Source organism: Panicum virgatum, chromosome 6K (genome assembly GCF_016808335.1).
Source record: "Panicum virgatum strain AP13 chromosome 6K, P.virgatum_v5, whole genome shotgun sequence".
Classification (NCBI taxonomy): Eukaryota; Viridiplantae; Streptophyta; class Magnoliopsida; order Poales; family Poaceae; genus Panicum; species Panicum virgatum.
The window spans coordinates 23100864-23172084 of NC_053141.1; the positions used below are offsets into that span (position 1 = coordinate 23100864).

Consider the following 71221-nt stretch of genomic DNA (forward strand, 5'->3'; position numbering starts at 1 on the left):
GGAGGCGGCGGACGGAGGAAGGGGATGGGGTCGGGGAGAGTAAGGGGATGGGGATAGATTCAATCGACCCAAGGGCCTTTTAATCGACCTCTTGTGTTTTCAGGGGGGTGATTTGCAAGATTACAACGAGTGTCAGCGAGCGATTGGACTCAAACGACACAAAACTAGTGATTAGGCACCCAAATGACCGTTTTGCAAGTTTAGGGACCGCAGTGACACACTCACGCAAGTTTAGGGACCGCTGATGCACTTTACTCTTAATATTTAGAAATATTAAATAAAATCTAATTACAAAACTAATTGCAGAACTCCTGGGCTAAACTGCGAGATGAATCTAATGAGGTATATTAATCTATAAGTAGATGATGGTTACTGTAGCATCACTATAGTAAATCATGGATTAATTAGACTTATTAGATTTGTATCGCAAATTAGCACCCATCTGTCAAAAAAGTTTTATAAATATATTTTATTTATTACTCTTAAATAACAAGATTCTCTTTGATGTGACAGGGGCTAAACTTTAGCCTTTGGAAACAAACAACGTCTAAATTGTTCAAGATAGCTACTCCCTCCGTCCTAGAAGAATGCAACTCTCACCTCATGAGAAGTCAAATAATTTTAAATTTGATCAAATTTATACAAAATATCATTAATATTTATGTTACAAAATAAGTATCATTAGATTAATTATGGAATATAATCTTATATTAAATATATTTGGAGATATAAATGTTAGTGATTCTTTATATAAATTTGATTAAATTTGAAATTGTTTGACTTCTCAAGAAGCGAGGGTTGCATTCTTTTTGGGACGGAGGAAGTATTAAAATGTCCAATTCAGCCTTTATTACCATGAATTAGTAATATTTCTCTATCTACAAATAATTGTTATATTTAACTTTGACCTACAATATTGTTCTAAAAGTATTTATTATCTCCAACTATATATATTATTTCTAAAAGAGAACATTTTTCTTGGTCGGCCTTTGACTTCCCTCCATCTTGATGGGCCCATAACAGTGGTGGGTCTATGTGGATGGAAAAAGATCGAATCAAAATTAGAAACCAGACAGTATGTTAGCTAAGAGTACGAAACCATATGAGATTAGTGTTTGGTGAGTAAAACAGGTAATGACTGAAGTCCTTAACCAAGACTTACTATGTTATTACTATTTTAACTATATAATTATAAAATATAATTATAAAATACATATAATGTATAATGTACCATATTTTTATAAAATTACTGTATGCTGATTAATATATTTTTTATGGCTATACCCGTAGCAACGCATAAACATATTTGCTAGTATAAATTAATGAATAAAGAGTATAACTATATATTTGGCAATAATATTCTAAGCATGCCTTATATTTCGTACTATTCATAAAAAAACTGTAGTTGCAGAACATATACTATTTCGCTAGTGCGGACACACATGGTTCCTCCATAAGCGGCGAGCAGCGCGTTGGGGCCAATTGAGAAGGCGCAATGGAGGAGGTGGTTATGTGGGGGTGGCAAGAGGATTGGAACAATCCTTGACTCTTGTTATAGTCATGGGTGAATCCGGTCCCTACACTCCGCTTCACCGCGCCCATGGACAATCCACATTGAACACGACGGATGCCTTTACAATAACCACACCAAGGTGCTGTGGCCATTTCGCAGTTGCGCCGCGCGCCCCCAAACCTCTCATGAATCTGGGAGCGTGAATCAGCAACTTCTCCATTAAGTGATAAGGCAGGGAGAAGAGGAGCAGCAAGAGAAAAGCACTCGCACTGATGATTAGGAATGATCAAAATTTTGCTCGAGAGGGACAGTGAGGAATAAAGAGTTCACACTGCCAGATGCCTGTGACGTGAGAAGTCACGATAAAAGAATATGAAGGGTCGAGAGACTTGGATCTTGATGACCGCGCCTGCGCTCTGGTATTGACCATAGATATGGATGATCTAACAGCTGAAGATTTCAGACCACGTGATCTAATACCTACCAAACGCTCGATTTGTCATGTAGAGATTTGTGGAGTAGATTAGACACGTTTATGTAATCATTTGTAAGAAATTTTATTTGTTTTTCAAGCTGTTAAGGGAGAACAAAAAGTGCTGTGCACGAGCTTGCACAACTAGCGAAACACGCTACACACACAATCTTGGAACTATTGGTCGTTTCCATTATCGTTCACACCATAAACTGCTGCAGCACATGTTTTTTGTTCATAGAGGCATGGTATTCCTTATGAGACCCAGATGCAGCGTGCAACCTTTTTCACACCAGAAACTTCGTGCGGCAGCACATGCTTTTTCGCTGCATGCATGGAGCTAGTTAGCAACCACCGTGCTGTCTGTAGTGATCATTTGCTTTTTGTTGCAAAAAATGATAGTACATATGGAAGCAAAACTAATCTAAACTTCAAGGACTAGACTACATGAAAAAATAGATAAAATGAGAAAAGATACGGTTAAATTGCTTATAGTGGAAGCTACCTATCCGAGTTTAAGTCATAGTCGGTTTTCACATTTTTCTATATTTATTATAGGAATTAACACCATTGTTCATTCGATGATCGTGCGATGTACCCATTAACAATAGGAAGCCTGTAGTGATTTTTCAAATCTTGATATCCAATAGCTAAACTCCTAGATATGTTTATGAGATTGGAGATCGCCTATATGCTGCGTATATGCATAAGTATCTACATGTTGCGTTTTGTGAACGGACCGAATTAAGCCGTGACCTGTCGCTTGTTAGGCGATTGCGCGATCCACTAAGCCTTCTCTCATCTTTTCTTCTAATCACAAAAGGACAACAACCGAGTCACTTTCAAAAGTTAGGGGGCCACTATCCTCTCATATTCTGTCTCTCGCTCCCTCCCCATCTTTGCATGTAGTCTGGTGTCTATCTCTCCCCTATGTTACTATTTTTTAGTATTAAGCTTGTTTATAAAAAAACATTTTATCACCTTCATATTAACTCTGTTTCACAAACCGATTACACCATTGGGTTCTAGTTATACGCAACGATACGAACAAAACTAGACTCTACATACATATGTTTTGATGATGTTTTGTATTAGTAGCAATTTATGTGACGATTTGCTCTTTTCTATAGCAACTTATGTGTGTCAGACACAGGGCAGCGGGACTGCTCACAGACATAAAATATTCTAGAGTAAGAGATAGCGTATGGAATGTACCTTACCTCTCTTATAACTACTCATACAGAACTAGGACTAGTTGATGTACAAGGAAACTGATGAGGATTAGGCCCGATCTTCCGAGAGGTAGGGGTAAATTCGATTGGTGCAGACTCGACGTTGGCGATCCGACTTCTAATCAGACACAATTCGAAGTTCTACAACCGTTACACCACTGTTCTGTTGGTTATCAACCAAGCACAACTTGATTGACCTCGCCAAAAAGGCTTTTCCTGCAAGCGAATCGAAAAACACAAGCAAGAAGATGTAAACACGCAATCTGATTATTGCAAATATGAATGAAGCGAATCAAAAGAGGGGTTCAAGCACTCAATTTAAAACGACTAATCGACACAGTCGTGGAGAGCAAGAACAGGGGCCCTGGATCAATGTATAAGGACTTGTCGCCACAGATATAACGATGCAATCTCTGTTTCTCGAAGGAAAACACAAGAACTAAATAAAATCCAAGTCTAAAGAGTGGTGGCTACTGAGTTTATGAGCTAGGGGCAACCTAGGGTTGGGGGCGACACGATACAAAGCCTGAAAAGGCCCAAAACAGGTGACGCAGCACCTTTCCGTGGTCACATAGAATGATCCACGAGGCTTCTGGAGCTAGGACCAGAACCAAAAGAAACATCTCATCGTCACAATTCCAACGCATCCAAGATCACCTCATTTCGACTCCGTATGAGGGAGATATCACCGAAACCGTGCAGGGGTATTGGCTGAATTCGAGACGAACGCGATGACCGAGTTGGTGACGACTTGTAACTTGGAGAAGACTATGGCATGAGCGTGTCCAGCATGGCGATGTCCTCATCATCCTCCCCTTCTTGAATTGGAGTCATCATCGACTCCATCCCAGCATCATCAAACTTCTACAAAAGGTTAGTGACAACAATAGTATGCAATATACGAGAGATAAGATCATTCTTGAAAGATACATATCGACAAAGCATAGTATAGCAAGGTACATCATGGTTATCACAAAGCTCAGCAGTAGCAGATGTAGTAACAATATAAACACCTTCTTTCAATTTAATTCCATTAGGTTTAGCATCTGAATATTCATTTCTAGGAGGTGTATTTTTAACATTTTCAGCAAGCTCTTTGAAATGTTTCCTAATATCAGCTGGAGATAAAGGAAGCAAAGTAATCTTTTTTTCCTTATGTATAAAAGTGTATGTATTAGTTCTACCATGGTGTGCAACATCATTATCAAATTTCCATGGTTGTCCTAACAACAACGAAGATGATTGCATAGGTACAACATTAAAATCAGCATAGTCATGATAAGAACCAATAGAAAAATGTATGCGTGCTGATTTAGTTACCTTAGCCTTACCACTATTGTTAAACCATTCTAGGTGGTAGGGGTGAGGAATAGAACGAGTGGCCAAACCAAACTTCTTGACCAAATCTGAACTCACCAAGTTGCTGCAACTCCCGCTATCAATTATGATGAGAACACGGTAATCCTTGACTTTGAGAAACATGTGGAACAAATTCTTGCGTTGGAGCTTCTCCTCATCCTCATGTTCCGCTTTAGAACTCAACACACGCTGCACAAGAAGACTAGGAAGATCCGCCGTTGCAGCCAAGGAATCAATTGCCTCACCCTCTTCATCCTCCGAATCTCCAACAATGTTAGCTGCAAGAACCAAATCATCCTCAACATCACTAGCACATACATATCCATTACCATCAGGTGCAGCGATGAAAGCTCGAGAACTTGGACAATCCTTCATGACATGTCACATTCCCTTGCAGCGATGGCACACGATGTTTGTAGATCTACTCGAAGAACCTTTTTCAATCGTAGCATGCTTCTTGTGTTATTGGGCCTGCACAGTAGACACATTGCTTACCTCAGAATGTTCTGTATATCACGGTTCAAACCACCAAAGAATCTAGCACTAGTTTCATCATCATCATCACGAATACCACAACGTGCTAGTCCAATAATCAATTCCTGATAATATTTTTCTACTCTTTTATCAACTTGTTTTAAAGTTTGCAATTTTAAGCGTAAATCACGTTGGTAATAAGGACGAACAAAACGAGACTTCATGCACTGTTTTAAACAGGCCAAGTTTGAGGTACAGCAGCAACATTACCAGCAGTGCAAAGATCATTCCACCAGAAAAGAGCAAAGCTAGTAAATTCACTAGTAGCAAGTCTAATTTTATGCTCAGGAGGAACCAAATGAGAATTAAATTTTTGTTCAACAGCAAGTTCCCAATCTAAATAAGCCTCAGGATCAGCAGTACCAGCAAAAGGAATCATGGTAAATTTAGCTTTAGCAAAAGGATCATTGTTACCACGATTCTGATTACCTCCCATACCTTGATGATTGTGGCGAAGACGGTCCGCATCACGAGCATCATCATCATCAAGGTCGGCATCCCCATCCTCGTCCTCATCACCATCATGAGGGTGGCGTCGGTGCCGCCGTGGAGGAGGCTGTTGTTCAACATGCTCAAGTCGAGTGACCAATCCGTTGATATTGCACATTAGCTCCTCAAATTTGCCGTCGATGTAGGTACGCTGATCATCAACAAGTTTCCTAAGCTCGTCCTTCGAAACACATTCATTGAAGTCCGAAGGGGACTCCCCTCCTTTCCCTGTCCCTGCCATGGTTAGAAGACAGCACAAGACAACACCAAAGTATTATCCCTATCAACTAACAACTACTGGGTGGTGGTGAAAGTGGAGTGCAAAAATCTCAAGCGGCTTACCACCGTCTTGTAAGTGTTCTTACCAAAGCGGCTTACAATCTGTTGTCGAGCTGGGTGTAACAGTTGCAGAATCTGTACTGACTGAAGTATATGTGGAGCTTTCGGACAGGCACAATATGTAGCAAGGATTAGCAAATAATGAATGCAAAATAGCAAAGTTCAATAAGTATCCAAAGTATAAGTCACTATTGCTGCCTAAGACGTGTCCTAGACGTAGCACAACAAGTGGAAACAAAGGACGATGGATAAAACTCGCAGAACAAGCAAAACAACACTCTAGGCTCTTGTTGTTAATCTTTTTGCCGAATTTCTTTTTTTAACTATTTTTTATATTTTTTCCAATCAGATGCAACATAAGCTCCAACCATAAAAATTTTCACCTTAAACAGAGCTGGGATGTGGTCTACAGAAAATCAGGCGCATTTCCTGTAAACTCGAAAACAACTTGGGAGCCTCAAAACTCTATCTACCTGGTTTTTTTAAAAAAATTCTGAGATCGGCTCCAAACAGCGAAGCAGTTTTATTGTATGTGCAGAATTTTGTTACCTTTCTGCTGTAAAAAATTGAGCCAAAACGGAGCACCGAGCGAAAAGTTATACCTGTTTTACCGAAGGTAACTCGAGTTATGGTTTTGAAAGAGCACAACTTGGCAGATAGGCCGACGGCGGCTAGGGCAAAGTTTCCCTGAACCCCGGCATAGAAACACGGCTGAGCAAAGCTTCTCAGCTAGGGCAAAGCATCCCTGATATATGCAGCAATAGGTATCGCCAGATGAAAAACAAGAAGGGCTGCGATGCAAGGCGAAATCAACACAAAGCGGCTTGCAACCTATCTAGGGCTTGCACGGCGAGGGTTCACGCAAGGTGGCTAGCGAGGGCAAGTCGAGTAATGGGGTGGATCGACTTGTTGTTTGGGTAAAGGTGGATGGGATAGTGGCGAAAACAAACACACATCAACGGGCGATTGAACTACGACCACGAACACATTAAACCAGCAACAAGACTCGACCACAGACACAAACTCAACAAAGCGAATCTGAAACGAAATTGCAAAGGCCAAAACGGTTCTAGAACAGTGATATTTTTTTCTGCACAGACTCGACGTTGGCGATCCGGCTTTTAATAAAACACAAATCGAAGTCCTGCAACCGTTACACTACTACTCCGTTGGTTATCAACCAAGCACAACTTGATTGACCTCGCCAAGATGGCTTTTTCTGCAAGGGAATCGAAAAACACAAGCAAGAAGATGTAAACACGCAATCTGATTATTGCAAATATGAATGAAGCAAATCAAAAGAGGGGTTCAAGCACTCGATTCGAAAGGACTAATTGACACAGTCGAGGAGAGCAAGAACAGGGGCCCTGGATCAATGTATAAGGACTTGTCGCCACAGATATAACGACGCAATCTCTGTTTCTCGAAGAAAAACATAAGAACTAAACAAAATCCAAGTCTAAATGGCGGCGGCTACTGAGTTTATGAGCTAGGGGCGACCTAGGGTTGGGGGCGACTAAGGGAGGGGGCCCACAACATGGGCTTAAGGCCCGACACGATACAAAGCCTGAAAAAGCTCAAAACATGTGATGCAACACATTTCCATGGTCACACAGAATGATCCACGAGGCTTCTGGAGCTAGGACCAGAACCAAAAGAAGCATCTCGTCATCACGATTCCAATTCATCCAAGATCACCTCATTTCGACTCCGTATGAGGGAGATATCACCAAAACCGTGCAGGGGTGTTGGCTGAATCCAAGACGAACACGATGACCGAGTTGGTGACGACTTGTAACTTGGACAAGACCATGGCATGAGCGTGTCCAGCATGACGATGTCCTCATCAAAAACTACCCGACCATGATCGAGTAGGACTTTGCTAGTACTCGGTTAGGACTTTCCATGTAACTCTCCCTCAAGACTATGTAAGGGCGGGCAGGGACCCCTCCAAAACATACGCATCATCTACGGCATTACAAACCACCACACATGACATAGTGTATTATGCTCTGGCGGCCCGAACCTGTCTAAATTTTTGTGTTCCTTACATCATCGCGTTCTGATCTCGGCGAGTCCCTACCTACAATCAATCTCCTCGGGGTATCCATCGGAGGCTAAACACCGACAATGTATATATCGGCTAACTGTGACAACTTATATATATATAGCAACTTTTATTTTATGTCAACTTATGTGTATGAGTGCATAATTGATTTTATTTTTTCAGTAATTTATATCCTATATGTGCGGCAACTCATGTGTATAATAGATTCTGTTTTGTGGCAACTTTTATTTTACATGTATGAAAACTTTTATGTTTATGATAATTTGTATATTAACACACTAGTAGCAACTTATGTGTAAATTTAGACTTAACATTATTGAAGTAGTTGCTATAATATACACATATAAGTTGTCAGTTACATATCAACTTACGTGAATAGCATGTAAAATAAAGGTTGCTCCAAAAAAATAGAATCTATTATATGGGTAGCAACTTATACATCTATATCATAACAACATCTTCAATAATATCAAAACTCAAATTTACACATAAGTTGATACCCTATAAAACATCTTGAAAATATGTGTAGGTGAGATTTAGTTTTGTTCATCTTGTCGTATAAAACACAACGATGTAATCAGTATTTAAATAAGATAAAAGATATGCAAGAGAAGGGAGGGAGAGGCACGGATGACATAAAAGTATGAGAAAATTTCCTATGTAGCATCCATAAAACTTGCTCTTCCCTCTATAGCACCCAAACTCAAAAATTTCCCTACACTAGTGGAAATTGATGCATCGATGACGAACGAGATTCGTCACTGTAGAGCCCAAATTCGTCATAAAGAAAAGTTCTGTGGCAAATTTATGACGAATTCTAATTCATCAAAAACGGAGCGTGGAGTTTGTTTTCCAATGACGAAATGGTCAAAATGTCACAGAACTGAATTTTTAGTGACGAAAAAATTTTCATCGCCATAGCATAATCTGTTCTGTGACGAGCCAAAAAAAACGTCACACAACGTGTCCATAGGCCCGTTAGCCCAACCTAGGCCCAAAAATAGTGACGAAAATACCGTCACAAATCATCAGGCCCTACCCTAGCCCAACCCAGGCCCAAAATTAGTGACGAAAATAAACATCACAAATTGTTACCATGTAGGATAGCTATTCGTCACAGATTGAATCACCACGTCACCAATAGATCAGCATGGATACTAATGTGAAAAACTAATTGCAGGCCCATTTATTTATGGGCTCAGCCCATATTAGGAACTTTATTTTCATTTTCATTGTGGCCCATAAATTTAGAGGCCAATCCAATTCTATACATACATGGGCCAAGCCCATTTTAATAGCCCAAACTATATATATAGCAGAATCTAAGTCATTAGTACAAAGCACACAAAACAAGACACCATATATCTTTATCTCTTCTGTCTACTGCTTGTTCCTGCCTAGCATCTTATCCTCAACCAATCTCTTCTAACTGCTTGCTCTCTCCAGCAGCCTGAAAAGCGCAAGTCACAAAATATTATCAGCAGATGATATTTGCAATTGAAATGCTATGGCATAAACATTGAACACAATGTATTTGGTAATTATAATCATCCAACAAAAATCTCTCCACTGTAGCTTTGTCAGTAACATGGAACAAGAAAAACTTACGAAGCTAATTAGCTACTCAGAAACGTATACAGGAGCAAGCTAAACATATAGTCAGAAACGTGCATTGAAGGAGACAAGCATAGAATAGTGACTAGCTACATATCACACATGGATTATCAAGAATAAACAAATACTATGCAAATCAAAAAGCTTGAGCTTTACAGGAACATTGCGCAGGAGTAAATTAAACAGCAGGTAGCTTCGTTTATGTCAGTACAAAGTAATCACAAATTAAATAAACATCTGCTATGCAAGATTACCCAAGGAACTGATTTATGTAGCATGAAAGCAACAGTTCATATACCTTGCCTGCCCAAAAACCTTGCTACTAGTTCAAGTAAATTATTCTAGACAAATCATTGAAAGAGCACGTAAGATGAACAAGCAAATCAAAGCATGCTCTAATAGTAATAGTCTAATATGTAAATAGTGAACAAGCAAAATAATGTTGGCATACCTCAGGTGCTATCCAATAAACAGTCCCTTTGCATGATTTGATCGCACTGAATTTGGTAATCTGTAAAAGAATTGGTAAAACAATATTGCATCAGAGAAAAGTAGTAATGGATATATTGAACAAAAAACATGGAAACTTTGTAGATTGCAAGCAGGGTAGCGAACCTCCTTAGCAAGTCCAAAGTCTGCAAGTTTCAGAGAACCATTGGCATGCATTTGCAGGGCTTCATCTAAACTAATGCACACATAATGACCCTATCCTGTTGTCCCACATGATTTCTAATTAATGCATTTTGAGCAGCACCTTACTTAGCACAAGTATAGCTTCCTCATGAGTTCTGATGAATGCATTATCAAAGGACTAGAAATTACTCCCTCCTTCCCTGTTTATAAGGCATGATGGAACATGACACGGTCTTCTAAACAACACTTTGACCATTTATTTATCATATATTATATCACTTTTGATTATAAACTTATAATCATTGTAAAATATATTTGATTATGAATCCAATCATATGAAATTTGTATTATAAAAATAAAAATTTAATAGTCAAATTATTGGTCAAAGATGACAAGGTTTGAATCTTGATATACGTGTATGCCTTATAAACAGGGAAGGAGGGAGTAGATACCAGGTCAGTACACATTAATATAGGCACTAACAATAGCCAGCAGCTCGCATAGATCGACCAACGGGCCAAATCCTGCTTTCTAGATAGCTAATAAAGATCTGTCTATACTGGCATGTGACACAGCTTATATCTAACAAAGAGTTATTATCGCAGCAGGAGCCACACAACCAGGAGCCAATCGCAGCAAGAGATCTCACCGTTAATGCAGAAGATGTAGGGGGAGGCCTGGAACCTGGGTCGCTTGTGGCCCGGCGCAGCGCACCGCATTGCCGCTGCACGCAACTGCGGCCGCCACCCAAACAACCACCTCAGCGTGGTGGCAGCCGTCGGACTACATCTCGCCGCACTCGTCCAGCACGCGCACCCCGAACCCCTCCCTGCCCGCCGCCACCACGGGGCGGAGCAACTCCACCTGCATTAGCTCGCCGCGTCCCTTGGGCTGCGCCGTCCCGCAGCACCGGGCACAGGCGGAGCTTGCGGCCGCAGAAGTCCTGGACTGACCTCGCGTGCGCGTCAGCTGCGAGGACGCCGCTACAGGCGCCGGTGAGGAGAGGCAAGGAGTGGCAGCGACGGGAGGACAAGGTAGAGCGCGATGGGAGGATGAGGTGTTCACGCAAATCCAGCAAACACACGAATGCGCAGCGTTGATGCTCAGACCGGTTTGATAGACCAGTCAGACCAATTGTCGCCGGGCAGACCGGTGGGAACCAACGAAAGTTGCTCGGGAAGGATCCATCAAAAAGGAACAGCAAGTAATAGATTGGAAAAATTAGAGCAAAGATAAAAGATAAAAAGATAAAAGTTGTGTATTTGATTGATTGGATACCCTCAATCGGCCGTGACCCTTTATATTTATATGGTGGGATGGACTTATCCCGCAAATAATCCTTTTTACAGATAAAATCCTATGAAATAAATCAATTAAACTCAGACTCCCTATGAACCGGTCTGACCGGTAGGTCTGACTGGTCGGCTCTGCCGGACCGTCTACAGCGCTAGACCGGTCAGACCTCTAGAGTGCACCGGTCAGACCAGTTGGTTCTATCTAATGCCAATTTTAGTTGTCCACATATACCCTCCTGTTCTTTGGCAAAACTTGCGTGCCAAAAAACACTCCTCTAAACCAAAATTATCTAAGGACGATGATTATTAATACATCGGTCATTTTTTATGCTAAGGGCGATAAAATTTTATCGGCCATAACTTTCTTATCCTCAAGCTGATGAAGCAACTCGCTTGGGTCTCCATATATGCTTCATGGTCGCCGACCTCGCTGGTACAACTTCTGTTTGTTGTTCCATGAACTCCTTCTTGCGCATTCGTTGCAGTCTTTTCTTTTAGGTGTGAGATAAATCTGAGGGACACCACCTCGGCTGTAAATACTGTGAATCTTCACTCGCATTCTTCTCACTCTTTTTGCTGCAATCAGGTTTGCTTTCGACTAGATTATTATTAACAACAATCGGTCTTAGAGAAACACCATAAGTTGGACATGTAGAATGGTATTGAATATAATATAGATGCATATACATTCTACTATAATCCAAGTATGTATAATGATAAGGATACGACCAGAACCATGGAGCAATCGGCTCACCAAATGAATATGGTGCAAAAATATTATTACCTTGTTGCAAACGAGAAGCCGATTGCTCACGCCGCTCCGACGATGGTTTTGCATCCTTAGTTTGATCTGGTCGCTTCTTCTGCTTCTGAGTAACTCATTTTTCCTCATATTTGCCAAGAGTTCCTTAAAACTCAGCCTTTCTTTTTTCCTGTTGTTTTTGGAATTCTTTCCAGAACTCCCAGAGTAACCGGTCAGACCGGTCTTTGCAGACTCGGCACCTCTTTTCTATTCCTGCCACCCGAGCGTTGAATTCTTCAATGAAACTTCAGGGAACTTCTTTGCTGGGACTTCCTGGCCATATTTTGAAAGCTCAGATCTCTCTTCACCAATAATTACATTTTTCCATTTTGTTGATTCGGCTTGATTTGGCCGAATTAACACTTTGGGATTATTCAATTCAAACATATGTGTATGTGCGGGAAAAGGATTCTGATCTACCTGCATTTGTGGAACAACTAATCGGCCCTCACTAACAGCCGATTGAATTTGTCTCTGAAGCACATTGCAATCATTAGTGGCATGAGAGAATGAATTATGCAATTTGCAATAAGCGTGCCGCTTTAACTCATCAGGTGGTGGAATAGCATGAGACAATTTAATGTGTCCTAATTTTAATAATTTATCAAATATACAATCATATTTGGACGCATCAAAAGTAAACTTCATATTTTCTTGCCGATTTTTATGAATTGGCTTGACAGAGCCACAAGTGCAAGGTTTATCATTAGAGGGCCACACAAATTCAGTAGCATAAACATCTTTACCTTCATCGTCCGAACAATTTGACTCGCACCCAAGCACATAAACATGACGATTAAGCTTTTCATTGGACTTTCGTGAATCTCTAGCTTCTTTAGCTCGGTTTTCATTAGTCAGAGCCTTTTATAAAACTTGACTAACATCTAGAAATTCTTGTCCCTCTAGCTTTGTTTTATGAAAATCAAGTAAACCAGCAAAACCTAGATCAGCCAAATCTCTATCAGAAATTGTCAAACTATAGCATCGGTTTCTAGTATCTCTAAATCTTCTAATATATTCAGCAACACCTTCATGTAACTTTTGCTTAACCGATATAAGATGTGACAATTTCAATTCAGTTTCACCAGTAAAGAAATAATCATGAAATTTTTGCTCTAAATCAGCAAAAGTGTAAACTGAATTGTGTGCCAATGAAATAAACCAAGTGAATGCAGCACCCGATAGAGACAAAGGAAACAACCTCAATTTGTAAATATCATTGGTGATAGCTTCACCACATTGTATAATGAATTGACCTATATGCTCCAATGTAGTCCTACTGTCATCACCAGTGAATTTAACAAATTCAAGAATTTTAAACCCTTGAGGATATGCAACATAATCGTAATTCTCAGAGTATGGTCTTTGATAAGATCGGAATTTGACTTTAGGCTCTCTACCAAAAAATTGCCAAAATATCTTAATCACCTCTTCTTTAATACTACCTGATCCAACATTATCGGCATTAAGCCGATTTGTTATCGGTGTACTATTAGATTGAGCAAAGTTCGGCGGTGTAGAAACATGTCGCAATGAACTTGCTGCCCCGTATGGCATATTTGCATCTAGTGATGTATTATATTTGCATCATGCTAATTAGCCGAATTAGTCGCAATAACATTATAGTTGGAATTCTGTTACTAGCCGAACCACCCATTGTCTTGTCGGTATTAGATGTAGATGCATATTTATCATTACCGATAATATTCATACCATGATGTGTTTCAATTCGGCTAAAGCGATCATCAAACATATCATGCATATTTTGACCAATAAATTTCAACTTATTATTTACATGAGAAGTAACAACACTATCTATCATATTAGCTATTTCTGAATCAAGAGCAGACTCTTTATTCTCATCAAATTTTACCTCAAATTTAGAAGAGTCGAAGGTGTCATCCTTTGTAACCTTCTCTTGTCGGTCGATGGAGAAGTGCGAGATGTATTGATTCTTGGCTTCTTCCTCTAGTCTTTGAATCTCCTTCTCCTTCCCTTCTCTAATTTTCTTCTGGATATCATCGAGAGCTTTCTGATGTTCGGTTGAAAGTTGCTCAACAGTCGGCCTTTTAATGTTGTCGACATCAATTTCGCCAGGTTTAAGAATACCGGCCATGGCAGCCGATTGATTTTTCTTCTTCCCCGGCGGAGTCGCCAAAAGTATGTTGACGCAAATCTAGGGCCAACACACGAAAGCGCTCGAATGCGCAGCGAGCGATGGCACGACGCAGCGCCGATGCTTAGACCGGTTGTCGCCGGGCAGACCGGCGGGGAACCAACGAACGTCGCCCGGGTAGGACCCGTCAGGGCAGGCGCACGCAGAGTTGTTCTAGGATGGACAGGCCACCTAGAACGCCCTCAATCGACGTAGAGACGAAGAAGGAACAACAAGTAATAGATTGAAAAAGCTAGGGCAAAGAAAAAAAAATAAAAAGATAAAAGTTGTGTATTTGATCGATTGGATTCCCTCAATCGGCTGTGATCCTTATAAAAAGTTGTGTATTTGACCCTATGCTCCAGCCACCAACGCCTATGCTCCAGCCGGCCTCCCTCTCCTGTGCTGGTCAAAGCCAGGCGCTGAGGCTCCAGTCACCTACGCCCATGCTCCAACTAGCCCCCTCTCTTGCACGGGTCAAAGGCAGCCACTGAAAACATGTACGACACTATTAATGGATTGGTAGTGAATGTTTGATGGATGGTTATTTTTTTCTTGTAGTCGTAGTTGTTAAAAATAATTGTTGTTAGTTCCAGCCGACAATGTCATGGCTCTTTTAGTTAATTTATAACCTTTATATGCATTTGACATTATTGCAATATAATTTCTATATAATAAACGCAAAATATATTAGAATTATTGACTTCTCCTTGTATTAAGAACAAAATTAAGCTATTTACAGCCTCAGGGGCATTCATGTCATTTTAGCACTCAAAATAGACAATCAGTTAGAAATAATTAAAATTGCCAAACACCCAGCTTATTCTGACAGCAGATTCTCCGGACACCCCATTTTGTGACGATATGAGATGTTGTTCTATGACGTATTTTTTTCCGTCATGGTTGCGTAGTGCCTGAGCTGCCACCGAAGTCCTATGACGAACCTGGGATTTTCGTCATAGATGTGGTCTGTTCAATGCCGAATCTCCAAACGTCATGGGGAAAAATGTCATGGAAATTACTATTTTCTACTAGTGCTATGAGTACACTACCAAAATTTTTGTTCCCTATCTAGCACTCCCGTCCATTCTGTCAGCCTGTACCATGAGTTTGGCTGTGAATCTAGCGTGAAAAGACCAAAATACCCCTTACCTCCCCACTCAGTCCACCGAAATCCCGTGCGCCTCTGTCTTCTCTCCCTCACTCATTCCTCAACCCTAGATCGAGGGAATGGCGAGCTCCGGTGAGGCCCCCGACGAGGGAATGGCGAGCTCCGGTGAGGCCCCCGACGGCGAGGTCCCTGGGGGCGGCGAAGCCTCCGGCGCAGACCGCCCTGGGCGGCGCTTGGCCACTCGCGCGGACGGCCCCTGCGGCGCGAGGAGGCGGGCGCGGAGGGCCCAGGGCGGCGTTCGGCCACAGGCGCGGAGGACCTTGGGAAGCGCGAGTCCGAGGACTCCCCCCCGGGCGGCGCTCGTCCGTGAAGCCCCTTGGGCGGTCCTCGGTTGCGGGTGGCGAGGCCCTGGCCGGCGCTCGGCCACAGCTAGCCCTAGCACAGGCGGCGCGGGCGAGCACGCTGCAGGGAGCTTCGAAGCATGGGCAAGATCTTGGGTAAGTTCAATAGCAGAGTGTTCCTATTGCAGATTGTTTTGTAGCATTCAATAGCAGATTGAATTGTAGATTTACCTCTCGTTCATGTCGATCTGTACCGACAGGATGTCAGATAGTAATTATTTGCTGGACATAAAATTGATTGGCAACCGCAAAAATACTAGAAAGGATGTGAAATGTTGGAACTTTGAGATGGTTGTTGATTCAGAGAAGACAAATTATAAGGATTTGATTCAATTAGTTGTAGACAAGTATCCTCCTGTGTACTTGGAGGTTCCACATGTTCAGTACTATGATGATGTTCTCAGAACTTTTTCAGAAGTTAAATCAAATCAAGATTTGCTAACCATGTTTGACATGCACTATAAGAAGAAGGCTGTAGTTTTGTTCATTGCCTATTGTGATCCGTCTGAGTCATTTCAGCCTATTAGTGAGTGGAATTTTGAAGGGGAAAAGCAGCCTCACAAAATATATAGAACTCGATGGTGACAATTACCTTAGTAATCCTAAGCCATTGCGTGAGCATGATCTTCTTTGATGAGGACAATGTGTACCCGCAGAGTGCCCCAATGAGTGCCCCTGTGAATGAAGTGGTTCAGAAGGAACATGATTTGGATGATGACTCAGAGTCTGGTTAAGCTGCTGACAGTGCCTTGGAGGATGACTCAGAGGACGAAGAAGAGGTTGATGAGGAGGATGAGTATGAAGAAAAAAGTCATCACCAAATTGTTGGCTATGATGAAGATAATCCTCCTATGAAAGTAGGATCTATTTATCCTACTATGGCTGAGTTCAAATTGGCTCTTTGTCAACATGCAACCAAATATGAGTTTGAATTTCGCACAAAGCACAGTTCAAAGCATAGGTTTAGGGCCTATTGTTCAAGAAAGATGGAGGACAACTGTCCATGAAAGATTCATGCATCTACAACAGCGGACAAAGTGACTGTCATGGTAAGTACCATTAACGTTTTTGTCTATTCTTCCTTCATTGTTGTGTATGTTGTTGTTCACTAATGCCATATGCTGTTGTCTTGTAGGTGAGGAAAAACAACTTTGAGCATGATTGTTCTAGTACTAGAAGAAAAAAGAAGGTGCGGAATGCAACAAAATTTTGGATATGCAAGAAGGTGAAGGACTTCCTGATAGAAGATGCAACTTTAGGGGCAAGGGCATTGCAATAGAAGATCAAAGAACATCACGAGGTTCACATCCACTACAAGAGAGTATACATGGGTAAGCAGCTTGCATTGAAACAACTGTATGGTGATTGGGATAGCAGCTTTGACATTTTGTTTAGGTTCAAGGCACAAATTGAGAGCTCTTGCCCTGGTAGTTTATTAAGCATTTAACATTACAACATAAATAGAAAAATCAGATTTAGGAGATTATTCTTTGCCTTGAAACCTTGTGTAGATGGGTTCCTTTCTAGTTGCAAACCTTACTTGGCAATAGACAGTCTTGACAGGAAGGTACAAGGGGCAATTGGCTAGTGCTACTGCAGTTGATGGCCACAATTGGTTGTATCATGTTTGTGTTGGAGTTTTTGATTCAGAAACTAATGAAAATTGGGTATGGGTTATGAGTAAGCTTAGGGAGGTTGTAGGATTGCCAAGGGGATTAGCTATAAGCATGGATGTGGGGCAAGCAATGATGAATGGGGTTGCTGAAGTGTTCCCACAGGCAGAGCACATGGAGTACAAGTTTCACCTGGGAAGGAGTTTCATGACAACCTTTGGCAAGCGGCTTACTCGTGGAACCCATACTTGTTTGAGAAGCATTGGGCTGAAATGGAGAAAACAAAGCCTTCTGCAACTAATTATCTAAGGCAGTGTCACAATAAATTGTGGACTAGAAGTCAATTCTCCACCCTTTCCAAGGTTGACTATGTGACCAACAACTTGACCGAGTCCTTCAACAACTGGATAAAGCAGTACAAGTCCTTAAATCTAGATGATTTAATGGATAAGATCAGACAATTGATTATGATGAAGTGGAACCAGAGGAGGAAAATTGGAAAGAAATTAGATGGCCTGATCTTGCCTCACATAATTAAGAAGTTGAAGGAAAAGAGCAAAGAATTGAACTTGGAAGTGACAGAGTGCTCAAAAGAAGTGGCCAAGTTGACAACATTTTGTGGTAGTGGATTTCGGTTCGTGGTAAATTTGGTTGACAAGACATGTTCTTGTAGGCAATGGAAGGTATCTGGAATTCCTTGCAAACATGCACTAGCATTCATCACCTCACTTCCTAATGAACCTATTGAGAAGCATGTTGATTTCTACTTCTCCATTGAGAAATTTAGAGCAGCTTATAGTGCATGTATCCCTGCTTTGCCTGGCAAGACCAACTGGCCTAAATCTGATCATGAATTTTTTATGCATCCGCCACTACTAAAGGTTGTAGTTGGTAGGCCTAAAACTGAGAGGCATAAAGGTGGTACCGCTAATAAAAGGAAAAAAGGGAAACATCAATGTCCTATATGTAAGGAATATGGCCACCATTGGCCTAGCTGCAAGAAGGGTAGCAAAGAGGACATAGAAGCAATTAAAGATGTGATGTACATGTCTATGTTACAGCTTACTTACATGTATACACATATGTTACAATTGCATACTCAGCTAAAATTTACTTTAATTTGCTAATGTAGGGGACCACCAAAGAAGAAAAAAGGTACAAGCACAACCATACAAAAATCCATTGTGCCATGGGAGAATGAAGCTACAACGGCTTCCATGTCATTTCCACCACCAAGGTTTGCTCAACTTTTAATTTTTTGATTTCATTTTGCAATAATAGTGTCTCATCGTCCTTCTCACTTGTAGTCAAACCTTGGAGAGTACTACTAGTACAAAGAGAAAACATATTGACCCTTGGAGAGTACTACTAGTACGAAGAGAAAACATATTGACTCTTTTCCCAAAACTCCCAAAAGGTACCTCTACCATTGCTGCAACTTCATGCTGAATTTTAATTAAGATCTACCAAAGCTTGGACATTTCAAGTAAAAAAAAGAGAAATAAGAAAACTCTAACTCTGTAGCCTTGAAAAGGTATTTCAACTAAATCTGAATTTTTATTGCATGATTAGTGGTTTCATTTGTTCTTCAATTAATTGATCATATACATATATAGGTCAAGGAGCGGCTCAAATTAGCCTACGGCCGATCAAACAATTGAAGTAGATAAGAACAGAAAGGGCAAAACAAAGAAGAAGGCTGTTGCAAAAAAGATTAAAAAAAACTAAGCAGCCGTTGTTTGATAGCCCAGCAATGGCCACAAGAAGCAAAATGGTTGATGCTGCTGCTAGTCCTGCAATGAGCACAAGGTGTAAACGAAGATTGAGTCTGTGATGGTGATATGTAATAATGCCATATGACTGATTGTGGTTATGTGTGGATGTGAACTTTTGAACCTGTAATGTGAATTTGTATGCAAATACACTTTATTTTCTGTAATGAGGTCCTGGATGGTTGTGATTATGTGTGGATGTGAATTTGGATCTTCTCTAAAATTTATTTGGTTAATTGTCATGTTGCAATTCTATTTGGATCTTCTCTAAAATTTATTTGGTTAATTGTCATGTTGCAATCCTATATGCATGGATATGTTGTTGGACATATTGTTAGGTTAGCTCTGCAAAAAATTGAAGCTTCTATAGTCTGTGCAAAATATAACATAGTGCATAAAATGAGAGACAAAAAAATACGAGGAGACATACCCAAAATATTTGGGGCCAAACAAACTTGCATTTCAAATTGTCTCAAAACCTTAAAATATACAGCAGCCATGTAACAGATATGATGGAACCCAAAGAGGGGCAAAAGGGACTTTTTCCCTTGCAGTTAACACTGTTAGGTGTCCTTACTAACGGAAGTGCTAGATAGAGAACAAAAATTTCGGCAGTGCATTTATAGGGAAGTTTTTGAGTTTGAGTGCTATAGAGGAAGAGCAAATTTTATAAATGCTACGTAGGGAATTTTCTCTAAAAGTATGGGCTGCGCAGATCGTAGCTGGGCTGTTGTACCGTCGCACGGTTGATAGGCTTTTTTTCATTTTTATATTAAAAAAAATAAAATTTCACAAATATATGCCGAATATGGAAGTTTTCAAAAATGGGTGCCTGTCACCCCCCTAATGGGCGACAAGGTGCGTGTCGCCCATCCAGTTGGCGACAAGTCCTAAATGTAAAAAAAAATTATATTTAGGTCCTGGCGCCTAGGGCGCATTAAACAGTGAACTTGTAAAATAGATATAAAATCTTAGAACAATCAGAAAAATACAAACTCAACTGTTCTGGATTCTATGAAACAATTTCTATAACTTTTGTTACATAAAGTTTTTTCATTTGATCAATGTATTTTACTCTATTTTAAATACCAGTTTAATGCACTTTTATTTAAATCTCAAGATCCATCCTTTGGATGCATGTCATCTTTGGCCAGAGTTTTGCATATGGTGAGCATAGGCTTGTACAAAATTGGTAGGCCTAGAAAACATTTCTAGAATAAGTTTTTAAATTAGATCTTGCAATATGTTTAGTTTAAATGGGTTATTTATCCATGCTGCTATACTGATTTTTAGAAGTCATAACTTTTACAGTACCATTATTTTATTTCCTAAGAGCTATAAAAAAAGTTTGGTAAATTTTAGATAAGCACAACTAGACCAAATGAATTATTTCAGATTTTTCTAGGTACAAGAACTATTTTTCTTGATTTAGTGCATTTACCTTAGTCATAATTCATTTGGTCCAGCTGTGCTTATCTAAAATTTACCAAACTTTTTCCATAGCTCTTAGGAAATAAAATAAGGCTACTGTAAAAGTTATGGCTCCGAAAACTCAGTATAGCAGCATGGATAAATAACTCATTTAAACTAGATATATTGCAAGATCTAATTTAAAAACTTTTGCTATACGTGTTTTCTGGGCCTACCAATTTTACACAAGCCTATACTCACCACATGCAACACTCTGGCCAAAGATGACATGCATCCAAAGGATGGATCTTGAGATTTAAATAAAAGTGCATTAAACTGATATTTAAAATAGAGCAAGATACATTGATCAAATGAAAAACTTTATGTAACAAAAGTTGTAGATCTTATTTCATAGAATCCATAACAGTTGAGTTTTGTATTTTTCTGATTTTTCTACGATTTTATATTAATTTTACAAGTTCACTGTTTAATGCGCCCTGGGCACCAGGACCTAAATGTAAAAATTTTTTATATTTTGGTCCTGTCGCCAACTGGATGGACGACAGGCACCCCGCCCCCCGGGGCGACAGACACCCATTTTTGAAAATTTTCCTATTCGGCATATATTTTTAAAATTTTATTTTTTAAAATATAAAAATGAAAAAAGGCCGGTTGATAAACTTTGTGAAAAAAAATATGGAAAAAAAACTATGTAATTACTCCATGGGCCGAGAGATACTCCTTCAACTGGGCTGACAGGAAGCCTGCCAACAACAACTGGTGCGCAGGCAGGCACAGCCAGCAGGGGCCTCCTTGGTTTCTCAGCTACTCCAAACCCTCGTCCCCTCGGTCCTCGGTCTCATCGAAAACCCTCTCGTTTTATTTCCGCAGCTCCCTCCCCTTCTCCGCTCCACCACCCTGCTCTTGCCCAAGCAGCACGCGCATCGCGCTCCCAGATCCCCCTCCCGCATTCCCCGAGGCCAGGTAAGCCACGCCTCTCCCGATCCTCCCGTTTCTCGCCCGCGATCCGCGCTAGCTTTCTGTCCTTAGCAGGGTGAATCTTAGGGCCGATCCGTGTCGACGCCGTTCTGCGCTGGTGTTAGAGCAGTGATGTTTCCGATGGTGCAAGCCGGGAGCTGAACTAATCGCCGTCGCATGTTTTTTTTCTCTCGAGGGACGAGAATTAGAGATGCGTGCCGTGCCTTTGGTTGGTTGTGTAATCTGGTCTTTAGTTGGATATACATAAGTTAAGGGAGGGGGACGGGGCGTGAACTTTCAAGTCCTGCTCCCCAGCGAGGAGGGGTCTCAGCTTTGAATCTTGGTTCTGTCACCGATTCGTTGGCTTAGAATTTTTATCGTCCGGAAATGATTAGCTATTTGTCCAAATGGAGGAGAACTCTGTTCTGATCCCGGGATGAACAGTGTTTCTTACTCTTGTAATTGTGTTGAACCCAGACGAATGTTTTTGTGTTGTTCTTGATGGTATATCTCCTTCTAGTGACACGCTCTATTGATGTTCTGACTGACAGGCTTAGCTGGTAGTGAACAGGATGAGTGCTTCAGCAGCTGCTGGTGTGAAGATGGTGTCTGCACGCCCCTGCATCACGGCCTCACAAGGAATGCTTGCCTCGAGGGCGGCGGTTTCCAGGATTGAAACCACTGCTAGATTTGCAAGCTGCCCCAAAATCTGCTGCTCCAGGCCTCTCAGTTCTAAGCGTGCTGGTTTTGTTGTAAGAGCAATGTCAGGAGAGAGTGGCCCACAGGGGCTTCCCATTGATCTCAGAGGTAACTCAAGTCATCTAGATATCTCTCAGATTGCAAAAGTAACAATTTTCTTTTTTGTTGTGTTTTGCTGCTATAGTATTTACTATTTACTACTATATTTGTCCTATATGCTTATTATTGTAGCTTTCCATTGTTTTCAAGTATTGATAATCACTTATAATGGAAGGCTACAGTTCAATTCTTAGTCGTACCCTTAGAACTAAGAACAATTGATTGGTTGTTGGAAGCAATCAGTTTATGGCCTGAAATATCCTTACAGTTTTTCGTAATCTATTTAAGTGATGACCACATATGCTGATGGGAGTGCATCAATTTCTTGCTTGAAACTATAACCGAAACATCATTGCATACAGATCGTATGGAATGATATAGTCTAGTGGTAAAACTGAACCTTGTGTTAGATCTTGTTGGTAAAGCTGAACCTTTTTTTAGATCTTGTTTATTAGTTTCCATGGTATCCTTTCGTGGTTGAAAATTCGATTTCCTGGAAACTGTGTAAAGTTCATGGGTATAGAATAAGAAAGCTGTTTGTGGTGCTTTAAGGAAAAAATGTCTAACGTATATGATAAAAGATACCCCTTATGCCTTAAAAATAACTGGATATTGTATATATTCTCATGTATGTAATTTTATTTATTGAAAGAATGAAAACGCAAAGGACTTTGTTGTCAGTCTGATATGTTGCTGGAAGCCTTCTGAAGGACTACAATGTTTCTCATTTACTGTTAGTGTTTCAGGTAAAAGGGCATTCATTGCTGGAGTTGCTGATGACAATGGCTATGGATGGGCAATTGCAAAAGCTCTTGCTGCAGCTGGTGCTGAAATTCTTGTTGGAACATGGGTGCCAGTATGTTGATCGGATTCTTGCAGATTTCCTTGCCTTGGACAGTTTTGCTGACCAATAATCTCATGTAGTATTCTTCAATGACAGGCACTTAACATATTTGAGACAAGTCTGAGGCGTGGAAAGTTTGACGAATCACGCAAGTCTGTATTTTAACTTTTTATTGGTTTCAATATTCATACAGTCTAGCTTTCGACCTACTATTTAGCATATGTGTGACTTGCTGTTGATACAGGTTGCCAGATGGATCTCTTATGGATGTTGTTAAAGTCTATCCACTTGATGCTGTCTATGATTCCCCTGAGGATGTTCCTGAAGATGTAATGTTCTTAAATATATGTATATATACTTCAATTTGCAACATGGATTCGTATTCAAAATTTTATTCTCTATTTTAGGTCAAATCGAACAAAAGGTATGCTGGGTCATCAAACTGGACTGTTAAGGTGTGTAGATGCTGACCATTTTCCTTCCATATGGCTTGCCTAACTTCTTTGCTTGCTAGAAAACAACAGTCAGAATACAACTGCAATGGGGTACCTTGTTTTTATGAAAGCTTTAGAGCTTTGACTAATATAGTTCTCTTAATTTAACAGGAAGTTGCCGAAACAGTAAAGAATGATTTTGGCAGCATTGACATACTTGTGCATTCTCTTGCTAATGGCCCTGAGGTACAATCTCTCTCCCCCTCTCCTTCTCGCTCTGTGTATGTGTGAGCTATTTCTGGTGACATCATGCTCATGAAATCTTCAATGAAAACTCACCTACCTTCATGTTTGAAGGTAACGAAGCCTTTGTTGGAGACATCAAGAAGAGGCTATCTTGCTGCTATTTCAGCATCCAGTTACTCTTATGTTTCATTGCTTCAGCATTTCCTTCCTATAATGAATCCAGGTAGTGCATATCTCCTACACTATGCTGGCACTTATATTTCCCATGCTAGGGTTAATTCTGCTATTACTGCTTTTTATTTGTTTTTTAAATTTTGTCAAGCTCATAAATCATTAAAGTTTTGTTGTTTATAGCTATGTACAATGTGTTTCATGTGGATGAAACTCTTGGAGGACAGAAACCCACTCTGTGTTCTTCAATAGAAAAAGCATGTCCTGAAACACTGCCTTGTATCCCTTTTGTTGACTCTGTTTCATGAATTTAAATATTTTTCAGGTGGTGCTAGCATCTCTCTAACGTACATTGCGTCTGAAAGGGCAATTCCTGGGTAATTATTCTTTTGTTTTACAAGAAGAAGCTAATTATTGAGCTGAGATTACTTTGTTGTGGCTATAATGATTATTACCTTCTCTTTTCCTTATAGATATGGTGGTGGCATGAGTTCTGCAAAAGCAGCTCTTGAGAGCGATACACGGGTATGGTATTGCACTGTTGTGTACTTGAATTATTTATTTACCTGTACATCATTTTTTTCCTTACACTTTTTCCCACATATCAATGTAGGTGCTTGCTTTCGAAGCTGGACGTAAAGGCAAAATCAGAGTTAACACCATATCTGCAGGTATGTTTGTTCATTTGAAAGGATACTGTTGAAGAAACTGATTCATCTCAGATGAAAGTTAGCAGTATCAATATTGTTCACTAATAGTACTTTATATACATAGTTATGTGAGTGGTGCTGGTAAATAAATATATCAGTGTTTAATAAATGTGTTAAAACTTTGCTTGATATAATATTCCCCTAGGCACAGCAGTTTAGGATATCTAGCTTTAGCAATTAAGGGACTCGTGTCCTCAAATTTGTTTCATTTTGTGTTTTGTTCGTGGTATCTGTAGGCCCTCTGGGGAGCAGAGCAGCTAAGGCAATTGGATTTATTGAGAAGATGATAGAGTACTCTTATGTCAATGCACCACTGCAGAAGGAGCTGTTGGCAGGTGAAGATTGGCTTCTTTCACTATGACTAACTACCCCCCAAAATTGTATTATCTGAAAGCAGTTTAGCCTTTCGGCAAAAAAAATGTTCTCTAACAAAAATATTGCATGTTGAACAGATGAGGTGGGGAACACAGCTGCATTCCTGGTGTCTCCTTTGGCTTCTGCCATCACTGGTTCGACCGTCTATGTCGACAACGGACTCAATACTATGGGGCTTGCGGTTGACAGCCCTACGATAACGTCATAGGCATGGCTGTGGTAGATAGATGGGCTTTCCTGCTTCATTGCTGCGCGATTCTTGAATAAAGACCTTAATTAGTTAGTGTGAGAGGTAAGGGCAGGAAATGTTAAAAAAAATGACCTCTTGCCACCGTTGGTGTTGGGAGGCCATTTATAATCCATTTGGTACTCAACATTAGAGTAATTCCTGGATGATGTGGTTTGAAAAGATTGAAGCAGTCCAGTAATCCCTTTGGCCCATTTCCGATATTTCAGCACTTAATAGTGTTTTACTGTGGCTGAATAATTCCGGGATGAGCAATGTTATACAACCACAATAAGCAAACATAGATAATGTTTGGTGCCTTCTTTACTGTGATCTACTCAGTAGACGAACACAAGAGAGGGGAAATGTTCTTGGTAAATAGCAGAGCTGTATCGCTCTGCATATGAAAAAGGAAAAAAAATGATACCTTGGTTTGTTGCATTACTAATCTGATGAATACTATAATCCAATTGTTAGGCTGAGGACACAGAGTTCATCTGTAACAGACTAACAGTTACAGCTAAACCTTGCATTCTGAAATTCTGAACTTTCGGGGAAACTGTCCAACTACTGGCTACATACCGTGACGCTAACAAATAGTCATAATTTGGAAAAATTGTATGGGTGCAAATTGAGATGGGTTCATAATCATAAATGAATTCAGGTAGCTAAGGTACAGGTGCCTCTACCAGTACCTTTGCAGATCTTCAGTAACTGTCTTGAAAAGTGGGGGCACGAGTTTGTCTTGATCATCTTGGATGTCGTCGTCTTGCTGGGCGTCAGTGTCTGCTAGACTGCAAAGGCCACAGCATTGCATGTTGCAGCAATTTTTTTTAAACACAGCATAAATGCTCGTAAATACATACGCATACTCAATTTTATGAATACACACTGTCAGATAGCGCCATTTTTTTCTAGATGATATCACCAACTAAAACTGTTTGGTATTTGACAACATATATTCCTATAATAAGATTAGTAGCCATGGACTTGTTGATTTAGCACACTGCAAGAACTTTGATGTGAAAAAACGTTGCTCGTATTATTTGATCAATTGCATGCTATGATAAAATTAGTAGCGCAACCTGATGGCTCAGTGGTGGGTGCTCCCGTCGCAGATGCCACCCGCCCAGGCTCGAACCGGTGCACCGTGCAATAAAAATCACCCTTGCTGGCGCAACATGGTATGTTTTTTTTGCAATCGTGGATGCCACCCGCCCAGGCTCGAACCGGTGCACTGCGCAATAAAAATCACCCTCGCTGGCGCAACATGGTATGGGTTTTTTTTTGGTGACCGGCTGTTGCTGATGCTTCCTCTTAACAAAACATGGTGGGGACGTCATAACCCCCCCCCCCCCCACCTCTCGCGTTTCTCTCTCTTTTTTTGTACACTATAAAATTAGTAGCCGTGGACTTGTTAATTTAGCACAGTGCAAGAATCAATATTCAAACCTGAGGAAATTATTGTGGTTCCATAAAACTCACAAAATTAATAGCCCTACGTAATTGCCCGATGGAACGCAAGATTAACCCAACCTACAAATCTCTTAGCACTAAAGGTACAATAACGTCTAATCTTAAATAAAACTTCATTTAGTTAGCTAAAATATTAGATACATAAGGCTTATGTGACCAGAATCATTGTAAAAGATACCTTTTTACATATAGGTGGTGTTTGGATTTAGGGAAATGGAGGGCAGGAATGGGATATGAGGGGTGGGATATATTTCATACCATATTTGGATAGAAGGGTTTGAGAAAAAAATTAATGTTTGTGTAAGAGAAATGAGAGTTTCTTATCCGCCAATCCACTCCCAATGGAAGGGATAGGATGATGTAATAGGGTGTAAAATTATGAAAAAATACTCTCAGTCTATAAATGAAGCTCCATATTTAAAAAATTAAAAGATGGTATTATGGTCATAAAATAATATACCCCTAACCCAAACATATCCCCTGCTAACAAAGGAAAGGGAAACAATCTCATAACCCTATCCATACCCACTCCTAAACAATCCACCTCACATACTTAACCCCTTGCTATCCAAACAACACCATTTATTGTATGCCAATGTGACATATCACACAAACCCATACCCTTCGAGTTCTAAACTGACAGAGTTGAAGGGAGTAGAAATTGATGATAGGGCTCAATTTTCCATTTTTAGTCCATTTAATTATTTTATTTGTTTATTTAATTACTATTATCCATGTTATCTTTAACGCTAAATGGTAAATAGTCGGTCACTTTTTGTTTAGTGTTTAAATGATTTAAACAGCATTTAAAAGGAGTTAAACGAAATAAACTGTTTTGTATTATATCACCAAAATATACTTGTTAATTGCTTCAAAAATAACTATTCTAACTAATGTATGTATTTATGCATGTGAATGATCAAGTATATATATTTAAGCATGTAACAAATCAGGTATACATATTTATTCATGTAAAATAATTAAGTATAAATATGTATGCATGTAAGAATGCAAGTAGATTAGCTTCTATTTGCCTAAACAATGTATCAAATGGCCATTTAGGCCATCATATAGCATTTAATCCCGTTTCAGTTAGACTGTTTTCTTTGGTTTTTTTTATAGTTTAAATGACCGTTTAAAGTACAGACAACACAGTTTATCTCTATTTACCATTTAAACGGCGTTTAAACAAACATTGCTTATTATTGGGTATGAGATCGTTATTTCATCTTGTAGGATCATTTGCATAGATGAGGCGATAGCTAATCTGAAGTCAAGTTACTTTTACACAGGCGCACACTACTACGATAATGATACAATATGTACTTGGGGCATCACACTATTCCACCTTGTCAGAAGACCCCTTCCTTCAGTTGACCTAAAAGCAACTAGTAAGGTGCCCGTGTTGACACTACGGGTGCATGTATCCATCTAGGGGGTTGGTTGGAACAGCCAGTCAACGGATTCAGATCCTGCAGTCGGACGCCGCGACTTCGCTCTGCAGTCAGACTGATCTACCGTCCACCCGCTATCCTACAGCACCTCCCAATGGCCCTGTTTGGTTCTTTGTAGCACAATTAGCACAAAAATTTTGACCAATAATTAGGGTTACTCAATAAAGGCAATTTACAAAACTAACTCCACAGCCCTGCGCTACTTCGCGAGACGAACCTAATGAGGCCTTTGACCGCACGATTAGAGGATGGTTACTGTAGCATCACTGTAGCCAATCATCGATTAATTACTGTCATTAGATTTGTCGTGAAAAGTTACGTCCATCCGTGAAAAGGTTTTGCAAATAAACTTCATTTAGTACTCCATGCATGTGAGATTATTTTCTCGGGAATTGTGTGCTATGCTATGATAGGGAAACCAAACAGGGCCAATGGCTCGCGCGCGGATGGTCCTGCCCAACGCTGGCTCGATTCTCGGCTACCTGATGCTCGGCTCGCTCGTGTTTTTGGGAGACAGAACAAGGAGAGGCGGCATGGCCAGCAGCCTCGCCATAGCCATGGCCCGCGCGTGGCAGTGCCGCCGTTCCCGCCAGCACTAGACCAGGCTGCGGCGCGGCGAGGTGGGCCTGTGGCCGGCGTGCTCGATAGGGGCCAGTGCGCCCGGTAGCATGACGCAGGGGCGGCGCGAGACCTGCGCGCGGTGGCGCCACAGGTCGGAGCGGCAACGCGGCGGCGGTCTGGTGCCGGCGGAGCTGGAAACGAAGGGGAAAAGGGCCGATAAGATGTGCGTGCTCGCCGGGGTTCCGTTTTCGCGGTAGGTGGACGAGGAGGAGGGCCGGAGAGGGGTTGTCGGCATAGGGGCGCAGCTCGGGCGGTACAGGGAGGTCGGCGGCTGGGGAATCCTTGATTCCCGGCGAGGCAGCTAGCGGAGCTCAACTATGAGGGGTTGGGCCGTTGGGGAGGGAGCTAGGGACGTGCGCGAGCTTTGGATGCTGTGGATTTGTAATCCATGGTGGGAATCGAGAGAATTTCGTCGGAGAAGACGATATGCTTGGGCTCCGCCGCCACCGCCACCGCGCCCAGCATGCTCCTGAGCATGCGCTAATACGTGAACGGTGAAAGCCGCCAGACCCGCACCAGGCGTCGTCACCGCCACCTGCGAGAAGGCCGCCTCGTCGTACCACTCTAGCGCATTCTCCCTAGCCAGCTCCATGCCCGCGGAGGCAGGCGAAGGGATGGTCCATGTGCTCGAGCCGAGCCAGCGTCGAGCAGGAGCCGTGATCGAGCCAGCATCTGGCAAGAGAACCGCACAAACAAGCCATTATTGTAGGATCGCGGGTGGACGGCCAGATTTGCGACTGCAGAGCGAAGTCGCGGCGCCCGACTGCAGAGGATATATCATAGAGTTAACCATAAAATTATTTAAATACAAATGTAAATGTAAAATATAATGTCCGTGCTAACGCTATGACAATATATTTTTTTTCATCAAACACATAGAAGAATTAGAAGAAACAGATTTTAGTATTACATACACAACATTGAACAATTCCGAGTACCAAAGTGGCTCTGATCTAGATTGTATAGGCATCTACTGCACTGAGATCCTTAGCTCCGGCCAGGGACCATAGGTGCACCTCTCCTCTACAATCTGCAACTAATGCTGAACTGGCCACTGTTGAAGACATAGTCGTCCCTTTGCTTCGAGCCAGGTGCCTAAAATCACCAGAGTTGTATCCCTTGCGGCTTGCTGACCATGACATTAAGCCATGACATTTGGTAATGCAAACGAAAGACTAAACAGCAGCATATGCTTTCAAGAATCAAGATGCAAGGGACGAACACCAACCAGTTGCATCTTGATAATACAAATCAAACCACCAAAAGAGCTATTGGATAGAACGGCAAAGAACTTATCCTCTTGAAGCTCCCCACAATCCGACAATGTTTATCAGACAAAGTTTATCTCCTCTCCTATACTTAGTAGCCTGTACATGCTTGCACAAAGTATGATACTTTGTGCAAGTTGAAGCACCGGCTACAACTTACCAGCAAACACCAAAGTTCACATTTTTCATTGCACTGGGATTGCAGGTTCACAATCCGACAGTGTGTTAGCGTCTAGCTGGATACCTAGGCAGTCCTAGGGCCCTCAATTGCCCTAAGCTCTCAAGTCTCAACACATCACCCCTCTCAAAGCAATGTGGTGGAGCAATGCAAAGAAAGAACATGTTTTGTGGCAATTTTGCCAAATTGATGAGGTACACATAATTCAAACTTAATTCCTCGAAGTTATTCAGTGAAATCATTATATCTTCTAGAAAGATCAGTTTGTGTGAAAAGCAGAACACACATTACTCTACTGATACAAAAAAGAGCTTCCACCATTGGAACTGAAATTTGAAAACTACGCTGAAAAAACAAAAAACATATGACGTATTCTAGTATGTTAGTAGACCGAACAAACGTGCAGGCAATATCTCTATTCTGATGATGGAATAGGCAACATTCGTTAGGAGAGTACCCAGAAAGCACATCATCAAGGCATGGAGCAGAAAGGAAATGATAATTCATTTGGTATTGGTGCCAGAGTGCATCTGCTGGCACACTCCGAATGCATCTGAAATAGAAAAAAGCATTAGAACTGAAACAAAAGAATAAATATAGTTTCACAATAATAAATATAGCATGAGAAGCACATGATATGTTATGCTGTAAACATAGACAAACAGAAAGTATAGTTTGCCTAGACCCAGGATTGTGACTCTCATGCTATATTTACCAGTTTAGCAGAGCACACATGAGGGAAAAAAAATCAATTTGCATGAAAAATGAAAAAGAACAAATAAGACCAATCCTACCGTACTTCTCATCAGTTCACAAATGAAACAGTGTGCTCATGAGATATATATCCCATAAACCAAGTCTAACATAAACCTTCTGTCACTGTGCTTGTAGAGTTAATAGGGCTTAGGGCAAATATTCTTTACTGCTAGAAAAATTCACACGATATGGCAAAATTAAAAATTCCTACCTCTGGAGCAGACAGCAGGCTGGCTTTTGAGATCACAAATCACCCACAATTAACAACCATTGCCTATAACTCAAATAAAGAAGATGGTATTATTAGAGAGTAAAAGCAAGTAGTATACACAAGCATCTAACTGGGTATATTTCCCAATCATTTTGATATTGTGCGTTAACAATGAAAAGAGAAGGCAACATTAGCTGCAGTGTCCTAGCTTTAATACATACAAATCTGTATTTTCCTAATCCTAATCATGTTCTCTAGTGCTTGCCCATTGCTCTACAGCTTGGATTTGGAGGAATAAACAGTGGAGGTCAGGATGCAACGCCAGGTTCTGCTCTGATTTGGAGCCGTGCCTTGGAGTAGAAGCAGAGGAATGAAACGTGTTGCTGCTGGCTGCTGCTTCGATTTGCATATGAGGCAGGGAAGGGTGCGGAGGTTCTCGATGATTTCATCCGACCTTTCGGGGAAAGAGTGGAACTGGTCACCGAGAAGCCGTAGCCGCTGGCCCCGAGCCTGACCACCGCGTCGTGCCCGCCTGCATCAGGATGATGAGGTGCTGCTGCGTTTACCTGCTCCAACGTGCTGCTCTAGATCGGGGGGGGGGGGGGGGGGGGGGGGGACTCGGATGGGTTCCCAAATGGGGTGTAGAACCATGCCGCCGCCGGCCGCTCGCTCGCCGACGCAGCCCGCTCGCGCCTTGGCCTGCTCGCCCCCACGCCCGCTCGACACCGCCCGAGCCCGCCTTAGCCTGCTTGGCCGCCGACGCCCACCTTGGCCCGCCCCACCGCCTTGGCCTGCTCGCCTGCCGTGGCCTGCCGCAGGCCGACGCCGCCCGCCCACCCATACCCGTCCGCGCCCACCGACGCGCCGGATCTGGCGATAGAGGGCGACGGCGGGGAATGGTGGAGCGCGGGGAGCAGGTCGCGCGGTGCCGGGGAGGGCTAGAGCTGGGAGAGGCTAACGTCGCTAGGGAGGAGGTCACGCCGGGAGGGCCGGCCGCGGGAGGAGCACCGCCTTCCGGGAGAGGGTGCTCGGGCAGCCGCGCAGGGAGACCTAGTTGATAGTCTATTCAACATTTTACATGAAAAAAATATTGAACCAGCCTTCTGAAAAATGTTGAACTACTATTAGTTTGATAATGATGAACCAATATTTCTCCCACCTTCTCAGTCGCCGGCGCGCCCTTCGGCCGGCTGGCGAGGCAGCGGTGCGTGGAGCAAACACTAGCGACGACCGCCGTAGAGCAGGTGGCGCATAACCAGCAGTGATGGCGGAGCAGGCACGGCGGTGGCGGAGCAGGTAGCAGTGGCAGGAGGCGGCGCACTAGGAGGCGGCGAGCGCTGCGGCGGCGGGCACCGCGGCGCGCGAAGGCAGAAGGAGGGAAAGCAGCGGGCGATGGTCGATGGGCAGGCAACGGTGGCCGACGGGTAGGAGGCTTTTACAAGTATCTATTCTATCTCTACTATAAAAGATTCATGATAATTGAAATATTTCTCACCAAATTTAGCCTCCATACTCACCTCACAAATTATATCTATACTATAAAGATTCATAATAATTGAAATATTCCTCACCAAATTTAGTCTTCATACTCACCTCACAAATTTCCTCTTTGAGGCCCGCATGTAATCACAAATTATTTGACAGAAATCTGGCGCGCCGAAAACAATCGCTCTGCCAGTGCAATCGCCGTGGCGCGCCCCTCCCCCCTTCCGATTTTTTTCACCGTGAATTGTACCCACGCGGCGGGTTTACCCACCGATTTTTCACCCGGGTCGCGGAGCCCCGGCGCCGGTTTTTCCCACGGGGATCGCGGAGCCGCGCTGGTCACGCCGATTTTCAATCCCGCGTGTCGCGCCGCGTCCTCCGTTTGCGCGATCGCCAACCCCGCATCGCGACCTTCCCCGCACGGTGCCCACCCAATCCCGCCAGTCGATCACGCCGCCTCCCCCTCGCGAAGCGCCTTCCCTCGACGCCGCCTCCTCCCTCGCGACGCGCCTTCCCCAGACGCTGCCTCCTTCCCTGCGACGCCTCCTCCCCCTCGCCCAGGCAGACGGCGACGTTGGCCCCTGCTCCGGACGGCTAGACGCGGGTTTCCTCTCGATCCAATTGAGATCTGGCAGGTGCTCTCCCCGCGCGGGCGGCTCCGCCGGCCGCGTGCTGCGGCGGCGACGGCTGTCGCGGCTCAAGCAGGCGCGTGCCATGGGGGCGGCGGGGGGCGCGGCTGGCCGCGGGGGCAAGGCCGCTCGGGAGGGCGTGTCGCGCACCGGGCAGCGGCGAGCGCGGCGGCGCGTGCTGCGGGGCGACGGCTGGCCCGGGGCAAGCGCGGCTCGAGCGGGCGCGTCGCGCATCGAGTAGCGGCGAGCGCGGCGGCGCCTGCCGCGGGTCGAAGGCTGGCCCGGCTCCGGCGGCCGGCGGCGGGAGGTCGTGGGCCGCGAGGCTAGCACGGCTCGGGCGGGCGCGTCGTGCGACCGCCGACGGCCTGCGCGGCTCCGGCTGGCGCGTTCCAGGCTAGCCTCGCGGCGTTCTTCCCCGTGCTCCCCTCCGTCAAGGATGCAATGGGATTCGCCACGCTGCGGGCCGCGAGTTTCAACTGGGGACGCGTCCTCTTCACCTCTTGGCCTCTGCTTTGGCCTCCGGATCCGTCGAGGGAGGGAGGAGCTCCAGGAGGGGGTGGGCGGTGCTGCCATGCCCGGCGCCGAGCGTCCGCACTTCGTCTACTGGTACCTCGTCCTCATCGTGAGTAACCCACACCCACCCAATGCGCGTACTATACCCTCATCTACCGCCATCTTCCTCTCCTCCATTGTTGCTGTGTCATACTGGATTAACAAGATGCTTTGTGTAGGCATATTTCCCCCAATTTCTCAACCAGAAGGTCGCCCCTTGACAATTCAAGATGCAATAGGAAAAGAATGGCATTTTCAGTTTAGGTTTTGGCCAAATAATATCAGCCGAATGTATGTCTTGGAGGGTGTTATACCATGCATACTGTCCTTGCAATGCAATTACAAGCTGGCGATACAGGTAATTAGCAACTTATTTCTTTGGAGACATTCATAAGCATCGTCGCAATTACTTTTTTCTTGGTTGAAGTCCATTTTTTTAGAATATGTATGTCGTGTATAGCTTATTATTTCTTACATTGTTTCCATGCTATAGTAAATTATGCAATCTATTCCATCTTATCTGGATGTTGTTTTACTGGAAAAGTTTTTTAATTACTAATGTTTTTTTTTTGTAGTGACCTTTAGTCGGATATAATCCGGAGGGGAAACTTGTTATGGGATTCCGGAAGCCAACAAATACTGTCAGTCTGCCAGTAAGTTAGTTTTTCCTATTAACCTCTAAGATAGTCTGATATTACTGATGATGCTTGTTTTTCATCTGCTTTCTTATGTTTTACTTTGATGTTTGTATGTTACTTTCACACAGGACTCGCAGATCTCAGCTATTGCAAATGGTTTCCTTCTCAGTGAGGCACTCTTTTCTACTGCAAATGACACTTTGCTTAGGAGTAGTAATTGGTTATCCCAAATTTCTTCAGTCAATAAAGGGGAATGCAGATCTCCATCCAAACTCTCTATATGATCATCATATGAACTCAGTTGATGGGGATGTTAGTTGGCTTAAGGTGGATAAATTCACCAGCAGGCAGGTGAGGGGTCTTTGCAGTTTTTACAAAAAAGAAGTCACAATATTGGTTCCAAAAGCAGGCGGCTCTTAATGGATGCTGAAGATGCCATGGAGCTAAAGCTTACCTGGGAGGAGGCTCAAGAGTTATTGCATCTTGCTCCCACTGCAAACGAACTATTGTGATGATTGAGGGCTATGAATTTGAAGAGTTCAATGTAAGTTTGTTATTTATTTCATTGTTCATGTTCCGGATTATGGAGCACATCCTCTCTGGCCGGCACAAAAGGCAGATCATTGTTTATGCAAACACTTGGATTATGTTCAATCTAATATAAATGTACTGCATACATGCAGGAACCCGCTGTCTTTGCAAAGAGATCAGTTTTCACCATCCGCGCAACTGGGTAAGTAAATCATTGGACAAAAGGCAGCATTATTAACTTTTGTTTACTTTAGAGTTATTCTGAATAGTATACATAATGGATGGGTTGATTTTTTTCATAACACATTTTAGAGAGCTTTCCCCTAACATAAAGAAACTGAAATTATGCATATGTTAAGATCTTCTGTCTCGTAATCTCAGTGAGTGAGGTGCATTTAAGTTCCATGAAAAAGACATACCAGAATACTTTAAGACGTAGAAATGGTAAAGAAAAATAATTGAAAAGGTGATGACATTCATCCGAAAGGCTTGGTGCTTAAAACAACTCTTCCCCAGTCCCCGCGTAGTGCGAGAAGCCTACGGCACTGGGTACGCCCTTTTTAGTTAAATAAAATAAAATGAGTACCTCTACATCTATCATCAAAAGTATTTAGAGGTAACTTGTTGATTTTATCTATCTGCACAAATATTTGTATAAAAAATTAATGACAGTGGTCAATGGTGTCATATGCTCTTTCAAAACATAGTTCAAAATAATGCCAGCAACCCATGCACATTGTCTACGTTACCCCGATACGCCAGGGAGGGGGCGTATCCCATATCGGATACGTATCCGATACGGATACGCATCGGATACGTGGTGGACACGTATCCATGGAGTATCGGCAAAAAAATAAATAAAACAAAATTCCGATACGTGGAAGATACGTATCCAATCCAGCAAACGTCCAACCTGGGCTGCGGATACGCCCAGCCACGAACAGAGTGGAGGCCGTGCAACACGAAGGGGAGCAGAAGGAGAGTCCTGTGCGGGCAAGGTTGCTCGCCAGCTCGCGTGCTCGCGTCGGCCGCCGAACCGCCGTCGATTCAGGCTCCGCCGCCGCCGATTGAAGCACCGCGGACCTCCGCCTTCGCTGATTGGAGCTCCACCACCGCGGGATTCGACCTCCGCCGCCGCCGATTTGATGTCCGCAACCGCCGGATCGACCTCTGCTGCCGTCGATTCGAGCTCCGCGGCTGCCGAATCGACGCTCCGACGCTGCGAGCGGAGGTGGTGTGCCATGGAGCAGAGGGCGGACGGGGATGCGGGCGGTGGAGCAGATGGGGATGGGTTGCGGGGAGCGGAAGCAGCTGTGCGCCTACGCGAGAGCTGAACTGGACATGGATGGGTTGGCAGTCGATTGGGCAGGGCACTGGTACACATATGGTGCTTAGATGGGCCGTGGGCTTTCCTAAGACAATGGTAGTCAGACCAGCATTATTATTATTTTTATTATTATTTTATTTTTAAAATAGTAAACGTATCCGCGTATCGGATTGTTTAGGAAATTGCCGTATCCGCGTATCTGTATCCTTCCGATACCGATACACGTATCCGTATCCGTGCAACATAGCACATCGTAACCATTTTTTGGTTTTTTTCCATTAAGTGCTGACCACTGTATGTCTATTCATTATATGGACTCATCAATTCTTTTTTTACTGATGGATCCCTAAAACCAAAAGGAGTGATAATTTGATGAGCTTGATTGCTGGACCTTGATGAACTACTTCATAAATTAGCTTGCATAGGCATCCTGCAAGAGTCTTTACCGTAACCCAAACAAAGAGAAGTAATATGGTCCCTTTAGTTTCTGTGGGAAGCTACAGCGACCTTTGCCTTATTTTCCGTCTAATCAAAATGGCTTTTCCGGAACAATGGTCTTTCTGAAGCATAGGTGAGTAATGGTTACTTACTATTGTAGGACCATTGGTGCTTCATGTTGCTGACAATTGTACAATTTTTGGTCATTTCTCAGGGTTGTACAAGGCAATGGTTGCTTTTCTTGAGACTCCAAATACTAATCCACTTGCAGCACGCACGTAATAATTGCTTTGTGTCCAAATTCATTGTTCTCTTTAGATGCTTGGATATATAATTGGCAGATTTCGAGTCTTATGTGCAATCACATAGTGTTTATCGAATTATTAATAGTCTAGGCGAGGAACTGATGCTATTCACTCGTGATCTGAATTTTCAATTGTGATCTGATGCTATTCACTTGTGATCTAAATTCTAATTGTCATGTGTTATGCCCAATCTAACAGATTTATATTAGAATACTGGTTTACTCCAATTTGTGCTTCGAAAAGAAAACAAATTCAGAAGATACATTTTCGCCTTTCAAGGTTACTCTGGTCAAACTATACCTACCACATTTTTATCTCTACATCTATCATCAAGTTGCCTCTATCACTGAAAGCAAGTCATGTGTTAAGTGCCAGCAAGTTGCGTCTTATTTAAAAACAGTTGCCTCTATCACTGAAAGCTAGCTGTTTTCAATGAATTGACCATGTTTTGAAGAAAAAAAAAGGGGGGGGGGCATGAATTCACAAGCTGCAAGCTCACGAAGGAGAATTGAACCAGATGGGAGGAGGTATGGTTTTTTCATTGTGATCACTGATATTTATTTGGCCCGACATGTATGATTCATTTTTTATTCCAAGCATAAATGATCACCTGCTAAACTTTTGTAAGAAGCCACTGCAATTGCTATCTACCTCTTTTCTAGTGTTTATTTAATAGTTTTGATTAGTTCATTAATTGTTTGGTTCACCTTTGCAAGGTAGAATTTAATGAAATTTTTGCAAGAAGCAGCTACAGTTGCTATCTACCTCTTTTTTTGTGTTTATTTGACAGTTTGATAATTAGTTCAGTAATTGTTTGGTTCACCTTGCGATATATAATATGCAGGGGCGAAGCTAGAGCAAAGAGAACCCGAGTGCACACCTCAATATATATATGAAAAAAAAACTTGTCTAACATATGCCAAGGCACATAAATGCTTAATAAAATGAAGAATACAGTAGCACCGATAGTTATCAATAAACACCAACAAAATATTAATTGGTCTACATGGTAATGATAAAATATACCTCTTAGTATTTGCGATTTCCTATTTTCTTAAAGCGATCCACTACAGCCTCGTTTGTAACTTTTAACATCTTTTCTTTCTCCACATTGCAAATGAGACAATGATTCATGTAGTCATCTCCCATACGGTTGCGCAGCTTTGTTTTCACAGTTTTCATGGCTGAAAAGATCCTCTCTACTGTAGCAGTGGTGACGGGCAATACAAGTACTAGCTTCAAAAGCCGATAAACCATACTGTAGGTAAGATGTTTCCTTGTCGCTACCATTTTTTGAGAAAGCTCGACAATGGTATTTATGTTGGCAAATCTGTCATCTCCACGCACATCATCAATATAAAGGAAAAGTTCGGCGTTAAGATCCCTCAACTCCACATGGTCAAAGTCATTAGGATATAATTTAGCCAAGCTTATCAAACTGTCCACATTGAAATCATGGAATGAATCTCTTGGATTGAATGCAGCCGAACATACAAGCAATTGAGAGGAAGTCTCATTAAAGCGACTATCAAGCTCTTGCAGTAGCCAATCAAGAATTTCATTAAAACAATCAACTTGAAAATGATGCTTGTTGGTAATTCCTGTCTTTTTCCTAGGCTTAGTTGGATCAATGTAAGCCTCATCCATTTCCAATTTGGAAATATCATGTTTATCACAAAACTCATATACTTCATCAAGTACTTTCTCCCACTCCTCTCTTCTAGCCCTGTCCAAATGGTTTCTAGTAGATCTCACACAATTAACAACATTCACAATATCTTGGTCTTTCCGTTGCAGTGCCGTTGACAAGGTATTTGTGATAGTCAAAATGGTCAGCATGAGATGCAAATAGAACACGAATTCAAAAGATTGGAAGTACACAAGAATACCCCTCGCTTTTCCATCCTTGTCTTCCTTTTCCACATATTCTAGTACTTTGATAATTGTTTGGAACAAGTTAACTAAACTTCTGAGAGATTTATAGTGAGAACTCCAACGAGTATCTCCGGGTCTTTGAAGACATTGTTCCTGATTCAATCCTGTTCCGGTATTAAGTAACCCACATCCCATGGCCTTACTAACTTCATTGAGATTGATATCTCGAATCATGTCCCTTCTCTTTGCAGATCTACCCACCACATTCAACAAGGTAGAAATCTTATTAAAAAATTCAGCAATGCCTGTATGCTTTCTAGTAACAGCTACAACCACTAGTTGAAGTTGATGAGCAAAGCAATGGACATAATACACACTACTGTTTTCTCTCATGATCAATGATTGTAAGCCATTGAACGCACCTCGCATATTGCAAGCACCATCATATCCTTGACCTCTTACTTGTTTCAAGCTCAACTTCCCTGTAATTCCCTCTATTATAAGATGTATTTGACTCATCATGTCCTCGGAAAGGCAATTCTTGCTTGAGCAGCAATCTGGCAGTATCAATTGCACCATTAAGTCGAACAAAATATGCATTCTTAGAAGTCTCCAACTGCTTATAAAACACTGCCTTAATACTTAAAAGAAAATGATTGGCCACATGCCTACATAAGTTCTAAAGGATTCGAATGTTAAAGTGGAGGAGCAAAGTAAGAAGCTAGAAGCATGTGCACAGCGGATAGAAAAAGGAGTTGGCAAAGATCACTCAAACCTGCTGCCTGCTGCTGCGATGCAGATTCCGGCGAGCGGCGACAAGTCGTGCAGTGGTGCCGCACAGCCGCAGTGACATGCGATGCTGCTGCCTCGCTAGCTTCCGCCTCTCTGGTTTTCTTTTTGTTGCATTGTCGATTGGATCGCCGGCGTTGTTTCGCCTTCTTGTCTGGCTCGTCAGGTTTAATGCGCACAATAGCAGAACAAGCAGCGCAGCACCACTTTGGCTTCTCTTGTGGGCCTTAATTTCTCAAATTGATCTGTAAGCAAGCGGTGCCTAGTGGGTAGTGGGCTCCATGGCTGTTGTTGCCTGCTGGGCCGTGGTGCACCTAATTGGTTTAGGGAGTGCACATGTGGTAAAATTTAGAAGCTAATCACTAAAACTTTTTGCTTCCCTGGTGCACATGCACTCGGCAAGTCCAACATGGCTCCGATTAATATGAGTGAGCGATCACTAGCTACTTCATTTGCAGAGGTGTCTAGAGGGGGAGGTGTGGGTGGCTCTGTAGCTGCCTAATTGAGGGTAGAGACCACGAGAAAAGTCCAGCTGATGGGGAGTTGCATCAGCGTGGGGCTTTCCTCGACACTACTCTGCAGGAGACCGATGCCAGGCTGTGATGTGCTTGAGGGATGAGGACAACGTGGGTGGCATCGTGTCTATTGTTCATTTGGGTGATCGAGTTGTACACACATTTTCTTATCCCAAAGAAGGAACCAAGTTGAACAAGGTTCCTCTTCTCCGTCACTTAAATGTTTGTTGATTGTTATGTGCGTGGATTTATTGGATGGACACAACACACAACCTTATTAAAGATACATATAATATAATGTGTGGATGAAAATAATTATGGTATGGATTATGATTTAAGCTAAATTGTTGGTTAATTAATCTAAATATCTTGTTTCCTAGGTTGTTTATATAATTGTCACATATCAATCCCTGCTTTAAATATAAAGTGGTTATTTTCTAAATTTTTTTAAGATATGTACATGCCGTATGCGGACCTCTGCTAGAAATTTCTTGATTTTAAAACATATGCGTGCCGCACATGGGCACTACTAGTACCATTACAAAAGATGACCTAGACGTCCATATCACTAAAAAGTTTTGTGATACCTCTGTACGATCGCGTTTTTTCGTTTTGACCTCTATACCATTCCGTCCATCTAGTGTTAGAACATAACGGATTCGTAACTCTGACATGTGGTACCCACATATGGAATTGTCCATTGTGCCCCTAATTCTATTTACCCCTTCAGCCCTACTCCTCCACGAGTCAATCTCCTCTCCCTGCAGTCTGCGCCCCTCCCTCCCTTGAACCCTAGCGCGCTGCCGCTTCTGGTCCGGCTGCCGGCCGCCGACCCTTGGATTCGCCGGCCCTGCCTCTCTCGGCCCCGCGTGGAGGAGCTTCGGGGGCACCGCGCGTCTAGGGCCCGCGCCGGGGTGACGCGCGTCCAGCGTCGGGCGGGGCAGCATGCGTCGGGGGCTCGCACCTGGGCTCCGCGCGTCCGCCGTCGAGGGCGCGTCGCCGAGGGGCACCCGCGTGGGGGGGGGGGCTGCGAGGGGCGCCATCGGGTGCCGCCAGGGGGCGCCGCGCCTGCTGGTCGCCCGGGGGTGCTGCCCCTGGCGTGCGCGCCCTGCGGAGAGGCGTCGCGTGGGGGCATACGGCTGGGCTCCAAAACGTCCAGACACTCACAGGCGAGAGGCAGAGGAGTACGCAGTGATCAGTAGGTACATTACTGAATTTTTGCTCATGATTTCGATTGCTACTAAAAGTAGAGGGGAAAGATTTGCTTGTATTTGCTTGCATATGTGATGAGGCTGCATTGTTGTTCATCTGTAGGATTGACGACAATAGTTGCTTCAAGCTAGAAATTCGAATTGTTGCTCCCAACTATCGTGGTAGATGGTACAATTTGGAAAAAAATGTGGATGCTGACTTCATTAACTTCAGAGATTTGGTTGATAAAGTTGTTGGCAAGTGTCCTCCCAGTTTCGGTGACATAGTGAAATTGTTTTACTCATGCATGGATACAAAGGACAACATCCAAGTCTATTCTAACCAAGATTTGGTTGAAATGTTTGCAAAACATGAAGCTTCAAAGTGCTGTTATATGACTTCCTGTTATCATAGCCCTGGTTGTGAGCCTCTCGAGATTCCTGTATGGGATGTTACTAGTACTAGCAAGTCAGTTGCAGCCCCATGCACTCCTTCAATGCCATGTCCTAGCATAGTAGAACCAAGCTTTGGAACTCATACCCATGAAACTGAACAAATGCCCAACCCAAACCAAGCCGATGAGTACCTAGGTGTGGATGGGGAAGGGTTGTATATTGATATTGGTCTTGAAAATCCAGAACCTGTCAATCCTCAAAGCCAACAAAGAGATCCTGAATCTATCCCAATCAGACACATGCATGATTCTAACAGTGATGATGAATCTTCCTCTGATGAGGATGATGAACTAGAGGACATAGATGAGATTGTCAAAGATAGCGAGCCTCCACAGAAGCCTGAAGCTAGCTATAACAAGATGTATCCTCCTATGGCTATAGGCACTTTGTATTCAGACATGGCTGCTTTTAAGTTAGCTTTAGCTACACATGCTACCAAATATGAGTTCCATTATAACATTGAGGCGAGTGATTTGTGCTAAGGAGCGTTCTGCCACAAGCTACATGTTTGTAGTCAACTTAATTGAGAGGACTTGCACTTGTAGGGCTTGGCAAGGGTCAAGAATACCCTGCAAACATGCTATTGCCTACATCACATCAATTCCTGGTGCTATCTTAGAGAACTATGTGCATGAGTACTACTCAGTTGAGAAATTCAAAGTTGCATATTAAGGTTCTGTCCCTAGTATTCCTGACAAGTCCTGCTGGCCCAAAGCCACACATGGTTTCTTCATGCATCCTCCATTGCTCAAATCAATTGCAGGAAGGCACAAGAACAGGATGAAATCAGCTACGGAGGGAGGTAGTAGTAGCAAAGGAACTGGCAAGAGGAGACATAAGTGCCCAATATGCAAAGAGTTAGGGCACCACTGGTACAAATGTAACAATGGGAATCCAGAAGATATAGTTGCAATGGAGCTTGAGAGGTAAACTCCATGGACATTACTACCATATGCTTTTGCCTTTAGACGTCTATATCAAATAAAATTTTTTTCAAGGGTCCACCAAAGAAACAGCTCAAGAAGAAAGCAGCTGCTTGTACCACAGAGAGTAGCATTATTGTGGCCACTCCTGCATCAGGAATGGTTTGGCCACATAATGAGGCAGTGGCTAATGCTATACACAAGAAAGGGAAGAGAAAATCATCTTCTTCATCATCATTAGGTGTCAACAAAAAGGAAGAAGACAACAACCACTACTTCAACAAGTAATGCTAGCAGGTATGGTTTTGTTTTGTTCTCACTTTTCAATACTTTGTAATTTACAGCTCACTGATAGACATTTCTTGCTTTCACACAAGATCTGGAACTGGATCCAATGATCACGTGCCTCTCCAAGTTCTGCCTCCTGTTCTGGCTACTGCCTCAGCACATACAGTGCTGACACCAAGGAAGAAATGTGGTGTCACGAAGAAGCTAAGATAAAAAAGGGCACCAGTTCAGGTTGACAGCCCAGCCAGTCCAGTTGCAAATACCAGAAGCAAGAAGGAATTGAAGCTTGAATAAAACGTGATCCATGAGTGTTATTTTGTTCTGTAATATTATGCAATGGAGTTGTATTTAACACACTTTAGTTTTGATGGCCAGTCCTTTTGTGGAGATGGAAACCAGTAACTTAGGTGCTTAAATTTGGTGCAATGAACAAGTACTTTATGTTGTTATTTGTTACTGTGAATTGTTGCTCTTATGTAGGCAAATATAATGTTGTGTTGTTGTCCACATGAATGGTTGTGATGCTGTCCAAGTGATGTTAGGATATCACATGTTTTTCTTTTCTTTATTTAAGTGGTACATCATTTTGTCCTTCTTTTATTTGTGCAAGAATTAAAAAAATATATCATATTGCAAAGAATATTGCATTTCTGTGTGGAGTGGCATGGAGGGCAAAAAAATTTTGGCCGTGTACTCAAATGTTGGAAGCAAAACAGAATGACATGGAGGGTAAATCATTTTTGGACACCCAAGGGCATTATGGACTTTTTGCAACTCCGTAACCCTCCGTTAGCATCCCTTCCATCCATAATGGTACAGAGGTCAAAACGAAAAAATGCGATGGTACAGAGGTATCATCAAACTTTTTAGTGGTATGAACGTTTAGACCATCTTTTCTAATAGTATATATGTAAAAGTCTCGATGGGTAGACGGCGGCGGGCATGAGCGTCAACACAGAAGAGAGAGGTTGGGGTGAGAGGAAGGTAGAATTAGAGATGTGGATCCAACAGGTGTGATGGTTTGCACATATGTCAAACACTGGTAGGTGGAGACGAAAAAAATCTTCCGGAAGATATATATGATTGTCAGCAATTAACTAGGATGTCTTGGGTTGCTTTAGGATGGATAAGTATTGAGTTGATTTAGGCTATTAACTGGATTGTCCACCATGATCGCTTCTATTGAAAACCTAAAATAGAATCTTATAATATAAGTCTTGGTAGTTTTTAAAACCTCCTATAAAAATAAAAGATATAGAACTTTGTGATCCCGTCCAAGTGTCCATCCTAGACTTTTATATAATTAATCCAAAATTTTTGCTAATTTGTGAGCACTATTCAAAGTATTTTGCAAAACCCTCTGCTAACGTTCAAAGTACAAAGTTAATAACATTTAAAACTCTATTTCTATATCTTTAAACGTCGACAGTTTAGTTTTTTAGCCACATATTTTTAAACTTCAAAGTGCAATAGGTTCGTATCGATCTAACCTACGAGATAGTAGTGACTTCTATCATGATACATATTTTCAATATTTAATTTAAATGTTAATTTAAATAAAATATAATTTAATATATTTCCAATTTAAAAAATATTTATTGTTTTAAAATCACGCACATGCCACATGTGCATCTATGCTAGTTTATAATAAAATCAGAATAATATTGCTGGACGGAGGGTTATCCGTCACGATCAGTAACGATGGTTCCTGGGCGTCTGCCAGTCATTCTCTTTTGTTGCTTTCTCTCACGATTTTGCGATATGTATTTATCATCTTTGGATTTGGACGGCACGAGTGAATTCTGCTGTATCTACAGGTCGAATTGGCGCCTTATCCCGTCTTCAAGTACCCAGAATACCCCTCAAACGAGCATAGCGGATCGGTGCCGGCGGCAACCAGCCTCCCCGCCGGCGGCCACCTTCCCCGTCAACCCGCCGCCCCACTGCTGCTCCCTCGCCCTGTCCCTCCTTGTCTGGGACAACGAGGCCGCCGCCGCGCCCTGACCCCGCGCAGCTCTCTGGTGTTTGTCCTGGCCTCTCCTCTATCCGCGCGTCAGAGGGGGTGTGCTAGATCCGGTCCAACCAAAGAGAGCGCCAGGGGTATTTTCGGCATACCGCAAAGTTCAAGAAGAGAAGGGAAGGTCGGCTTCATCTTCCACCTTTTCTCCCTTTTCCCTCTCGCCCTTTCCGCACTGCAACCGCCAAATTCTCTTCCGAGCCGAGCTGGCCCGCGGCGCAGCACATGGAGGTGATTCGCTCTATCTTCTCTTCCTCCAGCTGCCAGGAAGCTGGATTCTCTGTGAGCTCTTGCCCACTGATTGGGCGCGTGACGGCAGCCTAATTGGGTTCTTGATTCTTCCGAGCGTCGTAGTAGCGCTCAATTTCGACGGAGCATCCCAGGTCCGGCTGCCGTTTGACTCCTGCGGTTGCAGGGGCAGCCGGCTATTCTCCTTCCTACCTTCTTGGGCTATCCATTCCTGGATTGTTTTGGATAGTTTGGATTGGGAGGAGAGGAGATGATGCGACGCTGCGTCTCGGAGCTAGCCCACCGGCGGCGGCCGGATAACGTGGTGAGTCTCGTTTCGGTGCTCCGGGATGGGCTTCTTGAGTCGATCTTGCTGATGGGTTTATTATGCTTGATACTCCTTTCAGCTTCTTAGTCATTATCTTGTATTTCCACATGTTTCGTCTTTGTTGTTTGCTTTGTAATATTTGATCGAGTCACTTAATTGTTGCTGTAGGTTAGAGTGCAAGCTAAGTACCCCTAGTTATTGGTACAACTATTTGTCTAAATAGATGTGCGTGTAGGATGCATGCCGGACCTGTTACTTTTAGTCATGCTTTCGTCCCTTGCTTCAGAAAAAAAAAGCAGCTAGATTGTAGTTGCATAACGAGCAGTGATCGGAACTCTGTCTTTGGTGCTCAAATTTTGCCCGAGTTTTGTGAAATTGTTGCCAGAAATGAAAGCTGTACCACAAAACTTAATTAGAAGAATTAAATCTGTAATTTTTTTTTCATCTGTCGCTGCATTGAAAAAGGGGGGAAGTTAGTCTCATTTCTGACCATATGATTTCGGGGTAAGAAAATCATTTGAGAGATACTACCGCCATTCCTTTTTATGAACCGTATTTGGATTTGGAGAAGTTTTTAGAAATGCCCTTTGGCCATTGGTTTCTTTTACAATATATCATCAGTTGCTATAAAGTCAATATCATATTAAAAGATTTGTGATATAATGTTCATACACTAAACATGCATATACTCCTGATTCCAACTGAGTCGATCGAAACGGTCTCCAATATCACACTTTGACTCACAATTTTATTTGTAAAAGTATATAGTATCATAAATAGAGAAAGTTATATATATTATGGAAGTATTTTTTTTATGATGAATCTAGGAACACAACCATGTTTGTTAATCTAAATATTTTTTATATATTGATCGGTCAATCAAGCGAAGTTTAATTTGACTAAAACGTATGTTTGGAATCGGAGGGAGTTTGATAATGCTAGTCTAAATTTATGAAATTGACCTTTTCAAATCCTAATATGCCCAACAACAACAACATAGCCAAATCCTAATATGCCCAATAAAAAGAAACAGAGGGAGTACTAGATAGAGTGATAGACCTTTCCATATTGCAGTTGTTGGTCAGATACTTTCGGCATGCTTATGTAAGAATTGGTGGTTACTATGTTCTTTTATATATCTGTTAGGCTTCTTGAGACTACAAGTTTTTTCAGAATAATTTATTGGTTCAGTTTGTGCCCCCAAGCAACTTTATCTGACTACTGGACAGAGTGATCTTGAATTCTATTGTATGATTATGTTCTTTCATATTTAGATTTTCATCAAGAGGTGATGCGTAGTTACAGCAAAAACTTATCAGTTGTTATTGCAAAGGAACTAAGTTTCTTTCTTAAGCAACTTGGAACACACTCAAGAACTTCTGCATCTTTGCCTCAAACATGCATTGCATCTACTTTTTTACTTTCAGATATCAATTTTCCAGTATGTTTTTGGATTAACTAGGTAGATCAATGGATTATTATTTTCTCTGTTGGTAACTTAATTCATTTCTCTCTGATTTTTGTATTTGAATACTTTTAAACAAGTTAACCAATTTGCAGGTTGATGCTATGAAGCTAGGCTTCCAATATTTGGCCAATGTTTCCTCTTTAACAAGAGCTATTGAGAGTCATAGGTGCTCAAATGCACACGCAACTTCCTGCGTTACTGATCGAGATATTGTGTCAAGAGAAACAGCATCATCAGAAATGCTTGTTGATTCATTCGGGAGGTTTCACAATTACTTGAGGATCTCCTTGACTGAGCGCTGTAATCTGAGGTGCCAATACTGTATGCCTGCTGAAGGAGTTGAACTAACACCGAGGTCGGAGCTTCTATCACATGATGAGATAATTCGAATTGCTGACCTTTTTGTTACCTCTGGTGTGGATAAGATTCGATTAACTGGTGGAGAGCCTACCATAAGAAAAGATATTGAAGACATTTGCTTACATCTTTCGGGTTTGAAGGGGCTAAAAACACTAGCAATGACTACAAATGGAATTGTTCTTTCTAAGAAACTCCCCAAATTGAAAGAATGTGGCCTCAATGCCTTAAATATAAGTTTAGATACACTAGTACCTGCAAAGTTTGAGTTCATGACAAGGCGCAAAGGGCACTCAAAGGTCATGGAATCAATAGATGCTGCTGTAGAACTTGGATATAACCCTGTGAAGGTATTCAGCTTTTGTACACTACAATTTGTGTTGGCATTTTTAGTTTGATTGTCTCTTTCATCATGGCAACAGATTCATAAGAACTAGCATATAGGTTCTGATAATTTCTCCACTTCTTTTTCTATGCCCAGGTCAATTGTGTTATCATGCGTGGCATGAATGATGATGAGATCTGTAATTTTGTTGAATTGACGAGACACAAGCCCATCAATGTGAGATTTATTGAGTTTATGCCATTTGATGGTAATGTTTGGAATGTGAAGAAGCTAGTTCCTTTTGCAGAGATGTTGGACAAAGTGGTAAGGTACACCTCTGAAAAGTGCACTTTTATGTTCTACCACTAGCACTATCTATGGAACTATGTACTGAGTCTTTTCTTTATATATTTTATCATGTAAACTGCTAGTTGGTTCTTAATATTTTTTTTAAATGTAACTTATTTCATTGGCATCCATTTGAATCAGCGGCAAAGTTATAATGGTGTAGAGAGACTTCAAGATCACCCAACAGACACTGCAAAGAATTTCAGGATTGATGGACATGTCGGGACAATTTCATTTATTACATCAATGACAGAGCATTTTTGTGCTGGCTGCAATAGACTACGGTTGTTGGCTGATGGAAACCTCAAGGTGTGCTTATTTGGCCCCTCAGAGGTATGCTGAACTGCTTGCTTGGCTACAGCAGAATTTTTCTTATTTTCATTCTGGAGTAATTTTCCGAGTTTAATAATATACAAGTACCAGTTAACAGACCCATCCAAAGTTAAGAGTTTGCTATGCTTGAGTAGTTCATTTGGTTTCCGTGGAACAGTATTGGTTATGGTCTTGCACTATAAATCTAGTGTTATGGCCACTTGATTTCAGTTAGTTGCAATGATATATGCCTTCTGATGTTTCCAGGCCTTGTGTAATTTGGAAAATAAACCACTGAATTAAATGTTGAACTTACCTTTTCATACTTCATACTAGATTGAAATTAATTTTGTACATGCTGGCCTTGTGATTGTTGGTTCAGGATGTTGGAGTATATTGAGCCCATATGTATAGAGGCCCTTCTAGAGGCCCATGTATAGGTTATATATATACCCACCCTTCTAGGGTTGGAGGAATACAAGAAATCACTTCCTCCTACATGGTAATCAGAGCCTAGCTCCTGGCGCCGCCGCTGCCCTCCCAGGCGCAGCCGCAGCTCCCCTGTGCGCGCGCCATGGCCGGCTAGCTGCCGCCGCCCCTCCTTCTCTTCCTTTCCTCCCCTCCCCTCCCCTGCTAGCGCTTCCTTTCCTCCCCTCCCCTCTCCTGCTTGCGCAGCCCCCCTCCATGGCTGCGGCCCCTGCTCCAGGCGCCGCTGCGACCGCCGCCGCGAGCTGGCCGACCGCGGCCGCCTTCATGGCCGACAGGCCGCCGGCGCCACCCCTCCCTGCCCCCTCTTCCTCTACTCCGGCCGCCTGGGCCTCTTCTGCTCCGGGCGCTGCCGCCCCCTCCTCAGATCCGGGACGGGCCGCGGTCGCCGCCTCGTCCTTTGCTCTGGGCGCCGCCCCCTGCTCCCGCATGGTGACCCCGGCGCGGGGCGCGGGCGGATTCGGCGCGCCGCACGCCGCCCCTGCTCCCGGCGCGGGGAGTGCTGCTACTGCCTCCCCTGCCGCCGCCGCCCGACTGCTCGCCGTCTTGACGCCCGACTGCTCGCGCCACCTGCCTGCTGGCCCGACTACTCGCGCCACCTGCCTACTGGCCCCCCCTGCCACCCTGCCGGCGGCGCCCTTGGGAGGAAGGTGCGCCGCGGGCCTGTCTGGTGGCCGCGCCGCGGGGCTGTCCAAAGCTGTGCCGCGGAGCCGACTCGATGCGCCACCGCGAGGTCCGCTAGCAGGCCGCGCCTCGGGGTCCGCCGCAGGAGGCCTTGCTGTAGGGCCGCAGGGTCCGTCTGAAGCCACGCCGCGGGGTCCGCCGCAGGAGGTCGCGCCGCGGGGTCCGCCAGCAAGCCGCGCCGCGGAGTCAGCCAGGAGGCCTCGATGCGCCGCCGCTACTCTGTTCCAGAGTGCAGGGGCCGCCCCTCCTCTGTTCCAGGCCGCCGCCCAGGCACCTCCGCTCCAGGGCGCGGGCCGCGCCGCCACCGCTGCCGCCGCGCAGGCCGTCGCGCCCGCAGACCTGGCTGCTGCCGCCGCATTTGTGGCCGCCGTCGCGCCCGCCGCGCACGCAGCGCAGGCCGCGCGGGCCGCCGCCTACCTCGCCGCCGCGCAGGCCGTCGCGCCCGCCGCGCACGCCGCGCGGGCTGTCGCGCCCAGGGACCCCGCGCGGGCCGCTGCCTCCCTTGCCGCTGCGCAGGCTGTCGCGCCTGCCGCGCACGCCACGCAGGCCCAGCTCGTCGCGCCCGCTGCGCAGGGAGGGGCCCCTCGTCCTCAGCCCCAGCCGGCGGCCATGCTCGCCGCCGCTGCTCCCCTGTTAGCGCCATTCTAGACACCGCCCGCTCCACCCAGCCAGCAGCCGACATGGTCGGGGGGTGGGACCAGGCCGCACTGGCGCAGTCCTTCAGCGCCATAGGGCAGACGCCGCCGGTCTGCACCGAGTGGATCGCCGACTCGGGTGCCTCCTTCCACACCACCCCACATGCCGGTATCCTCTCTTCTGTCAGACCCCCACACCCCTCTTGTCCTTCTTCCATCATAGTTGGTGACGGGTCTTGCCTTCCTGTCACCGCCGTGGGTTCTGCTCCTGGCTCTTTCCGTCTTCCCAATGTCCTTGTTGCTCCTCAGATGGTTCATAACCTTCTTTCCATTCGTCAGTTTACAGCTGACAATTTTTGTTCCATCGAGTTTGATTCTTCTGGCCTCACTGTAAAGGATTCGGCCTCCCGGCGTCCGCTATTCCGGTGTGACAGCACGGGGCCCCTTTACACCCTTCACCTTCCTTCTTCCGCTGCACCACTCTCGTCTTCTTCTTCGCCCTGGCCGTCTTGGTCCGCCGCTTTTGCCGCGACGCCGTCTTCTACCACTTGGCACCGCCGTCTTGGTCACCCTGGCCGCGACGTTCTGGCTCAGCTCGGTCATAGTACCGATGTTCCTGGTACTAGGGCTCCTGCTCAGCCCCTCTGCCATGCGTGCCAGCTCGGTCGTCATGTTCGGCTTCCTTTTTTTCTCTTCTTCCTCGCATGCGACGCATGCATTCGACCTTGTTCACTGTGACCTGTGAGTTAGAGCACCCCACCTAGCCAACCCGACCATAAAACCCAGGTGTTATAGTGGGAGGGGTGGGGGCTTTTATCCTCAGTCCAACATTCCCCCTACTGCGTGCGAGCCAAGCGAGCCGCGGGGCTGTGCCACCTGTCCGGTCTCAGCACTTCGGTCTCAGCGAACGCAACCAGGGAAATCGCGCAGCGGAAATGCGTGGCCGGGAGGGATCGAACCCAGGACCTCGGCTCTGGTACCAAGTTAGAACGCCTCACCTAGCCAACCCGACCATAAAACCCAGGTGTTATAGTGGGAGGGGTGGGGGCCTTTATCCTTGGTCCAACATTCCCCCTACGGCGTGCGAGCCCGGCGTAGCCCGCAGCAGGTTCTAGTGCCCGGCGTAGCCCGCAGCAGGTCTCAGCACACGAGAGACGCAGGGGAAATCGCGCAACGAAAATGCGTGGCCGGTGGGTTTCGAATCCGGGACCTGGCTCTGGTACCAACTTAGACCACCCCCTCTAGCTACTCCGACCCTAAAACCCAGGTGTTAGAGTGAGGGAGAGGGGGGGCTTTATCACTGGACCAACATCCCCCTACGGCGAGCGAGCCGCGCCGCGCCGCGCCTGTGGCTGCTGGCTGCTGGTCTCAGCGAACCCCGTAGGGGAAATCACGCAGCGGAAGAAATGCGTGGCCGGTGGGTTTCGAACCCGGGACCTGTCTGCCCTTTTCAACTTATTGGGTGTTACTTTTCATTCTGGCTATACCAATTTAAGTAATGATAATGATTATTCTTCTCTCTGCAATTGAGATATATGATTTGGAGAATTAATTTCCTATTTTTTCTTATGTGAAAGCAGTTTCAAACATGATGCTTCCTTTGTGCTCAAATATCGTTTGATCTGAATATATTCAAGTGAGGAAATGGATCAACCTGATTCGTTACTTATTTCCTATTTTGGTCTGAAAATTAGGTTTTACAGAGATACATTATGAGTTTATCAGGTATAGCATGTTTGTGGATGAGTTCCAGTAGACCACTCAAGTCAATTTTCTATTTATTAAAAGAAGTTAAATATCCCTCTTAAGTTTATTTTCTTCTCATTGACTATGTTGGACAAGATTAACAAAAGGAGAAATTGATGCTGCTTACAGTATAAAAACATTTGAGTACAGTTATCCTGATATACAGGTGAGTTTAAGAGAGCCCATCCGTGTTGGTGTTGATGATGCTGGACTGAAGGAAATAATTGGTGCTGCGGTATGTTGGCAAACTTGCTAGGTTACTACTTTCATTATTTGAAAGAATGATCTACTTTCCATTTTTATTTTATTTTCAAATCTGAACTTCTCTTGCTTATTTCTGGCTGCTGCTTTTTGAGTATGTGTCTGCTCTGTTCCCTTTCACTTTCTTATATGCACATTTCTATAGATACCAACTTACTGAAAGTTACAGGATTGCCTTCTATTTTCAACAATCAACATCGAAGGTGTTCTTTTTCTGGATTTCATGTAGTTTGCGTATATATGACATTTAATGGCCCTACTTCTCTGTGTTCAGGTTAAAAGGAAGAAAGCTAAACATGCTGGGATGTTTGATATTGCCAAGACAGTGAATAGACCAATGATACATATAGGTGGTTAAGGTATGCTGTCTCAACATCTGTACAGTTTACTACAGTGATCATTGAATAGGTCAGCACTTCTCATATAATTATAAGGATTGAGTTGCATGCACCAACTAGTTCAACTCAAAATCTTAAGCTGATGGGGAGAGTTGGACAATTCACTTATATTCCAACACTCTCCCTCATGTGGAGGCTCCCACAGGCCTCAGACGTGGAATAAGAGCGAGCAACAATTATTTTATTTAATTGCGCTAACTAGGATTCGAACTTGAGACCTCTGGCTCTGATACTATATTGAGTTGCATGCACCAACCAATTCAACCCAAAAGGTTATTGAGTTGCATGCACCAACCAGTTCATCCCAAAAGCTTAAGCTGATGGGGGAAGTGGGCAGTTCACTTATATTCCAACAATAGCATTCCTTGAGGTATCTAGACGTGTAATAAATTGGGTGTTCTCAACCTTGAATGGAGGCTTCAGTTCCATCTATGATATTGTGAATGGTGAGAGTTAAAAGAGAATTGACCTTTGAATACAGTGATCCTACTAACAAAATATGCCATCTGCAAGAATTATACCAATTTGTTCTACATTGGTAAGAGCTTTAAAATTTTGCTGTTGTGAATGTGTCGGGATGCTAATAAAGTACATGCACCCTTCTATGAAACTATTGCTCGTTTTAACATGTCCTAGATTTGTAATGCTGACTATGCTGTAAAGCATATTATGTTTGTAATCTGATGATTTTAAATGCTTGAAATTGGATTCTCACAATGCAGATCTCCTGAAATGAGACTCAAAATGAATTGTCAACTCAACTGCTGGTCGCTTTTACCGACAGAACTACACAAATAAGTTCTTCGACTGAATGGAGCAACAGAAAAAGCTAGCCAGTTGTGAAAATATTGATACCTATACTTGAACAGCATTTCAGAACCACACACTGATCAGTGTTCATGTAATCATGTCATCACGTGCCGAAGTGCTTTGGTTATGTGTTGTATGCAAAAGTATCAAGTTGTGTTACTACTCTGTTGTGACCTCTTACAGCTTCTGAATTACCTACGCTGTCTTCCTGCTGGCTCAACATTACCAGTGGCAAACACGAGTTCAATCACAGGCAGCGTAAGAACGATCAAAACAAGTATACAGTAACACCAGTATATACATCTTTATATAATGCATCCTCCACTACAAGGGCTGCTAGAATGATGACATCCTTTGCTACTAAGTTATGTTTGGCATTATTTCTATCACTATTCCCATCGTGCCATGATAAGAAACTAGATATATTTTGATCATTTTGAAGGTCCTTGAAGGATTCCTTTTTTTTTTGTGAAAATCCTTGAAGGATTCCTAGTTAATCACTTAATCTGTGATGGATTCTTGACTGTTGTTAAACAGCTAAGAAAGTTGGAATGCTATAAAAGCTTAGTTCTTGATGAACATCGTCTAGAGTGTGTGTGCTATTGCAATCGTGTTAACCACTAAAGTCGTGAATGAATAAACTACTTATGTTGCCAACAATTACTTATGTTACAGTATTGCCCCCAAGATTCCATACTGTTCCAGATGAGCAATGGAACATTATCTTCAATGCCATGGGAACAAAGGACATACTCATCAATAGATGTCACTAGAGGGGGCACATATATATGTTGAAGTTGATCATCAAAAGTCTTATAATGTGCCTGGAATGTATGAGTTTGTGATCATTACCTAAATCTTCCTTTAAGGTTTATCATGAAACATTCAGTTCAAGTAGATCCTAAAGTTGGTCGCTATTTATTAGGCCTTGCAAGTCTTATGATATGCATAGAATGTATGGCTTTGTGATCATTACTAATCTTCCTTGAAGGTTTATCATGAGACTTCAGATCAAGTAGATCGATACCATAATTCAAAGCTTTGAGTTCCAAATCATCCAAATTCCAAGTGATCCAAAATACCATGTTATCCAAATCATAGTAAAAATTATTTTTCTAGGGTATTGTTGACGGTTGTTGAATACCAAATTGACCGCCAACTCCTTCACAAAAATGTGAAATATAAAATACTAACATTGGATGATATTAGAAATAGAGTATTTATCTAACGAATTCCAAATGTGCTCATCTAAAAATATGTGCAGGTGCATTTGAGCATGAAATAAAGAAAAACGCAAGCAGGATCCAAGGAAACACACCTTCAACGAATCAGGAGCAAGCACGAGAATCCATGGGCACAGAAACCAGATCAACCCGACCTAAAAGTGTGCCATGTAGGCTTACTCAGGTGTGAGACCCACCTATCATCCACCCAGCCAAGGGGCAATGGTTGAGGCGGTGATGAGGGGTTGGCCGAACCCCCTAGTTTGGCCGAAGCACCTCTGGCTCCTCTCATCTCCAGCCGCCACATGTCGCTGCCACACGCTGTCGTAAGGTCGGTTGTAGCAGTTTTGCTAGCAGTTACCTCCTGGAAGTAGTATATAAGTACTATAAATACGAGAGGAGGGACTCATTACGAGCGTCTCACACTCACTTTACACTCTTCACTCTCATACTTGAGCTCAAGGCTCCCTCGAGAGGCTTAGTGCTACCTTGCTGGTAGTGCTAGAAAATAGGAAGAGAGTGAGGTGAAGTCGGGGAAGTTCTAGGTTTATCGGCACTCTCCCCAGCTTGTATCTTGATAGATGCTTATTAATAATAGTAAGTATTCATGATTTTTTATATGCTTTTAGTTTCTAAGTTAAATAGTTCTAGTTCCCTTATTTGCTTATGAGATCATCGTTCACTAGTTCAGTGGATGCTCTGGTCTAAGACTCCTAAAAGAGATGGATGTTCTAGGCCGAGGATAGAGAAGTAATAGATAGTGTAGATGTGTCTAGACTAGAAATTACCTTTGGTTGTGTACCCCCATGTTTTGTAGAGGTAGATGGCATGTGCCGACAACCCCTATTCGTCCTTCATAATCCTCGATGTTTAGGTACATCATAGCGCCAAAGTACCGAGGCAGTCAGGTTATTTTCACCAAGAAAAAGCCAGTAGCCCGAAGTAAGCAACTAGGATAGTTCTACCTTATATTTAGATTTTAGCCATAGAAATCCTCTCCTCTATCTCTATCTAGTGTGGTGTCCTTAGATGCACTTGAAACTTAGATAATATACCCATGCTTCTCAGAATATGATACCTTTGAATACTTTTGGGGTGAAAGCTACAACGATATATGCACGCTTGTAGATTTATCTATGACGGTTAAAATACCAACATACATATCCATATGATGGGAAAAGAAAAATGCATGACCAGAGCAGTTGGCTAGAGAAATGAGTGATCATCAAGTTTGCAACATGTAGAGACCATGCAGAACAAGTTCAAACCAAAGATAGGGTGACAGTAAGAAATGAAGTATTTACCGGACAAATGAATGTCAAATCTTGTCAGACTAGATGATCCGATGACTTGTCGCTTGTGGATGAACATAAAAGGACATGTGGTTTGTAGAGAAGAATGAACCCATGACCAGATGATGTGGGGGGTGAGGTGGGGGGAGGGGTGCATCAGAGCTTTGAATGGACATTCATGGAGAGATCAAGTTGGTGTGGAAAGAATCAAAGAAAATATGTGTCGGTGTTTTTTTTTACCACCGCTTGCATTAGTTTACAGTAGGGGTGTACAAACGATCGAGAGAGGGACAGGTGCCCCAAGTTTTTGGTGTCATGTGCGTGGGTGTTCTTGCTCCTGGTCCTCAGCCGTTGCCTAGGACCGAGCACTCAAACTCTCTGTCTGTCTGCGTGTTGCTCAGGAGAGGAAAAAGTCTGGAAATGAGTCCCCCACGTAGGGGCCTGTCCCTTCCCTGTAATATGTCAAAGGTTTATCAGGGAGAGAGAGAGAGAGCTTCCTCTGTGCTGAGATTTTCCTCTGTGCTACTGGATATGGGAGATCTGCTTCTCCTGTCGGTGCAGCGTCTTTCAGTCGTTGTGGGCCCCTCCGGGATGTCATCGCCACCATTCTCCTCCACGCCCGGGTCCGTCCCGTCGCGCAGTCTGCGGAGCAGGGAACATTGAGGCTTCTCGCAGGGGCATGGCGTGCCCCTGCCCTACGACCTATCCTATCATAGGGAGTGATAGGGGCGCGCTCTACTTTAGTGCATTAGTGCATGTCCCGTCACCTGTCCACCCACGCTGTTGTCAGTTGCCGTGCGGTCTGGGCTGTCGTGGGCCCTCCCATGGGTCGAGTGCACCCCGACAATGAGTCAAGTGTTGTTCTTTACCCCCATCCCTCGATCAATGGTCGGGCGAGGCCGAGCCCTCCCATATAGGTCAAGCGAGGTGGTGCCCCTTACGAAACGGCCACGTGAGATAATCTGGACGTTCATCCTTCGGCCTAGTCGAGTTGCTTAGCCGTTAATCCCATAGCTTTGGGTATCCCTAATATTGATACCCGACAATATGACCAGCTGATTCAATGGTTGACCAAAGCTTGGCAACGGATAAATGCACAATGGGGTTGCAACCTCTACGAGATTTAAAGGGCTGTGACCGGATAGCTTTGGATCATCCGGTCGCCACCGTGTTTTCAACTCATTGGAGTAAGAACTTGTTGAGTTTGTTGAGTAAATATACCACCTCACTAGCCTATTTAAAGATGTTTCCATATTTTATTCTTGCAACTTGAGTGCCTTTATTTTATAGAGTAATTGTTGACACCGTTTTTTGACACGTGTCAAAGAAGGTAATGATGTGGAGGAAAATTTGCCGATTTGAAAGAAACCAAAACATGCACAGGACCAGGATCTGCCGATTAAGTCGCAGATGACGGGCCGGAGGAATATTCCCAGAAGATGCTGATCTACGCGTTTTGGTAATCAGCCGATGGAGGCCTTGCCGATGAATCAGAGAAAAGGAAAGAGTTTGATTCGATCAGGATTCTGATAATTCGGTTGTTATTATTTAGTATAGTTTGTTTTAGAAAGTCTTTACTTTTTAGTCAAATAATGTGTTTGCCATAATCGGCTAGGACTTGTTAGTGTTAAGCTATATATATCAGTTGTATGTGACCGGAAAAAGTTGATACACATCCAATACAACAAACCCTTTACAATTTATTTGCAATTTACTTTCCTATTGGCGACTTCGCTATTTTCTTTTTGGCGAGTTCTTTCAAGCTGATCAAGAACGTCTCACATTCGAACGACTTTATTTGCTTGTAAATTTTCATTTTACGGAGTATATCTCAGCTTTAGCTTCCGAACGCATCGCTGTAGCTTCGTTCAGATCTATTCAAAAGTTATCGAATTTGTCTAGGCTTTGATCTCTGGCGCATTGTTGTTTTCTCATCTAGATTTATTTACAATTTATCGATATCGGCTAGATTTATAGGTTTTTCCTGTGTTTTTTGCTGTTATCAGATCTATCTACCTAGAATACGTGAAATCGGCTACAAATCTTGTAATATTCTTGTAATATTATAAAAGCCGGTTTAGATATGTTTTAGGTAATATCGATCAATATTATCTAAGTTACACATTCGTAGCTTTTATAGTGTTAAACACGTGCAATCGGCTGCCTTGAGCCGATTTTGTCGTTTCCCGCATCGGCTGATCTGCCGACGCGTTTGTTTACCTCGTACTCGCATTAAATACCCTTTTGTTGTTTTCCTTATCGGCAGAGCTTGCCGATTCGTTTGTACGAGAGATATTCGGAATTCCAGCCGATACCCTCTCAGATTTAACGTTTATTTGTTCCTTGTCAATTGCAGGTCAAATTGACTAGCACGCTTGGTTGACTTTCTGAAGCTTGGCGTGCCCTCAGATCGGAACTAAACATGGTGTATCTTGTCCCTTGGACTTTATTCTTTGATGATTCTTCATGTGAAAATGGTTCTGGTATTGATGTGGTGCTGATTTCTCCTCGGGGGGCAAATTTCGAGTTCTATTTTCCGATTGAAGCATCTGCAACCAATAATCAAGCTAAGTATCGTGCTATTCTTAAGGGGATTCAATTGCTCCAAGAAATTAAAGCCGACACAGTTGAAATATATGGGGATTCCATGCTGGTGGTTAATCAGTTGATTGGAGAATATGAATGCAAGGATGATGTTTTGTGTGGATATCATGAAGAATGTCTCTAATTATTGAAGGGGTTCAAGAAAGTAACCATTGAACATGTCCCTAAATTTCATAGTAGTGATGCAAATCGGTTGGCTCAACATGCTTCTGGATATCGGCTAATGGAAGGGGTGATGACCTTGAAATTAACAGCCGATGATTGGAGAAAAAGAAATTGTTGATTATTTGAAAGATACTTCCAAAAAGGTAGACAGAAAAGTTAGATTTCAAGCAATCAAGTATGTACTATTAAAAGGGAAATTATATTATCGGACGATTGATGGAGTGTTGCTCAAATATATTGATAAAGAAGAGGCAAAAGTTTTAATGGGAGAAATTCATGAAGGTGTTTGGGGATCCCATCAATCGGCATTTAAAATGAAATGGGTGATTAGGAGGAATGGCTATTTCTGGTCAACAATGCTAGAAGATTGTTTCACGTATTATAAAAGATGTCAAGAGTGCCAGAAATTTTGGAATATACATAGAGCTCCTGCGTCAGCTATGAATCCTATAATCAAGTCATGGCCATTTAGAGGATGGGGGATTGATTTGATTGGTCAGATTTACCCACCGTCCAGCAAGAATCACAAGTTCATATTGGTGGCAACGAATTATTTTACTAAATGGGTTGAAGCAGTTCCTCTGAAAAATGTGACATCAAAAGAGATGATTGATTTTGTTAAAGAACATATTATTTATCGATTTAGTATTCCACAGACCATTACAACCAATCAGGGTACTATGTTTACATCAGGGGAATTCGAAGAGTTTGCCATAGGGATGGGGATTAAATTGCTAAATTCTTCTCCATATTATACTCAAGCTAATGGTCAGGTAGAAGCATCTAACAAAGGAGTCATTAAGTTGATTAAAAGGAAAATTGATGAGCAGCCTAGAAAGTGGCATACTATGCTTAATGAAGCTTTATGGGCATATAGAATGGTTTGTCATGGAGGTACTAAAGTGTCTCTGTATTAGCTGGTATATGGACATGAAGCTGTTCTTCTATGGGAATTGAAACTTAGTTCGAGACGTGTCATGTTGCAAGATCAGTTGACAGCTGATGAATATTTGGCGTTGATGAAGGATGAATTAGAAGATTTGGCTGGCCATTGGCTAAAGGCTGTCATAAATGTTGAAGCAAATAAAGCCAGAATAGGTCGGTGGTATGACAAAAAGGTTAAAGAAAAAACTTTTGCTCAGGGAGAATTAGTGTGGAAATTGATTTTGCCGATAGAGAAAAAGAGCTCTAAATTTGGCAAGTGGTCACGGACGTGGGAAGGACCATTCAGAGTGAATCGATGTGTTCCTGGTAATGCGTATATTCTGAAAACACTAGAAGGGGAGGAGTTTTCTATAGCTCTTAATGGGAAATATTTGAAGAAATCCTATCCTAGTGTCTGGGTAGACACGTAGCCGATTGATTTTTGCATCGGTTGAATCGTGATGGCCGACATGACATGTGTCGCCCTGAGTGCAAAAAAATCACAAATACAAGGAATTGGTTTTGTTTAGATTAAAAGTATTTGGATTGAATTAGTATAAGTTTTGTGTTCTGTCAGTCAGAGATTGCAGAGAGTTACATTAAGATAGACAAAAGGAGAACTGATTCAATGATTATATTTACAAAAGAGCCGATCAGTAGATCAGGCTGATGCACTGGATGCTACTCCTAGAAATCTATTCATCGGCAAAGACATTGCCGATGACTGCCTCGATACTAACATCTTCAGAGATGGCTGAGGCTGCCATCTCCATGTCGTCAGCGAGTTCCTCGAACTCCTCCAGTTCTTCGCCTTCGGCGAAGACCGGCTCCACCTGCCGGAAGTCGTGGCCGGATTGGTACTGTGCCGTGGCAAGAGTCATGGCGGCGCCCCGGCGGATTCCATGCCCAGCGACTTCACGGACACGGTGAGGAATGTCCCACAGGCGGTCGATGACGGTGTCGCCGCGAGTGTTCACCGTGTTTGTCGCGGTGGCGGCAGCGGCATGGAGGGCCTGGATCTACGACTCCAGGACTAAAACAAGAACTTAGGAACAGAATCTGATGAGGAAGAAAAGGACATCACTTGAGAAAGATGACTTACATGCGACCCTGGAGTCGGCGGCAGTGAGCTGAGCCTGGACGACCGCCCGGTTAGATTGCGCCACCTCCAGCTCGGCGGCGAGGCGCTGAGACCTGATGGTCTCCTGGGAGTAGTTCTGCCGGGCTTCATCCTTCTCTCGTAGAAGCTGGCGAATGTACTCCACGGTGTCTTCATCGACACCGGGGAAGGGACCCTCCGAATCAGAGGAATCAGGAGAAGGAGGAGCGTCGTCCCTGTGCGACATTTGAGAAAGCAAGAGGTCAGAATCGGCCAAGGTTGAGTTAACCAGGCATGGACAAACAATGCATTACTCATGGTGGCGGCGGATCGCTAGAGGATGGTTGGTGGGGCCTTCGCCGGAGCGCTTGTTGCCTGCCATCGCTACAGGGAAGGTTAGGGTTTTTGGCTGAAGGAAAGAAAGGGGGCGGAAAGTGCTGTAGCTGATGAAGGCTTGTTGCCGATGCTGAGCCAAAGGATGTTATTTATGGGCTAAATGGGAGAGATGGAATTGGGTAAAAAGACAGAAAATGAAACGTCACATTCAATTTGTGTGGACGAAAGGAGAAAAGCCAGGGGCAAAGAAGAGTTTTTACTCAGCCGTATTGAACGTACCGTGTGCACAGGATACAAGGAATTGCTCTAAATGCTGGTTGGAGCGTTGGTACAGAAAAGTAATCATGGTTCGAAGATAATTTCGGAGCAACAGATAAATTGCTCCGAAACTGGAGGCATGTGTTGACACTGTTTTTTGACACGTGTCAATGAATGTGATGATGTGGAGGAAAAGTTGCCGATTTGAAAGAAATCAAAACATGCACAGGACCAGGATCTGCCGATTAAGTCGCAGCCGACGGGCCGGAGGAATATTCCCAGAAGATGCTGATCTACGCGTTTTCGTAATCAGCCGATGGAGGCCTTGTCGATGAATCAAAGAAAAGGAAAGAGTTTGATTCGATCAGGATTCTGATAATTCGGTTGTTATTATTTAGTATAGTTTGTTTTAGGAAGTCTTTACTTTTTAGTCAAGTAATGTGTTTGCCGTAATCAGCTAGGACTTGTTAGCGTTAGGCTATATATATATATCAGTTGTACGGGATCGAAAAAAAGTTGATACACATCCAATACAACAATCCCTTTACAATTTCTTTGCAATTTACTTTCCTATCGGCGACTTCGCTATTTTCTTTTCGGCGAGTTCTTTCAAGCTGACCAAGGACATCTCACATTCGAGCGGCTTGATTTGCTGGTAAGTTTTCGTTTTACCGAGTATATCTGAGCTTTAGATTCCGGGCGCATCGCTGTAGCTTCGTTCAGATATATTCAAAAGTTATCGAACTTGTCTAGGCTTTGATCTCTGGCGCATCGTTGTTTTCCCATCTAGATTTATTTACAATTTATCGATATTGGCTAGATTTATAGGTTTTTCCTGTGTTTTTGGCTATTATCAGATCTATCTACCTTGAATACGTGAAATAGGCTACAAATCTTGTAATATTCTTGTAATATTATAAAAGCCGGTTTAGATCTATTTTAGGTAATATCGATCAGCATTATCTAAGTTACACATTCGTAGCTTTTATAGTGTTAAACACGTGCAATCGGCTGTCTTGAGCCGATTTTGTCGTTTCCTGCATCGGCTGATCTGCCGATGCGTTTGTTTACCCCGTACTTGCATTAAATATCCTTTTGTCATTTTCCTTATCGGCAGATCTTGTCGATACGTTTGTACAAGAGATATTCGGAATTCCAGCCGATACGCTCTCAGATTTAACGTTTATTTGTTCCTTGTCAATTGCAGGTCAAATTGACTGGCACGCTTGGTTGACTTTTCGAAGCTTGGCGAACACTTGCCCTCGGATTCCAGTGTGTTGATTTTTGCGTCAACAGTAATGTACCACCGTAAATTTCATAATTTGAATATTATTTACATTCATTAGAATTTATTTGGTTTCATTTAAGACCTGACAAATTTTTCTTGAATTTTATAGTATTTACTGAGTTTTGAGATTAATGCCTAACATTAAATGAAGAAATATATGTTTCTTTGTAGCATTCAATTTGGCATCATTGGTTTTTGTATTGTGTGCATAGTGATTATTTCCGATTAGCAAATATAATTCTTTTATCTTCTCATCATTTTAGACCTGCAACCCAAGCCGGCCAATTGCCTTTCCTCTTTTTTCTCTCCCGTCACTTTTCTCTCTTCAGCCGGCCAGCAGCCCACGTGGTCTCTTGCCCCAACCCGCACCATCTCTCTCACCCTGCACCAGGGCCGTCTGTTATGGTCTATGGATGTGTCCATTCGTAGCACATGCAACTAGAAATCATACTATCACACTTGATTATATTTTGATAATATTTTTTAAAATATTTTTATTTATTTTCGAATAATTTCTATCTCTAGAATATTTTTTATCTTATCTTAGTATATTTCTATTTGCTTCGAAACAATTTCTATCTCTATATTATTTTTATCTTATCTTCGAATATTTTATTTTGTTCTGGAATAATTTCTATCCCTAGAATATTTTTTTTTATCTCCGATGAACTTGTATGCGATACTATAGCTTCTAATTGCACGTGCTATGAATAGACACACTCCTACCATGGTGCAGCCTTTCTTGCCCCGCAAACTAAGGGCCTCCTCCATACCCTATAGAATGCGGCCGATGTGCTCGTAGTTTTCCCACCAACCTCTAAAAATCTGAATTATCAAGCTCTAAAGTCTGAACGTTTCAATCTGACAAAATCAGCCGCTTCTCATAATTTGTTTACTTAAACCTTCCGTGCCAACGTTGGATGCTCTCTCCTCTTTAGTCTTTAATTGCTCATAGTGGTTTGTATTTATGGACGAGTCCCTAGGTGCCGTTGTGCACCCTCTTAGATCATCACCGAAATCCCGTATGTGTGTTTTGCCATCACCTTAGTGTTGCTGCAAAAACATGCGACGCCAAATACCGAGCACTGAACGTGCAGCACACAGTGGCACATCTTACGACACCGCTGCACCAATTGGTCAAGCCGATCTCGTCGAGACAGCCCGACGAGGATCCAACGAACGGTCGCCCGGAACATCCTCAAACGCCATGGAAATCTTACGACACAGTTGCTTTTGGATCGGCAGGCCACCGAGATCATCCTCAAACGCCATGGAGATAAAGGAGGAACATCATATCGGGGTTGAAAAAGTTAGGGTTTGGGGAAGTAAAGGTAAAAATGATGGAAATATAGATGTTGACATCCAAAATTGGCACAATTCAGATTTGCTAGACAATCTTGACAAACCGATCAGACATGTCGTGTAAACCGGTCATACTGGTCAGGACAACATTGTCAAATTATCAATTGGATAGAACCATTGTGTAGATCTCTTCGAGAAGATAGAAATTCATATATAGAACGTCCAATTTGGAGTCCGGAAGAGGAATTACGCATCCAAGAAGGTCTGCTGGCGGTCAGACTAGTTGGGAGACCGATCAGACCAGTCCAAAAAGTCCAATTCGAGTTAAGAGTTGTACTTTACAAGGACTTACACGGATTTATAAGGGTTTTGACTGCTAATTGATACAGATCTCCCCACCTTTTAAATATAAAGGGTTATGGCCGATTGAGATATACCCAATCGAACAAAACCATTATGCGTCTACTTTTTATCCCCTAAACCCTAAATCTCTCTTCCAACCTCTCTACGATGTTCATCCGTGATCTCCACAACCATTCATGGCGTCCAAGGCTTGCTGGTCAATCTAGAACAAGTCCGTCAACATTCACGCCCCACGGGGTCCCTCACGGGTGAGAGTTTCAACAGTCTTTGCTAGTTTGCTCGTAAACTAGTCGTTCTTCGTCACGTAAGTGCGTTGTTTATCCTTTGCTGGTTTCTCGTAAACCTTACCATTCTTCACCACATAAGTGTGATAGTTATCCCTCAAGACGACCGATTCTGGCGAAATCCTAGAAAACCGGTCTGACCGGTCTATGCGGCCTCGCTGCCCTTCGATCCGTTTGCGACCCGCACACTTGAGTGCTCTCGTGTGTTGACCGAAATTTCCGTCATCAATAAATTGATTGTATTTTTTTGATGGATTGGATTCCTCAATCAGTCGTGACCCTTTATTTATAGGTGGGGAGATCTTGCCCCATTAGGAGTCGAAACCCTAATAAATTTCATGTCAAAATACAACTTCTAACACTGACTGCACAACAAAAAGTAGTCTGACCGTCCAGCTCAATCGGTCTGACCGGTCCGATCTGGGTCAAGTCTTCCCAAAGTTATTACTCTCTCATCCAAAGTTCAAATCAGACATTATATATGCATTTTGATCATCTCGACGAGAGCTATGCAATGGTGAATTCGAATTTGCATTTTGATAAAGTCACTTAGACCAGTATAACCAGTTTGTGGATACCGGTCAGACCGGTTTGCATGCTTATACCAATTTTGGTCGTCAACATATGTCCTCCTATTTTTTTAGCAAAGCTTGCATGCCAGAAAATAAATTTCTAGACTAATATTTTCTAAGGATGAGGATCGATAATTCATCTACTATATGCTGCTTCTCTATAATTATACACATTCTAATGTAGCCAAAATAAGACACTTGCAAGTAGAACGTGTATGAAACTACTATTTCATCTTTTGAACATCTGAGCCTATTTTATTAATAAATATTTTGATACGGCCATGGTGGCCGATCATATAAATCATAACTTCTTGGTAAAGCATAAGTAGGATGTTAATAATCATATCATGGCAACCAAGGATCATAACAAAACCATGGACTAGGATCGGTTATACCTAAACATGCACACCACGGCTCATGCATTGATGGAATAAATGATTAATACCAATAACATGATCGTCAATGATGTTATTTTTTATTTGTTTGCGGCCATGAAGAATTCCTTCTTTGATTCCCTTCGAGCTGATTAATCAGTTTCTCCTTGGCTATCTTTTGATATTTGTGTAATAGCTCTTCAAAGTTTGGTTTCTTTCTCGTCATACTTTTGGGGTTGTTCCCAAAATTTCCATATGGACCGGTCGGACTGGTTTCATGACCAGTTAATCTGGCACTTTTTATTTTTGGTCCCCCCCCACATGTCTCTTGTTCAGGTATATCATCATTTGAAACATACTCATCATTAGGGACAATTTGACCAATAGAATTGTCACATGTTTCTTCAATGGTCGGATTTTTTTCATCTTGTGTTGAATCTAAATTTTTAATTAATCACCATCTTTCTTGACACGATACACTTGTTTAATCACCTTGTGTTTCTTTTTCTACACAGACTGATTTTATGATCAAAACGACCATCATTTGTTGGTGATGGCTCATTAATTGTTGGCTCCTTTTATGTAATGTAATATTGATAAAATATTGAAGAGGAGACGACAGCCATAAATTATAATACCATGGTGAATAATGATATGGCCCGGCATAATTAAATCCCCACGACATATGCATAGATGATTCATATGAAGGAAATGATATCGACATAGGAAAATATTCCATTTGATCATCAATTGTCGTTTTGGAGAGGATTTTGAGATGTTTGGAACTTTTGGTCAACTAGCATCATTGACATTCATTTTCCTTTGGGATTTAGCCGGAAACTTCTCAAGAACTTGTTTCGGCTATCCTTTTATTACTTGCTATGACCTTTGGCTTGAACAGTTTTCCAAATACTAATCTCAGGTTTCTTGGCAATAACATCTTAGGTTTAGATTTATTCTTAGATGTGATGTCTAGACCAATATTTGACTGTTTAGAGTTAGAACTGGATTCTCCAGTTTTTAACATGGTTGTTCCAATTTTGATCGATTTGAATTTAATCGATCACCCTAAGACATGAATCTTCAAGTTTTTGCCTCCCCCAAGTATTGAAGCACTTGACATAGCTTCTATATTTTCAGTAGAAGGATTTGGATAAAATTTTTTGGCTTGAGATGGTCAAATTAGATCTTTGCTTTCATGGGCAACAATGCAAGTAGATATTGCATCATTCCAAGGATTGAAAATAAATTATCATCAATGGAATCTTGATCTACATTATCTTCTTTATTGATCAAATAGTTCACGAAGTCGGATATTCTATCTAAATTTCGTGTCAGAATACAACTCCTAACTTGGACTGCACAACAAAACCGGTATGACCGTCGCCTTCCGATCTGGGTTAAGTCTTCCCAAACTCATTCAAAGTCCAAATTGAATATTCTATATATGCATTTTGATCGTTTCGACGAGAGATACACAATGCTGAAGTTAAATTTGCATTTTGACAAAGTCACCGAGATTGGTTTGATCAATTTGTGCATACCGGTCAGATCAGTTTGCACACCTGTGCCAATTTTGATTGTCAACATTTAGCTCTCCCCTGGACCAATTTTGGAGAGTCATAAAAAAAGCTCGGTAGCTCGAGTACCAGTGTTTTCCAATGAAGCACCACCATTGCCCTATCGTTGCCCTCAACCGCGCAACCCATGGTCGTTCATCCGCATCCAACAGCTTAGATTAGATCAGACCAATGACAATACCGGTTAGCCCTAGGGTGTAGCGAAAATGGTCTCTCATGCCATATTTCAATATAATATTTTGGTGATTGATATAGACAACACAACACTTGGACTAATATGATTGTTAAGATGACCATGCTCAGGCTTTTAGGTTCAAGTGATGACAAAGAGAAGATAGGCGTAGCTAGGCCCGAAGGGCCGCACCTACGGTGGTTCCACCCCGTGGGGGTCAAGGGGGAGCCGCCCCTTGCGGGTCTCAGGGCAGCGCCCTGAAACCTCTTCAGTCCAAAGGACAAGAATTGAAGAGACCGTGAAGAAATCCAAGTCGAAAAGATCAAAACGAAGACAATTTGCTATCACCGGTTAAACCGATGATGAGCAAATTGCACTCATCGGTGCAATGAACACAGAAGCTGCGAGCTAGGGTTTGGCACCGGATTAACCGGCGTTGGGTGTTTTACACTCAGCGGTGTAATGGACTTGGAGGCCGAAGAAGCAGTTGGAGTTTTACAGGCACCGGTTAAACTGGCGATCAAGGCAAAGTGAACGTCGGTGTAGTTGTCCAGAGAGTTAGTTTTCGGGAACTCTAGGACAGTTACATGCACCGGTTAAACCGGCAATGAAGATACATTCACCAGTTGATTACGTCGGTTGATTAAGGTAGCCGTTGAAGTATAACGGCTAGTTGGAAAAAGGTTCTCACTGGTTAAACCGGTGATGACACAAAGTGGATCATTGGTTTAACCGGTGATAGCGCTTTTTGTCAGCCACTTTTCCAACGACTCTTTTGGGGTGTGTGGGATATATATACCCCCAAGGCCGGTTGCTGCATAAGGTTGGACGCTAGAAAAGTTGAAGGAAGTGTTGCCCAAGCAAACTAACATCTCCAACCATCCTAGCAAAACTTAATGTCATATCTAGCTTGTGGGAAGCTTTGAGAGAGTGCTTTGTGCACTTGTATAGGGATTAGTTCTTGCGAGAGCTCCCTTGAGCAAAGTCTTGCTGTGGCAAGCAACCGTGTACTCGTCGTGTGACCCTCCGAGTTGGTGTGGAGCGGCAACGACACTTTGTGCGGGGAAGGAGACCCCTCTTGGTGAGAAGCTCCAATAGTGAAGACGGTGTCGTTGGTGACGCTTTGAGAGAGACGGTGGCAGTGGCCTTGTCTTGGTGACTTGGCGCCACTTAGCCTTTGTTTGCCGGAAGCCTTGGTGGCGAACGCAAGACGGTGATCAAGCGAAGAGACTCGGCATCACACTTGTTCGTGTTGGACAAGTGGCCGTGGACGTAGGGAGGGACTTGGTGTCCTAACCGAACCACGTTAAATCGTGTGTCTTGGTGTCTTCACGGGAGTTTGCATTTTCTCTCCCTTACCTCTTTACTTACCGTATTACGTTTCCGCATTTGCTCTATCTTGCGTGCCTTTACTTTCCTAGTTAGTTTGATTAGGATTGGCTATAGGTTGCAAGTCTTTTAGGGGTAAGTAGAGAATAGCATAGATAAACCTTAGTCATAACTAGCATGTGTAGGACGTGTTAGGTTTATCTTATGCAAATAGATTGAGCCCTAGGATAGAAAGTGATTAGCGACCCTATTCACCCTCTCCCCCTCTAGGGTCGGACACCCCGGTGATCCTTACATAGGGCTTGAACTAAAATGTATATGCGCTTTAGTGAAACCAACATGCAGTCCATTAAAGTATTTGCCGTTCAGTCCTTTTCCTTTTTGTTTAACCCTTTTCATTTTGGTTTAGTAGCCCTTAGGCTTTTGTAAAATACTCCCTCCGTTTCAAATTATAAGTCATTCCAAGAATCTTGGAGAGTCAAACCATCTCAAAGTTTGACCAAAATTATAGAGAGAAATATAAAGATTTATGACATCAAATAGGTGTACTATGAAAATATAGCTAATAAAAAAATCTAATGATACTTAATGGGTATCATAAATGTTATTATCTTGTCATGTAAATTTGGTCAAGCTTGAAAAACTTTGACTCTCCAAGATTCTTAGAATGACTTATAATTTGGAACGAAGGGAGTAGAACTTAATATCCTATCGCCTCCTGACACCTAGGCTGGAGGCCAGAGGCCGGCGGTAGGCAATCCCCCAAGAGGACAACGCAAGACAGAGGCCCACCCCGGGTGAGCGGCGGCCACGACCCTCGGCAACCTGAGAGCACCGGCGCGGTCTCGGGCCCCAGGCCACCCAAGCCACCAGGGACACAACAACGCGGCCAAGGCCCCCAACCATATGAGGCAAAGCACCCCGGAGGCGAGCTGTGGCGACGACTGTCATGGCCACCTGAGCCACCAGGGGCACACCGCCGCAGGGCAAGTGGCGGCGGCGGTGGTGTGTCCCCACCGGAGTTTGGCGATAGATCTATGATACCTGGTCCAATTTGGATGTGGTCTAGTTGTGGCCCATGGGTGCTGCGTGCACATGTTTACAACCACATACATTGCTAGTTGAGCAAGTGTGGAGCCAACTTATAATTTTTTATCCTCCAATCATAGCACCTTCGGGTTGGCACTTTTACACGAAGCGAGGATGAAAGTGTAAGAAGGGTGCTATGTTTATGCGAGCCCGCCCCTCGAAAGGGCTGGGCAGTGTGGCTTTAGGGGACGGGGTCTGACACATAGTATCAGAGCTGACTTTCGAAGTTGCATGTACGGGTTAGTGTGTGGGCCCGGATGGGACACACGGCATGGCGCGTGTGGGCCCGGATGGGACACACGGCATGGCATATGGCGCCGGCACTGGATGTGCAGTCGTGCGCTGGGAGAGGACGTTTCTGGATACGGGTCAGTGCGTGGGCATGTGGCACATGGCGCATGTGGGTCCAGAGGGGACACATGGCATGGCATATGACGGCGGCACATGACACATGGTCAGAGTTGGACCGACGAGGACGTCGGGTCGTTTAAGGGGTGGTGTATGTTACACTTGGCCCAATTTGGATGTGGCCCATGAGTGTTAGATGCACATGTTTAGTACAACATTGCTAGTTGAGCAAGGGTAGAGCCAACTTACAAGTTTTTGTCCTTCAGCCATAGCACCTTTGGGTTAATCCTTTTACACGAAGTGAAGACGAAAGTGTAAGCAGGGTGCTATGTGTATGCGAGCCCGCCCCTCGAAAGGGCTAGGCAGTGCGGCTTTGGAGGACGGGGTGTGACAAGATCCAACAAAGGGGGCCATAGATCCGAAGAGGAGAGGGAGGTTGGGGGAGGGAGAAGAGAGAGAAGAGCGTCGTGGGGTGCCGAGCCGAGCCGACTTCGGATGAGCCACGGGTCAGCGGTGTAGGCGGTGGGGTTGCCCCCATGTCGCTTGAGAGAGCGAAGTGGAGATACTGAACACTACTATACTTAATCTTAGTCATAGATTATCTTTTTTTGAAAGAAAAAAGTCATAGATTATCTTGAATTGGATTGTCACTACGAGATCTTTTTATTCTTTTTAGTCTCTTTAGAGAATTTTTTTAACATTATAGAATTTGTTTCC

General features: G+C 43.2%; 2 protein-coding genes and 3 long non-coding RNA genes across 14 annotated transcripts; 3 read left to right on the top strand and 2 right to left on the bottom strand.

The window, feature by feature from the left end:
• Window positions 1-9212: 9212 nt before the first annotated feature.
• Window positions 9213-11341, bottom strand: LOC120639135. Its single transcript, XR_005661286.1, has 3 exons — window positions 10903-11341; window positions 10072-10131; window positions 9213-9456 (listed from the first exon to the last, which is right to left on the bottom strand). It is a non-coding gene; the product is annotated as an uncharacterized LOC120639135 (long non-coding RNA).
• A 10293-nt stretch (window positions 11342-21634) lies between these two features.
• On the top strand, window positions 21635-25912 carry LOC120712057 (enoyl-[acyl-carrier-protein] reductase [NADH] 1, chloroplastic). Of its 3 annotated transcripts, none has more exons than XM_039997757.1 (13): window positions 21635-21796; window positions 22342-22597; window positions 23335-23444; window positions 23529-23584; window positions 23677-23761; window positions 23840-23887; window positions 24038-24112; window positions 24224-24335; window positions 24609-24660; window positions 24757-24808; window positions 24897-24954; window positions 25230-25328; window positions 25446-25912. In XM_039997757.1, the coding sequence occupies exons 2-13, from the start codon at window positions 22363-22365 to the stop codon at window positions 25574-25576; spliced, it is 1113 nt and encodes a 370-aa protein (XP_039853691.1). In that variant the 5' UTR covers window positions 21635-21796; window positions 22342-22362; the 3' UTR covers window positions 25577-25912. The 3 variants fall into 3 exon arrangements, with proteins under 3 accessions (XP_039853691.1, XP_039853692.1, XP_039853693.1); XM_039997758.1 differs by having other exon boundaries at window positions 21643-21796; window positions 22355-22597; XM_039997759.1 differs by having other exon boundaries at window positions 21650-21796; window positions 22362-22597.
• Window positions 25913-29930: 4018 nt separating this feature from the next.
• On the bottom strand, window positions 29931-32976 carry LOC120712061. 3 transcript variants are annotated; one of them, XR_005690648.1, is made up of 3 exons: window positions 32718-32976; window positions 31559-31621; window positions 29931-31144 (listed from the first exon to the last, which is right to left on the bottom strand). It is a non-coding gene; the product is annotated as an uncharacterized LOC120712061 (long non-coding RNA). The 3 variants fall into 3 exon arrangements; XR_005690650.1 differs by having other exon boundaries at window positions 30755-32608; window positions 32718-32852; XR_005690649.1 differs by having other exon boundaries at window positions 30755-32620; window positions 32718-32851.
• Window positions 32977-41726: 8750 nt separating this feature from the next.
• LOC120712060 lies at window positions 41727-44006 on the top strand. Its single transcript, XR_005690647.1, has 4 exons — window positions 41727-41844; window positions 43052-43214; window positions 43287-43508; window positions 43589-44006. It is a non-coding gene; the product is annotated as an uncharacterized LOC120712060 (long non-coding RNA).
• Window positions 44007-45368: 1362 nt separating this feature from the next.
• LOC120712059 (GTP 3',8-cyclase, mitochondrial-like) lies at window positions 45369-54481 on the top strand. Of its 6 annotated transcripts, none has more exons than XR_005690645.1 (7): window positions 45369-46069; window positions 47633-48247; window positions 48379-48546; window positions 48712-48903; window positions 52600-52689; window positions 52969-53053; window positions 53815-54481. XR_005690645.1 is itself a non-coding variant. In XM_039997760.1 (7 exons), exons 1-6 carry the CDS (start codon window positions 46016-46018, stop codon window positions 53050-53052), a joined length of 1182 nt encoding a protein of 393 aa, XP_039853694.1. In that variant the 5' UTR covers window positions 45369-46015; the 3' UTR covers window position 53053; window positions 53815-54481. The 6 variants fall into 6 exon arrangements, 4 of the variants coding, with proteins under 4 accessions (XP_039853694.1, XP_039853695.1, XP_039853698.1 ...); XM_039997760.1 differs by having other exon boundaries at window positions 52600-52668; XR_005690646.1 differs by lacking the exon at window positions 53815-54481 and having other exon boundaries at window positions 52600-52895; window positions 52926-53041.
• Window positions 54482-71221: the final 16740 nt, after the last annotated feature.

What these genes read in the sequence shown, in the direction of transcription:
- LOC120712059 (XM_039997760.1), top strand. Translation starts at nt 46,016, where the DNA reads ATGATGCGACGCTGCGTCTCGGAGCTAGCCCACCGGCGGCGGCCGGAT. An exon ending in CAGAGATGTTGGACAAAGTG is followed by an intron (nt 48,547 to 48,711) that starts GTAAGGTACACC and finishes CATTTGAATCAG; the next exon opens with CGGCAAAGTTATAATGGTGT. An exon ending in AGGAAATAATTGGTGCTGCG is followed by an intron (nt 52,669 to 52,968) that starts GTATGTTGGCAA and finishes CTCTGTGTTCAG; the next exon opens with GTTAAAAGGAAGAAAGCTAA.
- LOC120712057 (XM_039997757.1), top strand. Translation starts at nt 22,363, where the DNA reads ATGAGTGCTTCAGCAGCTGCTGGTGTGAAGATGGTGTCTGCACGCCCC. An exon ending in CTCTTGAGAGCGATACACGG is followed by an intron (nt 24,809 to 24,896) that starts GTATGGTATTGC and finishes ATATCAATGTAG; the next exon opens with GTGCTTGCTTTCGAAGCTGG. An exon ending in AGTTAACACCATATCTGCAG is followed by an intron (nt 24,955 to 25,229) that starts GTATGTTTGTTC and finishes TGGTATCTGTAG; the next exon opens with GCCCTCTGGGGAGCAGAGCA.